This window comes from Dermacentor silvarum, chromosome 5, assembly GCF_013339745.2.
Source record: "Dermacentor silvarum isolate Dsil-2018 chromosome 5, BIME_Dsil_1.4, whole genome shotgun sequence".
Taxonomy (NCBI): domain Eukaryota; kingdom Metazoa; phylum Arthropoda; class Arachnida; order Ixodida; family Ixodidae; genus Dermacentor; species Dermacentor silvarum.
Window position 1 is genome coordinate 17980242 of NC_051158.1, and position 72089 is coordinate 18052330.

Below are 72089 nucleotides of genomic sequence, written 5' to 3' on the forward strand. Positions count from 1 at the left end.
CCTGTGATGGCTTGTGCTGAGATTTTGTACATTTTGAACCAAAGCAGTATTAAGAGGGCACACTCAAAATATCTTGATCCGTATAATGCGCATCCTTCGGTTTGGTTTTGCGGTCAAGCTATGCCACTTAAGCTAGGCAGATGTGAGCCCTATAAACATTTTAGGGAATTATAGTAGGACCTGCCTGTTATGCTTCTCAAGAAAGCAACCCGATCGTTCAGACGTATACGTGTAACGAATTTGACGAAACGCTTCCCTCATGTGTCAACATGAAGCTTGCAGAAAATGACCAGCGACCATCTGACGTGCCTCCATAGAGAAGCTATACCGGGTCCGCTTGACTTGCCTAAAACAAGCTCCAGAGAGTATTTCGGACGTATCATTAGCCCACAGGTCTTGTTTTCTATTTAACGGTAACGTACCATTGCGGCTCAAAATGAGTCGGTGCAACGGTCGTGCTCTTTCAAAATAGGTTCGTAAATTCTATTTGTTGGCCTCACTGTTGGATGACGTGAACGTGGTGGCTTTAATTGAAACTGCATAGGTTAGCCTGACGACAGGCCTGACACGCGACAGTAGTATACAGCATAGCCACGCTGCACGCTACAGCAGGGCCTAAGGATTACATGACGTACCAGTTAATCTATAGAACGGACTTCGCTGCAAGCTACTGCTCTCCATTAAGGCACTGAGAAAGCGCGCTTGCGCCCTTACTTTGCAAGTAGGGGAGGCGGCTGTAGGAAAAATGAAATCTGCCTCACGCGCGCATTACAGCCATTACTTCGAAGCTCCTGTCGCCAACCCATGCTGCTGTGCCACGATAAGAATGTCAGGTATTTCTGAAAGAACGCTGAGGAATCGGACTGCTAGCACCACTAGGTGGGCACGGAATGAAACATCGTTGATCGATAATTCAGCACGAGCAGTTTCATCCTGTGAATAGGGTGGTCCACGGTCACTGTTAGCTCAGGTAATATCGCCATGTCCCATTTATATGCACGCGCATACTTCGTCTGATTGGAAATGCCAGCTTCCCGTAAAGCGCGTTCACGGACACGGCGGCGCAATCCATATTGATTCGGCACTAAATTAAGTTATCGTACCCTGCCCGATTTATTTGCTGAAATTTAATGTTGACCGTTGTTCCTGAGCGATAATATACAGTTACCATAACTTGGGAAAAAAAAAAGTCCACTTCCTCGTGTTTTTCTAACCTGCAAATGTTTCGGTACCTCTAATAGGAGCTCATACCTCATAAAATGATTTCACAGAGTCAGTAGGCCCTTTCTAGACTCTCGTGGACCGCACTGGTGTTTTGCTGTTTTGACTTTATATTCCAAGTTGCCTATATTATAAGTATCTCCTTTTTTTTACCGCCATTTATAAACTTCCAGACAGGTCTTTTTCAAAGCTATTAGTTATACACATCAGCGAGTAATGCCACAATACCACGACCTGTGTACGCCTTAAGAATGCACGTCAGGCATTTCGCCCGGATTCCATCACACCACCTCGCCTCACTTCCTACTTCTAGGCTACAATCTGCGTAAAGCGATATTATTGCGTCGCATCGTGCAGTGCTTCCATCGAACTTCACGCCCGCAGCAAGACCATCATTACCGTTGTGGCGCCTAAATCCCCTCGAAGCCATCCTGATCATACCTGGAATTCAAAAGAAAACGCAGTCCTCATATTTCGCCCTACAACAAGCCGCACTACTGTTCCTGCATGAGCAACAGAGCGGACACCTTCATATTTACACGGAGGGTTCAGTTTCTTCGGCAAGCTCAGCAGAGCAGTGGTTGTTCCCCGCGAAGTCCCTCACCATAAAATTCAAGACATCGCATTTTACATCATCTACGGCTGCAGAACTTGCCGCCCTCCGTGCTGCTTTAGAGTTTTTAATTGAAGAACCGTATCAGGCATGGTCAATCTTCTCCGACTCCAAGACCACTCTCCAGTGCATTATGCCGCCATTTCGTCACGAACCGAATGAACAATTAGTCACTGACGTAACGCTTGTTCATCATCGCGCAATAGAGAAAAAAATGTCACAGTTTCGCCCTAAGGGCGAAGCAATGAATGCGATAGCAACACAGCAATGTCATACGAAGTAAGGTGAGCGGCTTTGGTAGCAATATGAATTGTAGTAAACATGAGCTGATTAAGTAAGCAAGTGTGCTGCGGCGTAAGTAGACCGACATGAAGAGAGACTCGATGACCACGAGAAGGCGCGTGTGAAACGGTGGTGTTGATGAGAAGCGCTTCCCGTGGGCAGCGCGTGCGAAGGGACACACCTGTAGCGCTGCGCTGCCGATCCGGGCAGCATTGCATGTGTAGCGTGCGTTGGAAAATGTGGCCCGGCTATTACTAACTGAATGAACAAGCGTGGTGTGAGCGCGCACAAACAAACACGAATAGATCACACTGAATGACTGCAGACAACGACTATCAAAACGCTGGCAGCAAGCATACGCCGCAGCGGGCGAAGGTACGTGCGGTCTATCGCTTCAACGGAAACGGAGCGGCGAATGCACGGCGCATAAAGGTCAGAACCGTGTAGAGATAAGAGACGGCGCGGACGAGCGCGGTTGTTGGCAGAGTAGAAGTGCTTATTCGAATGCTTATTCATTCGGGATCGGAATGGCCAACAGCACTACATGCGATAACTGTGGCTGCGAGGAAACAATCACCCACCTTCTCTGTGAGTGTCCCCGCTTCAGTGCGCCCAGGAAGGAACTTTAAAGAGTGTTAGATGGACTTGCTAAAGGCCCTTTGTCAGAGGAAAGGGTCCTGGGACACTAGCTGAGACAGTCCTCAGCACAGGAGGTTTTGAAAGCGTTGTTGCCAGTCTTGCGGAGAACTGGTCTCAGAGACAGACTTTAAGCAGTGCCGTATTCTCCATTTTCTTGTGTTCTTCTTTAGATTCTTTTTCTACATCTCTTTTCTATTATCTTTATTGCCCTTGCTCCCTTTCCCCAGCACAGAGTAGCCAGCCGGTCTGAGAACTGGCTAAACTTCCTGTCGTTCCGTCTATTCTCCTTCCTGTGTATGGACAATCTGCAGGGCGTCTACAGGTATCTATAGACTGTTCAAAGAGTCCCTAAACAAAATGTCCTCAAAGATGCCGCGCTCAACGGGCAGAATTACTCTGCTCATGTTTATAGATTTCAAAAGCGTGACTTCATTATAGGAAACGGGCGCCAAGAAAACCTAGAACACAATAAGGAGACACGAGGCTTGTCATCTTGTTGTCTCTGTATTCAGTTTTTGCCTGTTTATACATGTTGTTTAACAAACAAGTGCACTTTAGCCCACTAATTCTTTTGCAGTTACTGTGGTTATAATGGCACTTAGTGGTTTTGCATACTTAGTGACAGTTTCCCTAAATCATATGCATGCATGTCCGCGGCAGTCATCAAATGTATGCCTCAAAAACTTTTTCCTAAGCTCTCAAAACGAGCGCTTGCCGCAGAACGTGGCTCCGTACTACACGCTTCCAATTCGTCGCCCCAAGCATTTTACTTGAATATACTGTTGGTTCCAAGATAATTACGCGGTAACAGAAAACGTAGGAGGCGCAGGAAAGCATCGATAAATTAATTAGCATAACATTCTCCGCGTAATAACATAAACACTACAAAACAATTCTTGGATCATGAAATAGAAAAAAATGCCTAAGAAATATATTTGCCTATACTGCGCCAATGACAATTTTTTGTAGACGAAAAATACAAGAAAAACATCTACGTAAATCCCCAAAGTCATTAGTACACGTTTATAGCCTTATAATGATACTTTATTAAAAGTCTGGAACAAATTACGCCATTTTATGTTCAATTTCACGGCATCGTCTTCCACTCGCCATAAACATATGCTTTCACATTAGAGCTCGAGTACGTGCTGCTTCGCTCGCGCAATTAGATGCATGCATTGATGCGCTCTGTCTGCTGGCTGTAAATTACGTTTCATGTCAGACGCGGAAAAACTACGTTTCATTCCGGTCTTCATTAACGAAAATGAGGTGGGTGAGGTGATGTTCACTACCGTGACTAAGGAACGCATTGTTGGTTCCCCGGCATTCCACCATCCCATCTCTCGGCCCCGATCTCTGGGGAGCACTGCGACTTTCCGCAGGGTCTGTGCTTCGCTCGAAAGCATCGAGTTTCCTTGACAGTCGCGGTATATCGCCTTTCATTTTCCCGACCGGTGTTCACCCTTTGCACTGACAGACCCTAACTCCGCTAGCTCCCGTCGACAGTCACGCGCATTTGCCGGCATTCTGAGAGGCACGCACGCGGCGCATTCAACACGCCGTTAATTTGCCACCATTGAATCAACGGGTGCGAGAGGCTTTTTGAAGCCTCATTGTGGCCGTCGCACAACGCACGGAACACTAATGAAACCCGAGCGAGACAAGAACTAACTTATGTCGCGATTTCTATATTGTTCTTTGAAATGAGACATGCCGTTCGAACACGCGGAAGAAATGTTGCATCATCACCAGCCTTGAAACCCTTCGTATGACTCACCATGCTGCAGCATAGGCACTCAATGAACTTAACAGTCTGACGTCTTTCGTGTCAGCTGTGGTAGAGAGTCGCCGAACACAACCACAATCCAGAGTACTGACGCCGAATCTGCTGCCCTCTGCGATATATATATATATATATATATATATATATATATATATGCACCGCATTCGATGCGCGGACTCACCAAACTGAGATTTAAGCTTCAATTCCTTCCCAGTGTGGTATAACTTGCGCTAGCAGTATAATGTCTTATAATAATATTTTCTGATTACTACCAATAAGACTCCGTACTTTACCTAGTTCTTTTCAGTCAGAGCAAATTACAGCAACGTCGATATCGGTAAATACTTTGTTTGCCGCTAAAAGCTGCGGGCTATTATTTATTTATTATTTTTTTGTATAGCAGATGGCTATTTATGACCTCACTTTTGTGATGCGTAAAGAACTGTCTCTCGTTTGATTGTACATTTGTACTGTGCCACCATTTCCCGAGTGTCTGTTGCCGGCCGTCGAGTACCTTCAAGCCACCTTTTGTGGCTTTTCGCCCAGACTTCATTTTACCTGTATTGTCCCTGGAATCAATACACTTCAAACTGCATGAAGTGATGGAACCGTAACTGGTTGCTTTCGCCTATACATTTTTCTTTTCTTTTTGGGAACAATTATTGAAGGCGAAGTTGTCGCCTTTAGGTGACGCCTGCTCTTCCTCGTCACATGGCTATGAAAATGAAGTTAAAAAAAACGCTGTAACCCATTTAACACAGTCAGAAAGCAGGAACAAAAATTTGCCGCGTATCTGCGTGCTTCGCTGCAAATGTCGTCGAAAGACGATAGTCTTCTGCCGGCCGTACTACATGAGTGCTGGTCTGATGCGCGGCCACCCGTGATGCTGTTCTCGTACCATTTCCGTCCTGGCATGAAGGTTTGTTTGAACAGATTTCATTTTACCGCATTATTTCATCAAGCGGCCATTTATGTTTTGCCCTGCCTCAGACAGCGCTTCCTTTATGTTGAATCGGCCGCATCTGGCTGGCATTGATAAAATTGAGGAGGCGCTGCGTGAGACATGGACGCCATCTGGCAATACATCGGGAAACATGAGCTTGTGCAGAGGGCTTCCTTCCTCCATGGCAGAGGGCGCTCGTCGGCACGCAGTCGGGGAACGTCGTTCTTCGGCGCGCATAGCATGGCATTTTCAGCGCAGCTTAAGAAACTAGGGTCTTTAGAGTTACGTATCTATGTATTTTCTATTAAAGGAACACACCTCCTAATACTTACCTAGTGATGTTGCGCCTCAGATATACGTAATATTTACTTTGTGATCGATAACATTCACAAGTATGAACAGCCGTACCAGTTTAAGTAGTGTGGGCGGTAAGCAAGTGATCCAACTTTGGCCGGGGGGCTGAATCGGGTGACAGACAAACAGACAGACAGACCAAATTCTCAGCGTTTAAGTTCCCCAAGAAAGACTATCGTCTTTAATACAGTGTTTTACACACAAGCCTAAAAAGGTTGTCGCAGTTTCACCTGAAAGGCGAAGCATCAATTGCGATAGCAAATTTGTAGAGAGCTATACGGAGTAATGATAGTAGCTTTATCAGCTGTATAAACTTGGACATGCAGCAGCACCGGCAACACGCAGAACTGTTGTCGACGCCCTCGGCGTTTTGCCCGCGTTCGCACAAAATGCGTGCGGCGTTGGTGACTGTTGCCGGAGCCTCTGATATAAAAAAGTTGTCGCAGTTTCACCTGAGAGGCGAAGCATCAATTGCGATAGCAAAATTGTAGAGAGCTGTATGGATTAATGATAGCAGATTTATCAGCTGTATAAACTTGGACATGCAGCAGCACCGGCAACACGCAGAACTGTTGTCGACGCCGTCGGCGTTTTGCCCGCGTTCGCTCAAAATCTGTGCGGCGTTGGTGACTGTTGCCGGAGCCTCTGATATAAATAGGCACTTGATGCCGCAGCTAAACGTCGCCTCCCTTCCCTCCCCCACGGCCTTTCGCGCGTCGGAAGAAGGCACGTTTGCTCTACATATATGGTGATTGTAAAGGAGGAAAGAGACGCCTACTTGTGCAGCCCTTAAGGGAGCACAGCGCAGAACGCGCGTTTGTTATCCGCCGTCCGTTCACTCCCCGTGAAAGCGCGCGTCCCTCGCACCCTTTCACTCGCACATACAGCGTTCGGCGACGATTTCATCTCCATTGACGTCATACGGAACCTCACGGCGACGGCGACGGCAGAAATCTGCTTTTGAGTGTCCATATAATTGCTATCGCAATAAAATAGGCACTTGGTGCGAAGCTAAACGTCGCCTCCCTTCCCTCCCCCTCCCCCCCACGGCCCTTCGTGCGTCAGAAGACGTGCGTCATGCGCGTTTGCTCTACATATATGGTGATGATAAAGGAGGAAAGAGACGCCTACTTCTGCAGCCCTTAAGGGAGCACGGCACAGAACGCGCGTTTGTTCTCCGCCGTGCGTTCACTCCCCGTGAAAGCGCGCGTCCCTCGCGCCCTTTCACTCGCACATACAGCGTTCGGCGGCGCGCGGCGACGATTTCATCTCCATTGACGTCATACGGAACCTCACGGCGACGGCGACGACGACGGCGACGACGACGGCAGAAATCTGCTTTGGAGTGTCCATATAATTGCTATCGCAATAAAACGTGGGCAGATTGCGCTAGTGGTGCAAGGCTGGAGTAAACAGCGGAGCTGGTGATCGACATAGCTTCTTCCAGGTTTTACTAGGCTTGGTTAAGTTTTCTTAGGAAATGCTAAGTGCTGCTAGGCACGGTATTCCGAACCGGCTCGCCGCCGACGCGCAGATTCTCGCTTGGCCGCGCAACGCGCTTCAATATGAGCGGCTTCTTCGGGTGTCCAGACCGTCTTTGGTTGTCCCATGTCAAGGCTACATGTACTCGTCACAGAGTCAACGAGAGTTCTGCCGCCGTCGCGGCGGCTCCGAGCTTTATCTCTCCGGTGACGTCACGGCCAAGCTGCGCCTCGACCACGGAGAAAGAATAACTATTCTTTCTCCGTGGCCTCGACACTTGCCGGGGCGTGGCTGGTCGAAACCTGCCGAGCCGCCGCCAGAGGCGCCGGCTGCAGTCACGGACACCGAGCGCGTTCGGCGCGAACGCGGGGAAACGGGGAAATGCGAACGGCGTCGGCAGAAGCTCTGAGCGTTGCCTCGTTGGTGATGCTACAATTTCTTTCTCTCTCTTCCAAGGATAGCGCGCACCACGCGCATGCTCTCCTTCCCTCTCCTTAAAGGGCCCCTAAACCACCTGAGATATCTTTTGAACATTGCAAGTAAACAGGCGCATCGAGTTCAGAATGCCGTCACGATCAACGATGCCAAACGCTGCAGCGCTACGCGCCGCGGGCGTGCCACAAAAACAAAAAAATACTGCCGTCCTCCTCCCCTCGCCTTTCCGGCAACCCCAGCGGTCGTCATGATGTCAGCAGGGGGAAACTGGTGATGTCAACGGTGGAAACGATGTCTATTGGTCGAACAAGAACCTACGAATTCCGGTTAGTCCGCTAGCAGGTACGCGCGCTCTCTGCTCGTCCTCGCTGTGTTGCTCGCTTGTGCGCGCTTGCGAATCGGTAATTACAACCCGCAACGCAAGTGCCAAATTGCTCGTGTTCCAACACAGTCATGCTTAGTGGTCTCATTAGCTGCGCGAACAGAGTGCGGCAGTGTTGGCCTTTCCAGACGTGCGCGCAACACAGGGTCTATAGCGGCACGCTTCGCATAACACGCGCCGGCACCGCAACAACAGCGGGTAGCCGAGAAGCGCCGAGTTCACGTCCACGTTACCGGCACGCTAAGTCGCCCCACGCCGTTTGCCATTCGCGGGCCGCCGTTCGACAGCAGTGTTGCTCGCGAGCGACGAGATTTCCTTGCCGTACGTAGAAAGGATGAGACCGGGACTAATTTTGCGGCAGCCTCACCGCCGCTGATCGCTCGACGGCGCCGATATCGTCGCTAGGCCTTTTCCGGTTCCCTTCAAAGCTAAAGCGGACGGCGCTTCGAAATGAATTACCGACGCTCACAAGCCGCAATATTTTATTATCGTTGTTATCGCTCTTCGCAATAATTGTACACAAAGAAGAAAAATACGCCGATATTAGCGGCGCCGTCGACTACGATGCGAGCACAGCCGAGCCGGTCGTCTCCCGTCGGTAGCCATACACTCATCTACAGCCGATGTTTTCGTTGCCGGTGGCAGAGGCGCGCAGCTTCGCGGTCATCGATTGGCCCGTTGTTCGTGCTGTGGGCGGGGCGCCAGCCGAACTGTCGTCTACTTTGGACGCCTCTCGCGCGGCAGATTGGAGGCTGTATTGCCGTCCGCATATGTGCCGCTAGCATGGCTAGCGTGGACGTGCTTTAACCGGAAGTAGGCAGTGTTTTGAGAAGCGCGTTGGCGATGACGTATGTCACGTGACATTTGGAGCAGCAATCGGCGAGGAGGAGAGACCAGGCGTAGTGACGGAAAGAGCGAAACGAGCGAGGGCCGTTTTTCGATCATCAAACGCGTGTAACTCCGCTATTACGGCACCATTTCGAAAAATTCTCGCGGCTACGTGTTCGTTGTAGACTCGTGCACAACTGCAACACCACAACTAAATTTCGACCTCTGGGTGGTTTAAGGGCCCCTTTAACGTCCCATGTCAATGCAACATGTGTACGGCATGGAGAGGAGGCGAAGCACAAGCCGCTCCGCGAGGTGGTTGCTAGGCAACGCGCGATGACGTCCTCGTTCAGCGAGGTTTTTTTTTTTTTTTTTTTTTTTTTTTGTGCACGCTCCATGGACTGACGGTCGGCTTAAACAGCTTCGCTGTTAAAAATGACATACGATATTCCAAGAACACACGCAATATTCGCGTGAACGGCAAACAGTGGCCGCTTGATTGGTGCCGACTCGCAATGGGTCATTAACAAAAAGCGTATTATGGAGTCCTTGACCAGACTTTATTTAAAACAAGCGAATTGTCTCTGTCCTGCATGAATCTTGAGCAACACAGTCCTATAGTGCCACTTGCATAAAAATTCACTGCCATCCCACTCTGTGAAGGTGGACCACCAGCGAAGCTGCGTATGTGGTGATTGACCGTTGCTCCGGTGAAACGATCCAAGTTTGTGGGATCGAGGCTATATGGACCGTTCGCATTTCTTTCCGCCTCGCGGTCCTTGCGGGCAGCACGCTTATACGCTTGGCGTCCGCGGCCCGCTCATCGTCGGTGGTCTCCATTCGGCGCCGCCGGGCCCATTCCCTTTTCTGTTCATGCCGTCGTTCTTGGTAGGCACGCTGTTCTTCGTCAGACCGTACAACACGAGGCCTACCCAACTGAGGAAAGGAGCCTACGTAGAGCATGACGCCAGGAAACAGAAGACACTCAGATTGGTAGGCACTAGTTTGAATACTAGTGTGAATACGTGGGATGGCGTACACGTGTATGGTGCGAACGTAGACATGGCCGACGTGGGTCAAAGTGTAGTATCTGTTCTTATCAGCTAATTATCTGATGCGGGTTCTATTTGGACGCAAGATATTAGGCTTATTTTTGCAAGTTGGCGGAGTGCTTGAAGCAGGCTTCAATACTGTCGCGGGTCGGCCCAGTATTGCACTATCTTCGGGATCGGCCCACGGTTTTTGGTCTACTGACATCGATCCGCTGGAAACTAGCCATATACAGCTTCGCTGTAACATCCGAATATTTCATTTAATGTTTTAGCCCGTGGTGGCAGTAAAGTGGGTGCGGTCATTTATGGCAGTCATTTTTGTCAATTTCTTTATATGGCGGGATCAAAATTATGCATGAACAATATAACGTAGAGCACTGCACGGGCCGATTTTTGTGGCCCGGGCCCGTTTTTACATTGGGCGGCCCGACCGAGCCCGATGAAAACTTCCCGGTCAAAAAACCCGAGCCCGGCCCGGGCCCGGGTCAAAAAGCACACGCCGTGCCCGAGCCCGGCCCGAGCCCGTGAAAAAACTGCTCTACCCGGCCCGGCCCGGCCCACGGGCCGGGCCGGGCCCGGGCTTTCGGGTAAGCCCGAGCCCGTGCAGTGCTCTAATATAACGTTCTCGTTTCGCTCCTATAAGGCAACAATTCTCACTAAAATCAATTGACCGGTGGCCTAAGGCGAGTATTTCTGTTTTCACACGTTTGTGATTAAAGAGATCGTGATTGGTCGTATAAGGTATAAAGATTCCGCCTACGCAGAACCCGTATATCAGCATCGATATACGCTCAGTGACGCAGTTGCCTCCGCGACAGTCGCGCTGTATCAAATGGGTGTTTCCTGTCCGTTCTAAGCGTGGGCCATTACGCGCCGGCCACCGTTGTGAAAGTTTTACGAAGCCACGCTCTCCTCCTCGGCTGAGTGGGTTTCGGTGTTTACTGCGTCAAGGTAAAGAGCCTTCGTTGCTTTGCGATAACAGCGTGCTAAATAAGGTTCTGTTGTTTGTTGCGCGTTTTGGTTTGCGCGTCGAAGTAAGATGCGTTAACGGAAAGTTCCTGCCTGCACGCGCACACTTTATTTTGTGGCGACGGAGAAATAGAGACGCCATGGCAATCTACTACCTTGAATGGTTGTGTAATAAAAGGCAGTGGCTCTAATTGACTATGTGATTGCAACCTTACTTTTGTCTAACATGACAGCTCGGAAATCCGCTCAAAACTAGACCTTATATAGGCGTTTTATTTATTTATTTATTTATTTATTTATTTATTTATTTATTTATTATTTATTTATTTATTTATTTATTTATTTATTTATTTATTATTATTTATTTATTTATTTATTTATTTATTTATTTATTTATTTATTTATTTATTTATTTATTTATTTATCTGTATATAGCACTGTATTCACTCCCATCCAGGAACTGAGAAACAAATTTTGGAAGAAATGAAGCGTAAACTTGTTAGAGACAATGCCCCCAAGGTCTCCGATCCCCGACCGTACAAAGGCGAACCAAACCTGACCCTCAACAGTCCTTTTACGCTTCCTGAACTCCACGCCGCTCTTGCCAAATTGACCCGTAACACGCCGCCAGGAAATGACAAGGTGACCAACAGGATCCTACGAAACCTCCCAGACAAGGCCCTAAATGGACTCCTCGACTACATGAATAACTGCTGGGAAGAAGGTGAGCTCCCGGCAGAATGGAAGCACGCAGAAGTCATTATGATTCCAAAACCCAACAAGCCACTACAAATCTGCGACCTACGGCCCATCTCCCTGACTTCTGCGCTGGAAAGCTTCTCGAACACATGGTTCACGATCGCCTCACCACATACCTCGAAGACTCAGGACTCATGCCTGACACAATGTTTGGCTTCCGACAGCTCCTCTCAGCACAAGATATACTCTTACAGCTCAAGGAAGACCTCTTGGATTACCTAGAACGCCACAAAAAGTTCTCTATTTTAGCAACAGATGTAAAAGGAGCCTTCGATAATGTGAAGAATGATGCAATCCTCCAGAATCTCCAAGACACAAACTGCGGAATACGGACCTACCAATACGTACAGGACTTTCTCAGGGATCGCACGGCTACGGTGGGCATCGGCAACATCCGAAGCGACAAATTCGAAATGCCCAACAAAGGCACTCCACAAGGGTCAGTGACTTCACCTTTGCTGTTCAACCTGGCTATGATTAAGCTCCTGCAACAACTCGATGACATCGAAGGTTTAAGCCATGCAATATACGCCGACGATATAACGTTATGGACAAAAGCGTCGACAACCGGCCGACAGCAAACTACCCTCCAAGAGGCAATCGATCTGATAGAACAGTACCTATCAAGATGCGGTCTCCAGTGCGCCACCGAAAAATCAGAGCTACTTATACTCAAGACAAGGACCCGGGGAAGACCACCAACCTACATCGACCCAGATCCCGACGTCACACTCAATGGAATCGATATAGCTCAAGTTGACTCCCTCCGCGTCCTTAGCGTCACAATACATAAAGATGGTTCTGGCGCAGATACACCTGCGAAGCTTCAGAAGACCCTAACACAAGTAACTCATCTTATTAGGTGTATAACCACTCAAAGAAGAGGACTTAAAGAGCAAGAAACCGTCCAAATTATCCAAGCACTCCTTATAAGCCGCATCACATATGGCACCCCGTATCTACTCAAGAAAGCTGAAATTGAAAAACTCAACATCGTCATCAGACAGGCAATCAAGAGCGCACTATGACTTCCCAATACGACCTCAACCACGACACTACTCAAACTTGGCCTCCATAACACCTGGGAAGAAATGAGGGAAGCGCACAGGGCCAGCCAGCTGGAACGCCTTAAGCTGACTCAAACAGTCTGGTGGACCGGGCCCGGGCCTGCGGCATTAGCCAACGGCTTTCTGGACTGAGAGAGCCGCCCACCGAGGGCGAAGGAAGAACACGTTCTCGCTGTTTCTAACAGTAAACGTTCATTCCTCCTCCTCCTGTGTATATAGCTAGAAACGTGTTGCTTCAAGATCGCGATCTATTACATCCAGTACCACCAGTTTACGTTCCCAAAATGTTATTCGTAGTTTTCATATCAAAACATTCCGTTCGTGTGTCACTGCATACACACCACGCCATTGACATCCATCAAGCTCCTACAAAAAGGGTCGTCCCAACTTGTGTTCAATATGCCGACTTGATGCGCAGTCGCCGTTTTATGTTTACATATTTGCATCTTGTTAAAATTACGCTTCTCACCAATCTCGCTAAGTGTGCCGACATATTTATCTTGTATATGACATAGCCGGTGGCAGCTGTACTCGAACAATCGTTTCTCCCCCCAACTTGCCTGCTCTTATTATTTTTATTACTCTTATTTTTGGCCACTGTCAATATTGTTGTGGTGGCTGTTGTTGTGGCTGCCGCTTTGGTGTATGTAACTGTTGTTTTTACCCTGTGTCGTTGTTGTCGCTGTTGCTGTTGTCGATGTTATTGCTATTGTGGGTGCTACGCTGTTTTTACTATTGTTGCAAAGCAAGAAACGTACTTATAACAGCCATTGCATTGCCTCACAGTGTGTCAGCCAAACGTTAGAGGAAGTTTTGAAGTCATTTCTTCAGCGGAAACACCGTAAAAACTTGAACACATAAGAAAATTACGCGCAGCAATATGCCCTACGCAATGAGAGAGAAGAGGCAGCAAAGAAAATGTGGAATAAGGCATGATGGCTTTCCCGGCATACATGCCCTAACTGTCGTGCTTCATTTCAGGCCTACCGACAGAGGTTACGATTTCTACGCTCTGCACAGCAACATCATGATCAATCTCGAAAGTGTTAAATTTTTTAATGTTTACTGAACAAAATATGCAATGTTGTTTAATAACCGTTAAACGGCGACGGCTGCTACTTTTCGCTCAGCGAGAGTACTAAAAGCTAAAACATAAAACCTATAAGAGAACGCGGAGAGGTGTTGCTTAGGCTATCAGCCGAGCGTCAGAAACTCAAGCGCAATAACCTTAAACAACGTGAGCTAGCTACGAATAAAGTGATAGAATACGCTATGCCAACCGTGTCCCTTCTTTCATGTAAACAAATAGAAAAGGGACTGTTGACACGTAACTGTAGAAGTAGGAACACACTACAGAAAGCTATGGAATCAAAGGTGTTTTAATTATCCTGGACGCGCTTCTACCGTGATTGCAGATGCGCCAAACTGCGCTGGAGTCGAGGTTTTCCTCTGCACCTCAAGTGATTCAGTGGCGTGATGAGCAGCGACGACGTCACGAAGTTTTCATTAGGTGAAACGGGCGTCGACGCACCGCTCGTGTTTATTGAAATAATGTGCAACGGTGCGAAACGGAAGGCTGGCGCTCAACTCTTCGACGGCTGCATCGGAGAGACCGCGGATGCAGAAAGCGAAGTTTCTTGCGCAGGCCAATGACCTCTTCTGTCCTTTTTGCATGTGCGTTGTACACTTAGCAGGCCGAACACTTTGGGATGGCTCATGATTGGTCATCGGACATCTGCTGTGCAATGTCGACGTTATACAGCACTATACTGCCAGCGTACCGAAATTTTGACGCCGATAACTAGGGATCGAACGGCATTGCGGATTAGGCTCCTCAGGGAATAAGACGAAAAGTATTTACCCAGAAGATCATTTACCTGCAAGCATTCATTTCAGAACACGACTACAGGGTCAACAATGAGAATAGGGAACTTGGCACGGGTAGGGAAGGTGAATCAGGGGTTGAGGGAGTCGGCAGCGCTCGGTAAGTAATAATGCAGCAATAATGCAGAAGAAAAAAATTTGAAGGGAAAATGTGTACGCGATAACACAAAGGGCGGTGCATTGTTATTTGAGGCTCGAGCCGGTTGCCTAAGGACAAAAACATACCAGAGCAAATATTAGGAACGATATGAGGCATATGAAAGCTGTAGCAAAAATCTCGCGACCACTCAGCACATCCTAATGGAATGCGAAGAGATACACCCAGTGAGAACCGTATAGGTAACGTACACCTTCCAGAAGCGCTTGGGTTTAAAGTGGACGGAAGCATAAACCGGTCAGCAGTCGAGATAAGCAAGAGACACTTAGAGTATTAGTGAAAAACAAAAAAAAACAGGGAAGAGATTGATAAGACCGGATCTCTTACAACCATGAGTAGCGGTACAAGGTATATATTCAAGGAAAAGAAGATTAAGGAGATGTATACAAAAATGCTTGACAAGATAGAGAGAAAGAAAGGGAAAGAAAGGCAAGGAGGTTAGCCAGTGCAAATACCGGCTTGCTACCCTGTACTGGGGAGAGGTGTAGAGGGAATAAAAGGTGATAGAAGAAACAAATAAAAAAGTGAAGTAAAAAAAATCGCGCAATAACGCGACCCTACGCGCTACAACGTTCAAAGCCGGTCGCACAATTCCCAAGCCCTTAAGAACTTCAGCAGAGCCCTTAAGGCCTCGAGTGCCGAAGCCCGTCTAGACCAGTGTCCTAAAACATTTTCCTCTGTGAGGGGGCGATTGTCCAGTTTTTCAAGCGCATTCGCGAGCACTTTTCTTGCCACATTGTAGCGGGGACAGTCACAGAGGACGTGCTTGATTGCCTCCTCGCAGCCACAGTTGTCGCAAGCAGGGCTGTCGGCCATTCCAATAAGGAAGGAATAGGCGTTCGTGAATGCCAGGCCGAGCCACAGACGGCACAGAAGTGTTGCTTCCACTCGTGGTAACCCTGGCGGAAGACGGAGTTGCAGACGTGGATCCAATCTGTGGAGGCATGCGTTGCTGAAATCACTGGTGTTCCACAGAGTCTACGTAAGCTCGCGTGCGAGAGAATGAAGTTTTGCGGCTGCCTCTCAAAATAACATGTATAGCACACCACCACTCCGTTTCAAAGGGGATTCCATTAAATCATCATCATCATCATCATCATCATCATCATCATCATCATGCCGTTTATAAACGCCGCGTTTAGCAAGTCCTCCTGATTTAACCACCTCTATGTTGTCGTTACCTCCACAGTGTTATAGAAATGAAGCTGAAGGTGCAAGTCGAGCTCAGGCTGGCGGTGTCGATATAATTGGAGTGCTGCTAAATGATGCGGTTTTCCTTTTCCTCAACAAACTATTGAATTTGTGCTGTCGATCATGGTCATTTTCCTTCCGAGTGATCACTTCAGCGGAGAACGGCAGAATAACGATGACCAGTAAAGCAAAGAGGTAACTAGCTGTCACTATATAGTTGGAGCAAAGCAACAGTACACTATTGTTAGAAGCGCAGGCGCACGTGCAAATAAAAATCCTTAAGTAGAATTTAGGCCGCGGATCGGCCGACTTAAACATTGGTTTTTATTTAGGTACGTGGTACTGCTCTTCGTACGACGCATGAATCACTGGCTGCAAAGAATTACTCCATAAATTGACTGCTGTGAACGACAAGAACATAAAGCGCGAAACGAAAACCTTTAAAAGCAAATGTATATATGGTAATCCTGAGCCTGAATAACACATTCAACGTAAAGCTTTATATAATTTACAGATTTCGCCATTTAGGCCTAGGAGATCGGCCGCACTTCTCGGCAACTATCACTGATATTCAAGTTTGAAACCTTGTCCTTGTCGGCCCGACGGGATGTTCAAATGAAGCAGAAAGGAGTAAATCTTTATATTTTCATAGATTAGCGTTTTTTACTAACGACAAATCCTGCTATAGAAATTGCGAGCATACAAGAATGATCGTACTCTGGGATTCAACATCGTTTTTCTCAGAATTTCTTCATTTATATTCTACGATGATCCCAATAGAACTGATTTGCTTTTATTTATCCGTGGAAACATTTATTTCTCTTACCGTAACTTCTACATAGCAAGATGAAAAAACATCGCTTCGTCGCTTAAAACGGCCTGTTTTTACGTTTTGTCGACAAGGCATTTAAGTTGGCCGCGAAGGCGGCGAAGCTCATGAATTCCGCAATGAACCCGTCATCTTGTCAGCTGCCCCTAGAATATTCTGTAAATACACTCTATACATAAAACGTATTTAATATATGTTTTCACGTAGAGGGGCCTAATTTCCAGGCTGTGGAAGTTTGCGCTTCACTCGTGTGCACAGTTCACTGTACACACTATCATCGTGATCCACAATCTCCCCTTCACCTTTTCCCTGCGTACGGGGACAGGGCTCTTGCCGCAGACCTCTCTGCCTTTCGGGCAAAAAAATTATTAAAAAACTTAAAAATTCTTCCTCTTTATCTCCCTTCGGTTTTCAGTGCGTTGCGACAATATATTAAGTGATGCAGGCCTTATCGCGTTTCATCAGAGTTCAAAACTTTCGGTAACGGCTTAAAGTACTGCCACTCACTTAGGAAAGGCCGGCGCAAAGTGTAGCCGACGACGAAAGTAAGCGCTGCCTGTAGCGACCCACTATATCCCCAGGGAGCACGGGAACGAGCGGTGTCCATTGCACTGATTGGACGCCTGTCAAGAGCTCCTGCTGCACCACCGTCACCCTGTGCGCTAACGCAACTCGAAATTCTCGTTTGTTTATTCGCTTGTTGTTCGATGCAAAGATCCAAGCGAGGGGAAAGCGCCTCCGGGGAAATGCCGCCAGAACGGTTGGCCCGCTGCATGCATTATGGCCCTTCGCATTCATTATTTCCGTGTCTACTCCCCATCTTGCGTTTCTAAGCTTCTGCGCTCTTCTTGCTGAAGCCGCTGTGCCCCTTCCGGTGGCAGCCTGCATCTTCATTCATTTCGCCTCTGTCAATTGGTATGTATTAGAAGTGTGCGAATTTTCGAAACGTACGAATAACGAATTGAATAGTGTCCTATTCGATTCGCTCTTCCAATCGAATTGTCACTATTCCTCAATGCGAATATTTTTCGAATACCTTTCTAATATTTCAGAACGTCAAGTGCGCCCGAATAAACATAAAGTTAGAGCAAAAGTATGATAAATTTTCTCTTCTTCCTGGGGTTTTACGTGCCAAAACCAGTTCTGATTATGAGGTACGCCGTAGTGGAGGGCTCCAGAATACGCACACGGGCGTTTTTGCATTTCGCCTCCATCGAAATGCGGCCGCCGCGGCCGGGATTCGATCCCGTGATCTCGTGCTCAGAAGCGTGCCTTAGCTGACTGAGCCACCCCGGCGGGTGGTAAACTCAATCTTCGGGGCAGATTTGATTATCTGGCCCTAATTAGTGTCATTAGCCGCAGCAGCCTATTTCTGTCGACTGCAGGGTGAAGGACTTTTCCAGCAATCTGCAATTACACTTGCCTTTCGCCTGCTGATTCCACCTTATGCCTGCATACTTCCTTACCTCATCACACCACCCAATTACCTGCCATCCTCGATAGCACTTGCTTTCACTTGGCACCCATTATGTAACCCTAATAGGCCACCGGGTATCCACCCTATGGATTACATCGCCGGTCCAGCTCCATTCCCCTCCTAAGATCAACGAGAATGTCGGCAACCCCCGTTCGCCCACACCGCTGTCTTCCTGTCTCTTAACGCCACGACTACCATTTGTCCTTGTATGCCCTGTTGCGAGGCCCTTACCTTTTTCTTGTACACCGCATGCGCTATGTATGCAATTGACGCTGCCCGCCATTCCATTTGGAAAAGTATTCATAAAGGAAACGTCTGGTCGCAGGCGACATAGTAACGTTTCTTCCCGTCGAGTAAAACCGGATTAAAGTTGTAACTTCATATCTAGGTCCATGGCATATAGGCGCTGGTTGATGAACTCTGGTGCAGTCACATAATAAAGATGTTTATTCTATCTCTCTCTCTCTCCATTCTCGTAGTGTGATGGAACAACTCCCGAGAGATGATGAGAGGCTTGTCCTACGGACAGCCTGAGGGCACTCACATTACAGATCTTTTACATAAGATAAGTTGCTGGGACCATGGCCTCGTGCATTCGCGATGTACAAAACCACAAAAGCGCTGCTGCGCTTCTTGAGATACACCAGCCTGTATGGGCGCTTGTGATGAACTGAACAATGAACGCTTCAGTGTGTTTGTTTCCGTGCACAGTCTGAACTTCTCTCCTTCTCATCTTTCAGTTTCTTTTCCTCCTTTCCCAGCGCAGGATAGTCGAACGGGCTTAGCCTGGTTTATCTCCTTGAACGCCTTTCTGTTATGACATTTCTCTCTTATCTTCTTCGCGAGCTTCTTCGTCAACCCACAAGTTTCTGCCCCATCTGTAAGTATCGGTGCGGTGAAACAATGCGATTAAACCTCTAATTTTCTCCACACGTTGGCTTAACGCACATAGCAAACAAAATAATTGCCGAGAACACAAAATTCTACTGCTCACCAAACAACCCCCACAATTGCCTAGACACGTAAGTAATGTAGTCGTAACTTAATGTACGAAGAAAATTACGTAAAGAGGTGAATTTTTTGTGAGCGTAAGACATGTATTAGCTCTCAAGAAACAGAAGGCTAGCCCGCAACAATGCTGAGGCACAACGGAACCAACAAGCGAAGCAAGCTGTCTTTTTTCAACAAATCCATGCGAAAGCATGGATAAAATCCACGCAAAGCCCACGATTCTCATGGGTATACTATGCGATAGCAGCGTTAGATATTGGTCTAGTTATCGTAAAATAAAACGGCAGTTTGCGACGTACATGTTGTCGATGGCAGCACTACTATACATCCGGGTTCGACAAATTAAACAACGGGTGTAGCCATCCGACTGCATCACCCGACAGTGGCTATACTCTATGGACCCCGTTCAGAAAGACTCTTGGGCCATGGGCATCGTGCGTGGGTAGTGCGGGGTGTCTTTCACGTATCTTTCCTTCTTGTCTTTCTAAATCCCCCCGTTCCGCAATGTCGGGTAGCAAATGGATCTTAGTTTACCTCCCTGCCCTTCTCCTTTCCAACGTCCGTCTCTCTCTCTCTCTCTCCCTAGTGAACAGAGTAAATCTGCAGGCGCAGCAAGACGATGCGAATGACCTGGAATCCGACAACACACAGGTCTTCTAGCCCGAGCATGGTGCGCCTGTGGAAATGCTCCATGCTTGTAAACGAACGGCTGCGTTGCAAGGTAGCAGTCGACAACGTTAACACTACGGTTTTTAGTTGATCGCCGCTAGGAGCAATTTCTTTCGCCAAGAATCTATGGAAGACTCGCTTGCTTCCAGCCTTGCTTCCAGAGAAAACTCAGAGAAATCACCTTGCTTCCAGAGAAAACTCACATCGCTAGATTTATCAAATGTCATTTTTTCCTACACTTTAAACATTTCACAACCTTTGGATTTGCCTTGCCCCGAAGAATATTCGCCATCAATTTGCGTACATCTCGATACTTTGCTGTCGAGAACACTATGTCACTGATTACATGCGTATGCCGTTCATGACCTGAAAGTACCGGTGCGCAGCGTTAAGGAATAGAAAAGTACGGAAGGTGGATAATGATTATTGTTTGAGGACAAGATAAACCTGAAAGGGTCAAAACACCTTGTCACCACAGCGGAAAGCTGTAGTCAAGAAATGAAAAACTTAATCGACCTTTTTGCGCTTCACCAAATGGTGTTGGAGCCAACACGTGGAGAAAATATTTTAGATTTAATACTGACAAATCAACCTGAAATAGTTTTCTCCAGTGTTGTCGTACCTGGTATAAGCGATCACAGTGCCGTGGTGTGCGAGATGCATATTAGTTACGCAAAAGTAGTAACTGGTCCTAATAGGCGGATTTTCAACTTTGAGAAGGCTAATGTGGCTGAGATTAACGGGGCCTTAGATTCCTATCTAACAGTTTTTGAAACACAAGCTGAGACTGAAAGTGTAGCTCACCTGTGGACATTAAACAAAAAATCGTGGAACTAAAGCATCAGTTTGTTCCTTCCTGGGTGTTAACCCCAAGGCGCGCTAAAAGTAAACCTTGGTTTACAAAACTGTTGTACAGACTAACACAGAAAAGGAAGAGATGCTATCGCAATTTTCGAGAGTTACCTACAGAAGAGAATAAAATAAAATTGCAGAACATAACATGCGAAGTGAAAGTTGCTACTCGTAATGCAAAGGATTGTTATTCCGGATCTATGCATTTTAGATTAAAACAAAATCCCAAAGAATTTTGGAAGCATGTTAAAAGAAATGGTAAGGACAAGGTAGCTGTTCCGTCGTTGGTCGTTGGTGGTAACACGGTACATGACGACATTGCCAAGGCCGAAAATTTTAATCAATACTTCAGCTCTGTCTTTACCCCAGTGGTCAGAATTGATGGGAAGACACAGGACCCTCGAAGCGAAATAGGCGAGATGGATCACATTAACTTTTCCGCGCGTGGTATTGAGGTGTTGTTGCTGGGATTAAATGCGTCAAAGGCTTGTGGCCCCGACGGCTTGCCAAACAGACTTCTCCAACTCTGTGCAACATCAGTCGCGCCATATTTAAAGATAATTTATGACAAATCTCTAGAACAGTCCTGTCTTCCGGTCGAGTGGAAAGTTGGGAGCGTTGTGCGATCTATAAGTCAGGCGCACGTAGTGAAGTAGCGAATTACGGGCCAGTGTCCTTGACATGTGTTTCTTGCAAGATTCTAGAGCATATTTTGTATACTACAGTTGTAGCGCATATTAATAAACATTGTTTGTTTAATCCAGCTCAGCACGGGTTTCGGAAAGGCCTTTCCTGCGTTACACAATTAACAGGATTTACACTCGACATAGCAGAATCCCTCGATCATCGACTCTCAGTAGACTGTGCTTTCTTGGACTTCCAGAAGGCATTTGACACTGTACCTCATGCTTCCTTAATTGAAAAACTTGGAGCTTATAATATACATCCGCAGGTTATATCTTGGATAAGATCATATCTCGCATCACGAAAGCAGTTTGTCATTGTTAACGGGGCTCAATCTCAGATCGCGAGTGTCACGTCCGGTGTACCTCAAGGATCTGTGCTGGGACCACTGTTATTTCTATTATATATAAATGATATAACTGATGGTATCCAGTCTCAGATGCGTTTATTTGCCGATGACTACGTGCTATATAGGGAAGTAAAATGCATTGATGATGTTGCTGTTCTCCAACAAGATCTAGAGAAAATCAACGAGTGGTGTATAAAGTGGCATATGAAGTTAAATGCAAAAAAAAAAAAAAAAAAAAAACTGTGTACATGGCATTTACCAGAAAAAAATATCCACACACGAGCAGTTATAATCTGAACAGCGTACCTTTAAAACAAGTATCAGATTACAAATACCTAGGTGTTTATTTTACATCTTCGCTAAGGTGGCAGAGACACGTTGATTACGTTGCAGCCAAAGCTGGGAAAGTGTTGGGCTTTTTGCGTCGCAATGCCAAAACTTTTCCCGTACCCTACTAAAGAATTATTGTACAAAACCAATGTTAGACCACTGCTTGAATATGCCTGCACAGTCTGGGATCCCCAGCAAAGCGAGATATTGATAAATTGGAAAGCATTCAAAACTTGGCTGCTCAGTTTGTGTCAGGAAATTACTGCAGGACTATTGGGGCGGAAAGTATAAAGTAAACACTGAATTGGGAGCATTTAGATAATCGTCGACGTAAGATGCGATTGAAATTCTTTCATGCTGTTTACCATGGTCGTGTCGGGATTGAAAATACAAAATATTTGCTTGCACCTCACTATGTCTCAGACAGAGTTGATCATATGTTCAAGGTACGGGAAATCGCATGCAAGACTGATTTATTTCGATTGTCTTTTTTTCCTAGAACAATCCGCGAATGGAACCAATTGCCGTCAAACATTGCCTCTGTTATGTCTAATGATGTTTTCTTTTCTATGTTAGCATAACCGCGTTCAAGTTTGTTTCAATGACATCTGTATTTTTGTGACTGATTGTGATTAGTGGTTATTTTTATTAGTTGTGTGACTGACACTGTATGTATTTTTTTTTATCTTTTTATGTATACCCTCCCCCACTGTAATGCCTGTTAAGGCGCTGTGGGTAGTAAAATAAATAAATAATAAATAAATAAAACACCTGCCTTAGAGTGTACACTGAATGCAACGTCAGCGCCACTACGCATTCGACATTACACACTGTAGCTCGTCTAAACTAGAGTGTACTAGAATATGGTCGAGTGGGACGAGCGGCTGGGGCGGCGCATGCTTTGCAGTGAGGCGCCCGACGTGGAAAAATACTGGGGCGGCGCTGCGGTCGAAGTGGATTGGGCGGCATCAAGGTCGCGTCGTTGGAAACTGCTGGCGATACTGCTCGGCAGGGTCATTCGTACAACTTCGCGCGCTGGTATTTGCGTTCAGACCAATCAAATGGGGTTCATAATTGCATATGACATTTAGTTATGCCTTAAGAATAAATTCCTTTTCTTTCTTTTATTTATTTATTTTTTATTATGTTCTAATGCCGCTCGATGATTGCGCGTGCATTGCGGCCGCAGTGTCGGCTTTCATTCTACTATGTTATTGTACGGTTCCCTTTGGAGAAAAAATACTTTTCTCGTTCTTCAAGCAGCATGTACCTCTCGTGTGTATTGTTACGCATATAGTTTTCCATCAGTAGGTCTCGCGAAACGCAGACGAAGCAACATATGTAACCTTCCTGCTTGCCGCTTCAAAGAAGTAAAGCATATCCGCCCCGTCCGGCGCCTTGTACATTTACAGGAAGCATTGATATATATTTTAAAAAAAGAGTAAACTGCAGTGCAACATTCCATTCAAGTTTCCGCCTTTCTCGCTTAACAGAATGCGGAGTAATTGGTACGGGGTTATTTATTGCAGTCGGACCTCGAGCGCCGAAAACGGTTTTATAGTTAACCATTCTATATGCTAATCTTTGGCCGTAAGCCGTACGTGGAATTTTATTTTCCAGTCGATACTTCAAAAGAGAGAAAAAAAAAGAAAGAAAGCCTGCGCGGTAGCCTAATTAGTGCCTCTATCGTGGATACGACTTTGCGCTGCTAAACTGGAGCTCGCGGGTTCAATCCAGGTGGGAACGAAATGGAAAAAGACTCGTGTACTTCTATTTAGGTGCGCTTTAAAGAACCCCAGGTGGAAAAAACTAAACCGGGCGCCTCATAATCATATCGTGGTTTTGTCACGTAAAACCGAAGAATTTGCTTATATTCAAAAAAGAAAAAAGCAGGGGGCTGCGTTCTTCGGCTTATTTCTGGGGTGTAAACAACATAAATTATTCTCGAGTCTGATTTCCGAGAAAAACATGTTACGCTTATCCTATATTTCATGTTTATAATATACAAGCTGCAGATTTGAGCGGTCACAAATTTGGGAACGGTATTATACATTTATGCGTGCATGCATAAATGTAATGCCATTCCCAAATGTATGACCGCTCAACTCTGCAGCTTGTATATTATAAACGGCTGCGTTCAGTTATCCGTTGCACTATCATAACTACCCTAATGAAACAATTAAAGGAACGGCATGTCTCACATACACGCAGAGATATGTGCAGATCTGTTGCGTTCGTTGAAGAAGATAAGTGTACGTACCACATGGGGCACCCAGTTTTAATGGGTTGCAAACATGGTGAGACTGTCAAACAAAGTTTTCCTTGTCTGAATCAAGTTAGCAGAGTTACAGGCTGCCCCAAAATGGGGCGTGTATATTGAATGAGAGCTAGGAACTTGTTAAGCAGGACTTATTAACACCCGTCTGTTAATTCTCTCAGAAACTGTGCCTCTACGCAACAGCCACGACTCTCCGGAAACAAAATCATTCGGTATAACAGTCCTCATTTGCAGTATATCAATGACACTTGCGCACGCACGCACCACGCACAAACACACACGCACACACACACACACACACACACACACACACACACATATATATATATATATATATATATATATATATATATATATATATAAGATGGTTTTGCCTGCTATGAATATTATTGCTGCGAATGAGAGTTTTATTTCCAGTATTCACTAATAAGAGTGTTTGTTACATGCAAACACGTGCGCTTATTCCCCCGGTCGCGAGTTCTCACTTTTTCATTTCAATTATTGCATTTAGAATATTTGTTAATTTTTCCCTTGCCTATATATATCGTAAATATATATGTCTATGTACCCTTTGATTTAATTACCTAGAAGTACATTGGTCATTCTTTGCGCCACGCAGTTAATAAATCTGGTTTATTTCACTCTAATATTGTTTTCTTCGATCATTGGCCCTGATCAATATCCACGAACAAGAAGAATTTTCTTACGTAGCCTTCATGGTGCGGAGATACCAGTTACTTTTAGAGGACACTGGTAAGAACAGCAGTTCACCTGGCTAAAACTAAATTTGGCACCGGCCGTCAAGAGTCGTGGGAGCACCGAAGCAACTAAACCATTAAAAAATGTACTGCACAGAGGTTCTGAGAGTAAAACTGGGCGGCCGCCAGCGTCCGCGTAGCGAACGCGCGATCGCTAGCAGACGACGCGCTTGACAACGACAGCCAAATTGAAGACGTCGCGTTGTATAATCCATGCCTCAAATATATATGTCTGGCAAAATGGTTTAAACATACATTTGCAGTTGAAATAAAGCGCTATTTTAAGAGCGTACTATGCGCAATCGGCCTCGGCGCCCGCAGCGAAAGTACGTTGAATATGCCGCGGAGCGCGTCTCCGCCCCAATTCAGTTCGCTCGCAGCGCCCTCGCACTATTTTTCCACACGCGGCGCCTCAGCGGCGGAGCGCCGTTCGGCCCACTCGACCATTTTCTAGTACACTCTAGTCTAAACCTCGGTGGAGAAATCTTGCTTAATGCCACCCTATCTCGGTCACGGATGATTGGAAGTATTGTAGATGCTAGTACTCCACCGGCTTATTGACAGCAGCAAAGAAAATTTCGTTAATATTCAGGATTTTTATTTGGGCCAAAGGATTCAGCTGCTATACCTGCACACAGGATAAACTTCTTTAATCTGTAGTTTCGTAGGCATCCGCCATAAAACAAAAAAGCTGGCCTGGAAAAGGTATCCCCACAAAAAGAGTGGAAGGCAGCCGCCAGGAGCGATTACGCTGAAAGCAAACACTACTGGCTTAGCTGTCAGCGAAGACGCTCTGGGGAAATGGGCCCCTAACGAGCTGCGATACGATCTCCGGGCTTTCTACTCCCGGAGCTTCCCTTTTATCGACCTGTTTGGAGCAAAGCTATGGGGGAGAAGAGCTGTGGTGAGGGGAAGCTGTCAGCGGAACAGTAAGCCAAGCATCGCGAAGATCCCTGTCCGTTACCCGAGCGACTTTTCCGCATGGAAGGAACGGCAACAGTTTTGAAAGCGTGGCACGTCTCTCAGCTCAATTGTTTGGAACAGACTTCGCTTGCACCTTCGGCTGCGTTTATTGCGTTACAACAATGCCAATGCCCAGAGTTACTCTCTTATTCTTTCTTTTTTTCTTCTTTACGATGGGTTGTGCTTATCTCAATCAGGATCTGCTACGGCGGAATGAAGCAATCTCTTCAGACTCTTTGAAGTACATGTGCCGAAACCATCTCTTGCTGAACTAAAATGAGACGTCTCCTAATGAGCCTCTTGACCAGGGTTGAAAGAAAGCGTAGCTTCCGCCGTGTAAATGCCTACAGTGCTTTCTAAAACTCTTAAAATTAGTAAAACTAACTTAGTCTCTGTTTGTTTTTCTCTCAGTTGATAAGTTTTATAACTCAAAGAGCGTGCCTCTGTTTTAACACAATTTTCACAATTTCGTTTTTCTCACTGTCTAGAAGTTTATCTGATAAAAAATTATATCGTTAATTTTCGGAACTTCCTTCTTCTGCAGCCCTATGATTTGTAGGGTTTTGCTGAGCGCAAGCTCCAACATGCTTCCACTGCCGACGTCTTCTTGTAGTCATTGCTTTTCTTTTTGTTTGGGATGTCTTGCTTTCCCGTTCGCTTTTGCTCCACCTTCCCACTGAGGCATGTCAGTGTTTATCTTCTTGTAGAAGTACTTGCGATCCTGGTTCTTACAATTTGTTTTTTATTGCTTCTAATGACAATAGTAGTGCCTAAAGACAGACGGCAGACGTCTTCATTAATATACTCGCGGACGTATTTCCATGCCAATGAAAGGAACGCTGCAGGGGCCGAGGTTCCGTGCATGTGTTGCTGTACCAAGTAGTGCGGCAGCGTTCGACAGCGTTTTTGGTTTCTTGGAGCAGACTGGGAATCAGCGCAGTTTCCACGTGCGACGATTTCGCATAGCCCAAAGTGGGAGAGAAAAGCACAAAATGGGTCAAATTTAACACTCAGTAGTGTATCCTGCCTTGTTTTGCTGTTGTAAATAGGATGGTGATATTTTCTTTTTCCTAGCCCAAACTAATCTGGATGAGAATGTGGCACTTTTTTCACACAACTCAGAACTCCTTCAGAATACAGAGTGTGTGTCAGATCGTCCATATCGAAAAAAATGACTAGCTTAGAGTTTATGTGCAATCTGCACGTTGTTTATTAAGCCCTGCAAAAATCTTATTTATTAATAAATTAATCAACACTCAATTTGAAGAGAACGAATATTTCAGTTATCTTATGCGCCTTTTTTGAGCATCAACTAAAAGCGCATGATAAAACACTTCAAGCCATTCAGAGAGCTTTTGTCAGCACATTTTCTGTACGCGTGAACAGCAGCAAGCATCAGCAGGCATCAGCAATGACCACTGCCACACAAAATCGCATCTAGGCCGTGGTACCGTCGCATTGTGATGATCAAAGTGCGTAAGCCAACATCGCAGAATTCCCTCAAACCAGGGGTTCTGTAAATAGTGCAGTAAAACTGCAGCGTTCCGACAATTTCGCAAATCACACCTTGTTTATGTGCGCTTTGGTTATTCAAGTGCTCTGCGGTCAACACAATACTTTTTTTTTTACGTTGAGCATATCACCCGCAAAGGCTGCTATAAGCATTGATTGCTGCATGACCTGGTTCCAGCGGTCGACCCATTATGCACACGACCAAACAGGGGAATTGCCGAGGCAAACACTGGGACAGGCAGAGCGGCAACAAGTTGAATCAATCAGTTTCTGGTGCTACCACTTCGGACGCGGTGTTCCTCGGTTCGTACGCGTATCGCACAGACGTAGCGCACACCTGTGACCACGCCGATGGTGAGCAAACTACCAACCATGTTGTACGCCAGGGCCCACAGTATTGTGCACAGAGACGCTCACTTTGCGCTATGCCCAAGACCTCCATGTCCGTAAAAGTCTTGCAGTTTACGCAATGTTACCGAACACTTTTGCGTGAACGGCCGCTTTAGTGGCGCTATCCTGTGGCGCTGACGTTAACCGTATAGAACACAGCTATTATTCGAGTGACCAACAAAATTCTACATGGCTACTCGTGCAAAGAATTGGCAGCGACTTAAACGGAAACCTGAACTCCGTTTTTCTTTCTTTTTTCATTCGATGAGAACACGTACGTAAAGAAAACCTGTCTAACGCAAAATGGCCGGACAAAACGTCACAAAATATCGCTACTAGCTCTGCTACTGCCAGCCATGGCTGCAGTAAGCCGGTGTTACGTAAACGGTAATGCGTTTACGGACACGCTAAAGCTCTCTAATTCTACAACATCGACGGGACTTGCCACTTTACTTCAGGAGTCAATGCAAGGATTACTGTGCTGATTGTGCTTCAAGGCCTGCGTGAAAGCCTGTGCTGCTTCATCATTTCACGACCCTTTTTTCCCAGCTGCTCCTCCCCCCTCTAACTCATGATCCATTCTTCTTTCGGGAATTTATTATTGCGATAGCAATTATATGGACACTCAAAAGCAGATTTCTGCCGTCGGCGTCGCCGTCGCCGTCGCCGTGAGGTTCCGTATGACGTCATTTGGAGAAGAAATCGTCGCCGCGCACCGAACGCTGTATGTGCGAGTGAAAGGGCGCGAGGGGCGCGTCTTTCACGGGGAGTGGACGCACGGCGGAGAACAAACGCGCGTTCTGCGCCGTGTTCGCTTAAGGGCTGCAGAAGTAGGCGTCTCTGTTCTCCTTCACAATCACCATGTTTGTAGAGCAAACGCGCCTTCTTCCGACGAGCGAGAGGCCGTGGGGGAGGGGGAGGGAAGGGAGGCGACGTTTAGCTGCGGCACGCAGTGCCTATTTGTATCAGAGGCTCCTGCAACAGGCACCAACGCCGCACGCATTTTGAGCGAACGCGGGCAAAACGCCGATGGCGTCGACAACAGTTCTGCGTGTTGCCGATGCTGCTGCATGTCCAAGCTTATACAGCTGATAAAGCTAATATCATTACTCCGTATAGCTCTCTACAAGTTTGCTATCGCAGTTGATGCTTCGCCTTTCAGGTGAAACTGCGACAACTTTTTTTGTCTAATGGTGAATAAGTCTTGGGGAAAGTGGTCAGCAAAACCATAAAACTATACATTATCCTATGATGAAAACCACAAACAATGCTACAAGAATAAAAACTAGCGTAGCGAAAGCCCCCTAGAGAGCAACTTAAATAGGTTTTTCGTGCAACCGCTCTTGTCCGTCTCCTGCACACTGGGTGTTTGGCGCTGCTGTGGTTGTCAGTCATGCAAGAGCGGCTTGTTTCTTTCAACTCTACATTCAGCAGTGACGTGCTCGGCTTCGCAGCTCCCTTGGCATCTTCATTAACTCCTTCACGTAGCCGAAAGGTTTCGTGAAGGAGTTAATGAAGTGCTGCGTTTATTTTGGTGTGCTGCGTTTTATTTCGAAAAGAAATAAAACGCAGCACACCTTCCTTCCTTGACACTTGGTTCATGGCTGAGTTGTCCCTCTGATATATTCACTAAAGCAGTTCGAGCACAGGTGTAGTTGACGGGTAGGTGGCCTTAAGTTCACACCGACTTACGCGTAGCTGTGGATCCAAAGAACAAAATGATGTGCTTTATGATATGCGCACCGATGAGCTAACGCACGGGTTGATGTTTTGAGAGGGGCGCTGTCACGCGATACCCTGGAGACAGAGGCCACCGACTGAAGAAATTTGTTTTTTGGACGCTTCCCGTGTAGTTGCAATTTTGTTATTAATTTATATTTGCACAGACTTTTTATTCTTTCATTTCACTCTTACTTGTGCCACAGCTGTTTGTGTGTTATAAGGGAAAAACCTACAATTTTGGGGTAACCGGCCCTTTTAGTAACTAAACTTCCCATTTTTCACAGCTAATATAGGCGTGCTGAAAAATCCCTAGCAGTGCCGGCAATATGACAATACGCTCGCATAGAGTATGTAATGGCTCACATGATGACCCTTGGAAGGGCACAAATCGTTGCAGACGATTGACATAGGCTACCTTGATTGGAACAGTATGAAATGCAGTGTTATTGTTATTAAATTAGTGTTGAAATAAAAAAAAACTATTTTGTCACCTTGTACTGATGAGGGCTGCTCTTTTTTGCATGATAGTAATATTTCTAAATTTTCTAAAATAAAAGAAACATCATAGGTCCTGAATATCTAGATTCCAGTAGGCAATTCAGCGTAACTGATGTCCGCATGTACTCTCAAGACACACTGGAATATACAGGAACAAAAGGTGAAGACGAGCTGCGCCACACACTGTACCGTTGAAGTCCGAACTCTTACGCATATGCTCAGTTCCGAGTACATCTCGGACCCCATAGCGACCGACATGTGCATTCCCACTTCCTCCGCCATACAACCATCACGCTTTGGAGTCATTTGTGAGAGCATTAAATGAATTCTCCAAATAATTTACATTAAGAGCAGACAGGACGTGGTAGAGCGCATGGATGCAGGCATTATAACCGGCCCTTTCTCTGGACAACTTTAAACCAGATGGACTGGAGACCGTTTTCTGATTGAAAGATACTTGGCTATATCCGGAAACGTGACCACATCCGTCGCTGGCGCGATACGCAATCCGTGCACTGGTGCTGTTCTTTAAGTGCACCGGCCTTAGTGACTATTTATAGTTTTCGGAATCATCCCGCGTGTACGCAGCGTTGACTCTTCCTCTATTCCTGTTTCTGTTACCTCTTACCCCAAGTGTAGGGTAGCAGACCGGAAGCTCGTATGGTTGACTTTCATGCCTTTCCTCGCCTTGCTTCCTCTCTCGCACACAATTCACGTGGCAATAAAAGCTACCGACTTTCGAGCAGTCCTACAGAGGACAGCGTGCAGACTTGCAGAACCGAGTACACGTCACCTGAGATTAATGGGTGCGTGTTGCCTCGATCATTGTTCAGAAAAAATGATGATGGAAACCGAAATAAAAAATAAAGTGATGAAAAGGGAGACATAAAATATTGAAAACCGATGCTACCAAGAATTAGGGGAGTGTCACCGCTCTTCCCGCTTCGCTAAATCAGCACGACAGACCCCGGAGATGGAGATTTATGCCGCCCAGTCCAATGCTCCCCTCTATATATACATAACGGCCGCGTGGTACTCGTCGCTCGCACGATAGCAAGAGGGTCGGCTTATTGCACGTTTTCTTTACACTCCGTCAGCAGTGCGGTGATCAGGTTTCCCTATTTTGTGGTCTCCCACTGCGTTCCAAATTTAGTGATCGTACTTGGCACTCAAAATTTTTATGCGTGTGTTCTCCAGAACTCCTTTGTAATTACAACCTCATTCCTGCGTGACAAACGACCCGATGATATAGTGACAGCGACGATTTATAGTTAAAAATGTTGACAGCTACTTTGGCCCAGGCTTTTCTATAAGCTGAAATTTGTTCAAATATTAAAGACTAATAACATGAGGAGAAATTAATGCATTTCAATTATGAAACATCATTCGCAATCTCACCTGGACAGTGAATAAAGAAAGTACACCAACAGAAGAAAACGTCTCACGGCTTCCTCATTTGGATGCAGGTAACTGAAAATGCCACGGACCGCAGTTTGAGACGATCAGTAGCACTAAGATTAGCGAAGTCCAAGGATTTCTACTGCAATAAAGAAACACCAAACAAACCGAAGGAACAGACAGCACATTCTGCACTCGTTGTCAACGGACACAAATCACGTCATAAACAAGCCCACCAATCGAAGATCAGCGGGTTCCATATTTGTGTATATCCTTAGCAGGAAGTGCAAAATGAACATCAAAGCCGTGAAACAATCCCAAACCGACAAAATTATCCAAGAACATACTGTCAATACACTGACGCAGTCTGACTTTTATTGTGACACCGACTTTGATTACTGAAAAAAAAAAGACTTGTTTGTGAACGTACATAAGACCTTTAAGTGTGAATATACATATGTGTGAAGAAACATACATAAGTCACATCCTGCGACACATTCAAAATTTCCTTTTTCCGACGTCTAAAGTGATATGGAACGCGCAGCTGCGGAAAGTTGTAACGAACTAGGCAGAAAGCTTTGTGGCTAAAGTATATAATCGTACTTCCTCACATAGAAAGGGTGGTGATATGCAGTGCTTTAATTATCTGCCTGTTTTATCATGACAGTAACGGCTTCTGCATTGTTGCCAATTGGCGTTCATTTTTTTTTTCTCACGAATTACAATGCCCCCATTGCCCAGTTCGCTCTGCCTTTGCGCATTTTTCTTACGTTCACAACATGCACCAACGCTCCCAATTAGCGCTTTCTACAAAACATGTACCATATATTTATGTTGTATCTCGGATTACGAAACCTGTTGCGAAAGTTAAACTGTGCACTGACACTGTATATCACTTCGTCTTCCTGTGAACCCCTGTCACGCTGCGCGTGTTTTGATGAATATGAGCGGCTCTTGTGTATACTGCCACAATAGCCTGCTTCGATTACGAGCTTACATCGCTCCTTCTGCAGAAACATGACGCTGCGGCGCCAGCTACTCAAACTTTTCTTTTCAGACAATGTCTCTGTAGAGATGGGCATCAAAATGCAGCACCTGTACAAATATTAGCTGCTTCGTACAGTCTGAAATTTGGACCAGCATAATAGTGACAATTATTTTCGTTCGATTCGTTAATTTTCGTATCACGCACCGCACATGATAAGCCGATCCCAGTGATCATGTGGCGGAGCAATCGAACGTTTGACGAAGCGCGAGAAGTGTATGAAGAGAAACGTTGCATTATCCTGCACATGGTTTTCTTATACACCATGAGAATGCTTGCTGGAGCAGGCTTGGCCGTTTCTTTTGGACAGTACAGAGTTGCTTTTTTTTTTTCTTTTTTTGCAGCACGTCCGTCTTGTGATCAACCTTGGGCGTGTAAACTCTACTGACACGCTCAAGTTTGGGGATGTCAGTATCGTATTAAGCGTGATCAACCTCAACTCTGGCGACTGCTGTGTATGGCTCGATCGTGGGGGCTTTATCTTAAAAGCGATATGCGATGGGGACACGGTGCGCCGAGTGCTGATAGCTTCGTATGCGCTGTGTTGTCGCCGCTTAGTTTGCGTGAAGCGAGAGGCACTACGAAGGTCAATTCGCCCGCAGCTGCTGCCATGCTTCCTCACTCCCGCGTTCTGACAGCAAATGTGCGTGGTCATTGAGTGAGATGTGTCCATGTTTGCGTGCGTGCGCGTGACACAGTACTCGCCCATCTAGTTACTAAACGAATGTTTACAAGTTTATACGACCGATAAAACTACTATCCTTACTTCGTACAGCTCTCTACTAATTTGCTGTTGCAATCGATGCTTCGCCTTTCGGGCGCAACTATGCGCTTTTATATGGTCACGCTTAACACAAGTCGAGCCCGTCGCTTTCCCTTCTTTCGTTCAAACGCGAAGATTGTGTGTCGGCCTCGACTAGAGTAATTAATTGCAAAACAATTCTCAGTTGTTTATGCACAATGTCATTAAGAGGAGTGTCCTAAGAACTCAATACCTGCGCTACTTCATGCTATCCTGTTTAAACATTCAGGGCGCGTAGCAGTATTCTTATTTTTATACCATTACACCACCCTTAGTTTTGCTGGAAAACAGAATGCACGAGAAATACAGTGTCGTAAGAAAAAATCCTTGCCTTGGAGATTATCTTTCACTTTCTTGTCCTGTTCTTGAGGTACGCTGTCATGAAAGTTCGCTCCATCAGTCGATAAATAAAATAATAAATAGAAATAAATAACTAGCTAATTAAATAAACAAACAAAATAGATGTATAAGTTCCTGACGGGGAGCATAAAATAATGCAATACGTAAGAGCTCAGCGTTGCTAAACTGAATGATTCAGGCTGGCGGCTTATCGGTACAATGATAATAGCAGTGATTACAGCCAGCGGCTTCTTTTCTGTTGTCTAAGCACGACGTGTCACTTTGTTGACAAGTAATTACGCACGCTAACAAGATTTCGAGAGAGTGGCAACGCCGCAGAACGGCTCCGACTCAAGATATGGGCGGATTTTGCGCCTGAAATGTTGAAACAGCTTTCCAACACTGGATCTTGCCGTGTCTCACGAGAGTGACTGATTCTGTCCACATTGGGTTTTGATGTTCTTTTCTCCCTGTTTGTGGCTTTTTGTTTTATACTATGACGTAACACCAAGACCACGAATGGTTGCGGGAGCAGATGCAGATTGGCACGCTCTCGTTCTTTATCGCCGGCATTGCTTTCTCGAGCTCAGATTGTTCTTTTCATCACTCCCTTTCCGAGCTGTCTGAAGAGTAGAAGCACAAGCAGTGCCAGCTTCGTTAACGACGCTTGAGAGCACCCACGTTCTCACCTGTCCCTCTTGAAATTTGAGCTCATAGCGGCAGAGGTTCTTCCACCGCTTGTGACGTGCTGTATCCACATTATGTCACGGAACACACGACCGATTAGTTTGTTTTTTGTCGTTTCTTTTTATTTTTTGCTACACGTCTGTACCGTCGCAAATTTGGTCATTTCATCATGCACCAACCGCGAGGGCCGTGCGTGCAACTTTATTTTATTTTGATTCCTCCAACCGTTTTCGTCATTAACGAGATAGAATATGGCAGGCTTGCCTTGCAGTTAACATTTTGACAATTATGCCGTCAGTTGAGACACTGAAGCGTATGCAAATGCCATCCGTGTTCTGCTGCATCCGTTTCGAAACTAAGACATTTCACTTATTTCAATGTGAGAGAGAGAGAAGTCATAAGGGAAAGGCAGGGAGGTTAACCAGACTGAGCCCGGTAGGCTACCCTACACTGGGGAAGGGGAAAATCCCGAAAGCATCTGGGTGCTAAGCGCGCGTTCATTTCATCAGTTCCAAGTGAGGTGTTGTACGCAGACGGAAAGATGTATCAAAGAAATATGACCAATAACATTAATTATGAAAATAACTAAAAAAACTGTTGGCCCTGAATATCTTTGGTAGAAAAAACAGCGCTAAAGACACGGAGAGATGGAAGAGCACAGGACGTGTGTTCTTTCATCAGTCCGTGTCTTTAGCGCTGTTTTTTCCACCATGGATGCACAGTAACGAGCTCGCCTTCAGACCCTTTCTGAATATCTTGTCGCGTTGCAGTGACTCGGAAGAAGCGTCAGGAAATTACATTACATTACAAAGACTTACACATGTTGTGCCCTCGTACACAGTGCCACATCTTTTCCGATGATGCTCTTTTACCGGCTAACAAAAGTTATCGCCCAGCGCTGACGTTATAGTAGCCTCCATGCTGGTGCACCGGCACGGTGATAAACTGGGTCTGTGACGTCACGTGAAAGCTATCAATAGGAATTTGCTCGAATGTTATCGCTGGTTCTACCTGTTGTCTATATTGTCGCCCAGCCCAATTGCGTAATCTGATAGCGTGTGGGACGCGAATAGTTGTGTACATTATAAAATGTCCTCTAGCAGCAAAGTTTACGCTGGAAGGTTCTTCCAGCCTCGTATAAATATGCGACTCGTCCGATCCGCAGATTAGATTTTCGTCGATCAGCGCATGTGTTCGTCACTATCGTTTTGCTTAGTGTTACTTGTTTTGCTGAGCACAAGTTCGCCCATTAAAGTATAGTTTCCTACACTATTTACTAAAGGAAGCTGGCATTGGTCAGCAACCATGGTTAGTACATGGATTTGTCTGATCTTCGTGTTTGTGGCTTGGTTTATTACGATTCATCTGTTTTTATCGACCTAAACGTTTAAGAGACCTATATATTTGTAAATGCGGAAGGCAATAAGAATCTGAGAAATAAGAAAGTAATCGTACTAATTTCAGCGCTTCCGCCTGTCGAGGTGGCCAAATCGAAACGCGCCAAGCACCTCAACGCGCTGGCTTGCCCACGTGACATTCGGGTGTTCTATTCCGCATGCTGCGCAAATCAATGATTTCAATATCTGGCTTTTGTGCTAGCGGTTCTCTGTTTGCATCCTGCCGTCGGACAATCTAATTTGTTCATTTAATTACTTATAGCGCAGTACCTGTTTAAAATGACCAGTTTGCAAAGTCGCGAAGCCGCTTAAAGCCCTGCTTGCAGCTGCCGTAAGCACTAGCGCCACAGTTCCCTCTAGTAATTATTGTATGATGACACACTATGCGATAAAGAGTTAGTTTGGTGACTCGCCATTGTGCTACTGTTGTGCTTCAGCGTCTCTACAACGTGACAATGTGATACAAAGGAACTTGACTAATAATTATTCAAGCTAGGACTCGCTGTTTTCGCCCACAAGATTGTGCAAAGTGATTCCAAGCTTCAACGATGCGGCAAAATAATATTCGGCAATGCTGCTTTCACATGTCTAAACATCGCGCGATTCAGTCGACAACACTGCCCAAAACTCGAAGCAGCAAACCCCACCTACGATGCTTTTCTAACTTGCAGTTGCGACCATTAATAGACAAGTCGGGCGGCAATTACTTATTTTTTGCAGAATACCACTCGACGACGCCTTTGGATGGTCTCTCTCTACCTTCTTGCTCTCTCTTTCTATTTTTTTCTCTTTTTTTCTAGCCTCGTTCTTTCAAGAATGCGTTCGGTTTGTACAAAACGCGCCAAAAGAAAGATCATGCAGTTCAAACTACTTGTCAGTGAAGGCCGCGCAATTCGCAAGTAATTAGTGGAGGCTCGCTTTCTGAATGGCCTGATTACTGTGCTGGAGACTGCGACCTAATTTCCACGGGTGCCTCAGCCGGCAATGCGGCTTCATGCAGAATGAGAGTGAAGGTGCAAAAAAGTGGGTAGGCCCGCTTCCATATTTTAGCTTTACCAGGTTCATATTTTTCTCCATCGACGTATCAAACTTAGTTTCGAGCCGAAGGCAACTCCCGCTATTGTAAACGTCGTTTAAAAGCCATTACTTTGAACCAAAGCCGGATTTTGTCTAGTAAAACTTGTATGCTCGAAAAGGCGAAGATAACCAATGAATTTCCTTAAACCCGTAAAGTTGAAGAAGGTTTGTTCCCTGCGCAGATCCTCGTTCCTATGTATGGCCGTTCAAGTGCAAAAGACACTGGTTGTTAGTCAGTGCTCTGTCTGTTGTCTTTACTTCGTCCTGACTGAAGCGCTGTTCGATTACATTCTAAGAGGAAAGTTGACGAAATAGCAAGTAAGTTGGCTTTACCCTTGGTCGTAATTCGAATTCAAATTGCAGTTTTTGTTAAAACTCATCAGAACCAATACAATATTTTGGCCTTACGAAAATAAACCAAAGTGATTTATTTCTGGGGAATCTATGTGCAAAATTTGTAGTTTCTCGCTCCTTTAATGTGGAGGAGTTAACGCTGATCGACATAGGTTAGCACACTCTTCAGAAGTGGTGTAGCTGGACATTGTTATTTTCAGCAGAATGCTGGTGTGACCTCGAAACCGTCATATGTTTGTTTATAATTCTGAACAAAGAGCAATTTATTCGCGAATATAGCTGCTCACCACCCACATAACAGTGGTAGTTTTTTTTCTTGAGAAATGTATTCCTTTCTATGTCTGCACTAAGCAGTATCCTAAGCATATTCCGCTTTTTAAAGCAAGCTCCCATTTTCCGGTCTCTTGTAGCGCTCCCTTCACGTGTCCGTTGTTTGCACGTATACCACGGACCTAACTCACAGCTAGTCGCAGACGTCTGACTACTTCACCGCCACGCAATCGACAGAACGTCACCTATCGCTGGATACCTGATCACTGCAGAATTTCTGGTGACGACATTGCGAATTTAAGCAGCCCGATCGGACCACGATGGCGTCCGCTCTATACGAATACCACTGTAGAGGACACATGCAGCCACAAAGCTTCGCTCGCCCGCGTGTGAGCTTGCACTGTCTCTGTAAAACGAATTTGCCAGCGCCCGTCACCACAGCTTAGATCCATGTCTGCAACTCCGTCTTCCACCAGAGACACCACGAGAGGAAGAAACACTTCCGTGCCGCCTGTGGCTCGGCGTGGCATCCACGATTTCCTTCCGCATCGAAATGGCCGACAGCCCTGCTTTCGACAACTGCGGCTGCAGGGAGACGACCAAGCACCTCCTCCGTGACTGTCCCTGTTACAGTGTTGCAAAAAAAAAAAAAAAAAACGCTCTCGACCGGGCTTGACAAACTAGGCGACCTTCCCTTTATGAATAACAGAGTCCTATTGGACACTGGTCTGGATCTGGTTCAGCACATAAGGCATTCGACACATTGCTCCCGACCCTTAAGGACTTGTAAATTGAGTGAAATGAAGTGAAGTGAAGTTTATTCTTCTTTTCAAAGAAAAGAGGGGACCGGGACAAAATGTGGTGAGGCCTGACGAGGCCCCGGTACCCATACATTTGGCAGTAAAAAAAGAAAAAAAGAAAATGTACATAGAAGGTGCCACAAATATGTCAAAAACAATGCTACAATGCGCACAGTGAAACTTAATTAGGGAAAAAGACAATCATGTGCAAGGTAATACTCAAGCATACAAAGTCATACACGTACAAACACAATGCATACATGACTGGTGAATTAAGACAAGAAATATGCGACTGCAGTACTTGTCAGCAACAAAGATAGAGAAAAACGTACATATAAGAAAACGGTGGATTACATTTTCTTTTAACATTTGAATTTGGCTTTCAATCAAACGTCGTTTCGTGTTTTTCTTAAACACATTTTCAGATAAAAAGAAATCATCAGTAAAGGGAAACTTGTTGAGGCTGTGGGTACTTGCAAATTTAGCTTTTGTCTACCATAATTCGTGAGTGTTCGCGGAACTCGTAATTTTACCTTAGGAAAGTTGTAATTTATGATCCTGTCAGTAACAGAGTACAAGCGGTTTCGATGAATGTATTGCAACAGCCGTAGATAATAGACTTGGTCAGCTTGTAGTATGCGATTTTTAACAAACAAGGGTTGTGTACGTAAATTTTGTGGTGGACCGTAATAGCCCTCAACAGCCCGCAAGGCTCTTTTTTGTAGCAGTAGTAGTTTATGGTAGTTTGAAGATGTAGTTGTACCCCATACAAGATTACAATATGATAGTTTTGAAAAGAACAGTGCGTTATACATTGAAACAGTGACCGTCTCCGAAAGTTGTAGCGTGGTGCATCGCGTTAGGGTGTGAATTTTTCCCTATCTTTTATTCCTTCTCTCCTCCTGTCAACTTTTCTTACCTTTGCACTCATTTACCCCGAACAGTCGGTACTCACACTGTCTAACCTCCATGTATTTCTCTCTCTTTTTCCCCTTCCTTGCGGTTTCTACAGTACAGATTGAGCCAAGCCTTGAAGCAACTTTGGTAAGGTGAGAAGATGTGCCTGTCTCGCCTTTCAGAACACAAGGTCCACGCATCGTTTCGAATAGGTGGTTCATAATTCCGATTGACACAGATAGGAGCAGAAATTGGCACGCTGCTACCCTTTTGTTCCTGGTTATCGTCAATGAGTAATGCAAAATGCGTGCGTGCCTGTTTTATTTAAATACATTATTATATCTCGCTCTCTTTGCCTGTTATTTGTTCTCGAGTTAGACAAAGGCTGCGCACTATCTGACATTCGCCGCATAATATGCATGCGTTATGAAGCAAAATACTCCATACCGCATAAAAACGAGGATATCGCCCAATCATTTCAACTCATCTGTTTTCCTAAATTATGACCTATTCGTCAATTATTATTTTGTCTCCTTTGATTTTCTTTGGGACATCCACAACTCAACTCAAGGCACCCGTTCCTTAAAGTTTCCTTTTGTTTAAGGCTTTGTCCTGATTGGAGCCGTTTAGAAGGTGATGCATACTCTACAGGGGCAAACGCTGGCGTCAGTGTGAATCGTCAACCGCAATAAATTTCCAATGCGTATTTACCATCAATCGTGTAAGTCTGAGAGCACCTTAGTTTCAAACACGTCAACATGTTATTTAAGTCAAGACACGTACTATGCGCAGTTCGTTTTAACTGAAAAACGTATGGAAAGTGTCTCTCCCACGCCATTGCCGACCACGCCGTTGCCAGAAGAGAATCACGCCAGAAATACATTACAAGCATGTTTACATATCTGTCGCTGCATAAAATAAGTCGGAGACATGGCCTTTCCTCTATTGCACTTGATAATGGATGCTGTTTGGATATCTTAGCATTCACATGAAAGAGCTAGACTGCTAATAAAACAATGATCTGTACAAAGGCATCACCAGTCAACAAAAACAGTTTTGACTACACATTAAGCTTCTGGCTGCCTAATGGATGAGTCACACTTTAGCACCATATACCTAAGCTGTTAACGGTGTCGTTTACAGGTGGATTCAAATTGCAGGAGGTGCACTCGCGCACGTAGAAGCCAATGGGGATACACCTTTACGCCATTATTCAACCTATGCAAAAAGAAATTCTATAAAACCTGAGAAAGTCTGCCCAATTAGAAAAATACGAGGTACAGTCAGTACGTGGTGTTAAACGTAGTCGCTTTTTGATGTCATAAACCTGCAAGAACACGGACTATGTGTCGGGCTTTATAGGCTTGGTATCACCGCTTCTATTTTGTATGGCACAATAAGGTCGTTCTAATAAAGGTTGAATCATGAACTACGCGGTCGTAACTTGAGGCAGCAATCACCTGGAGCGCAGCTCCATTACCGTGAGAGCTTGAAGTCATTGCCTAGGGTGCAGTTAGCGTATGCTCGCGTTGGCTATTGCAGGCCAGCCAATTGGGCTCAGCCTTCCTTGCTTTGTCTTACCTATTTACCTCTCCACAGCCATGGCAGATGCAAAGACGCGAAACCTTGAGGTCGATGAGGGAAGAAATCGGCACTCGCGCTCAACCGAGTTTTATCTCAAGCAGGCACACTCCTTTAACCAAACTTTTAAGTGTGCAAAAAAACTTGGAGGACGCTTAAGCTTCGCCTTTAAGAGTGGAACACGATAGCATTCAAAGATCTCTGACTGCTTCTGACGCTTCCCGGTAACCGTAATTGTTAAAGCGATCGAGACCGGTGACTGCTTCGAGTATGAACGGTTTATTGAAGAAGTGAAGCAGCGCGCGCTCGCGCCAAGGAGCCCTTCTCTTGCTCTTCGTCTTCGAGTGCCTTGATGATAATATTTTACAGTAATGCTTACCTGCAAACCCTGGCGCCGAACGCTAAGCAGAAAGACGAGCTTCTCTCTTTTTTTTTTTCGCACGGTGGGATCCGCCACTGCCGCCAATGCGCGGAGGCGAGCGCCAAAAAAATGATTGTGTTTCAGTTTCCGCGTGACAGAATTACGTTTTCTCGTAAATTAAAATTGCAATCCGACGCTATCACGTATGTAGGTTGTGATGTAAGTCGTACTTTATACGAATTTTGTGACAAATTTTCCTTTGAGAAATTCAATTAGTTTAGTAACACCTACTTGCCACCTACGTGCCCTGCGTGGTTCGGAAGGATTTGTCTCTAACGGACAACGCCAGCGACGCCGATGCCGACACCGGATTTCTGCGACACGGGACCCTTAACATAATTACGCGAATTGAAAGAGACACAGTGTGGATTGTTATTTCTGCAGACCAGTGAGCATATGCAGCCTGATACTGACAGTTTAATGCTTTTTGTTCATCGCCGAGTAAGGTCACGGATAGGTCAATGATATCATCCATCTTTATTTTTGTCCCATGCAAGTATTAATCCATGGTGTAATTTCCCGACACTGCCACGAACACAACAATTAAATTATTTTTACATTTGTTCGTATGTTTCACTACTTAACTAAACGGATTTAATAATGAAAAAAATATTGATTAATACAACTGCAGCAACGAAAGCTGACACCACACTGTCAGTTTCCCGTTCGAAGGCGTCTTAAGCAAATATATATTCCTTCCTCAACAAGAAACAGGTACCAAAAAAGAAGCGACACTAATACCCCTCTCACACGGGCAAATGAAGTGTTACTTTGAGCGAGTGCACTTCGCCGCTAGTGTCATTTGCAGGCTGTTGCACGGTATCGCTTCGTGACAGTCGCTGCAGAACGCACGCGGCAGCGAGTGTGCTCGGCGAACTCACTTCGCTGCCTGGAAGTGCGTAGCCTCGGTAGCAATGCTTGAAAGATACATAGACTCACATTTCAAACTGATTCGGTAGTAATATAAACCACCTTTTCCGTGATTGCAAATGTTATCAGCTAATAAAATCTGCTATACTTAAAAAGAAAGATACTGTACCATTCTCGGTCTTCAGGCTGTTTTGTATAATGGCCGCGCAATTGTTTATGCTTGTACATGCCTGCGCTAGCCACCATAACTGTGCAGCCACCGTCGTTTGTTCCGAGTTATTTGGGGGGAAGTATAGTGCATCAATGATGACATGGTCGGACGAGGAGACCAAGGCGCTCATACGTGGGGTGCCTCGACAGTACCGCTTCTCGCCATTTAGGATGGTGACACGTTTGTCGTTGTGGTACAAAAACGCCGTATAGGCACTCTGCGCTAAAGCTTTGCAGAGTAGACAGCAGTGCCAGAACACACAGCCTAACGAGTGGTGGAAGCAAAACTGGAGGGACGCTGCATACATTCGCCGTGACACTTTCGATCGCTTATCAAGGGGCAAGAGTGTCCGAGTTGTGAAAACGTTGAAAGTGCGCATGCGCAGGGCATAACACTCAGACGAGCGACGAAAAGTGACCGCTATCGTTTGGAATGGCGTATTATTTTCATCACCTCCCTAGTGGCCAATGTCGGCGACGCTGGGGTGACAAATGGAAACGTCGTAGCGCCCTCTGAATAGTGCAGGGTGCCCATAGACGCTCGAACTTCTTGGTCGTTTTACAGTCAAGTTGACTGAGCGTCGCTTGCGTCTTTAGCAGACGCACCGTTAATATACAATATTGTCGCAGCTCACTGTATTGTACGAGCGCGTGAAAGGTGAGCAGAGTCTCGGAGTGGTCCTTAAGGGACAAATATGCGCTCCAAATGCTCGCGATCAGTTTTTGTGCCATCCGCAACGGAATCCGCTATTTTTCCTCTGCTTGCCTTGGTTGCGACGCTCTCTTGTCCTGGCTCGTGATGATCGATGACGTAATTGCAGTTGCAATGAATTACTTCATTTGCAGTAAAGTTTATTCTAAAGCCTGTTCTTTACTAGAAGACGCTGTTATATTGAAAACCATGCCTAAAATATCAAATATATGTTGTGCCCACTGATTCACCCATTGCCAGTGTCATCAATTCCACAGGACACTTGTCTTTCTCGTGGAGCAGTGCACAGTCGAAGAGACATTCGGTGCGCTAAAGTGCAATTGCTCGAAGTGACATTAAATGTACCCGTGTGAGACGGGTATAACAAGAATTGGTCAGATTTTGCAATGCTGACATTTAGAGAATACACACGTCGCAAGGGCAGTAACCGGTTTCTGCAGCACTGTTATACGATTCATATGAACCATACTCTACCAAAGCATGAATGCTCATCATTACGTAGATGTCACATAAAGATGAGCATGCTTAAGAATTTTTGACAACCTATAACTTCCTGGCTATGCGAGCACGACTCCCGCAGTATTATTTGCCGAGATGGCGTGCATTCTGCCGACCTGCATATAAATTTGCTCCAGTACAAATCAGCCTGTTAGAATATCGCCCGGATGCGTTTGCCGCACTCTGTAAACACTCTCCGTTCGCTATTTGTGGCCCAATACGCGCTTAGCGCGTCCAGACTTTATCGTTGGCAGATGCATTACATGCTCTGACTTCGAAGCATGGCAGAAGCAGCACGCACACCGTGAAATATGAACCGATGAGGGATCAAGGGACTCAAGAAGAAAAGTACACACGTGAGGGGGGAGAAAGCATGGGTTAAAGGAGGGGGGGGGGGGGGGGGGGGGCATTTGTACGAATTTCCAAGAATTTCAGCTTGCTTAACACCACCTCTCCTCCCCTCCCCCTTATCCTTTTTCAGTCTTTGCATAGTAGGCGCCAGAGTGAGCTGCCGTCGTAAATGTATGTTTGCATGGACATTGAATTATGCGACATAAATCTTCATATTTTACGCGCCCCTTATTCTCATAGATTATCTGACTTGATGTCGTGATTCTTTCTTGTTGGATGTGCCTACGTGTCCTCAAAAGCCTCTCCAGTTATCTAAGCAATGCTCTTAACTTTTCATGCATTTTCCGCCGCTTTATTCGAGAATATCGAGTCTGAACTTCGCAGCGCCTATTCTCCTCCTGTGTTTCAGAGCTTGATAGCCAGGCGCGTACAGTGACACTCAGACTAAAGGGTGACAACGGAAGGGCTAGAGGGGCGCAGATATCGCTGTTTAAAATTATTTGTTGCGGTAATGCTGCACGATGGCTCATGGCGACCATAAAACACGTACACGTATTTTATGGTTGCAAATACATTTCTGTGTGTGCTCTAGCACTTGCGCTATGTGCAGATTGTGTGAAAAATTACACTTCCTTTGCCCCGTAAAAAAATTCCAGAATGAACATACGACAGACGACAGCGCTAGTAAGGATCCTGCTTTCTGCTCTATATTTCGTTCACTCTGACTATACTAAAGCAAAGCGCTTACAGGGAAACGATTCCATGAACGCTGCTGGGTTCTTAGTGACGCTCTTTGTCGTTCTATGTAGTGCTCACTTCTTGGGTGCTAGGAATGGTGTGAATTTAACAATGTGTATCGATTACAATTTCTGACGCTGTCGGATACCCTGTTGCGACTTTAAGCTTTATTATGGTTACAAGAATTCGTGGCGTGTGCTGGAGCGCGTGGTTCTTATGACAGCCACTACCAACGTGGATGACGACGGTGTCGGAGTAGAACGGGAGAAAGCTTAGAAAGATGGGAGAAATTCGTGGTGTTCAAACCTTGTATGTCGCCACGTGTCAACAGTACTTTATTCTAGCATAAATATTCTGAGCGATTTGATCAGCTTTCTTTAACACAAAAACGAAGCACAGACAGGTAACGTTGAGAGAACAAAAGGTGCCGGGTGAAAAAAAAATCGTAATCACTCGAATTCGAGAACAGATGGAGAGAACTCATTGCAGGTGTTTAGCCCAGATAAAGTCGTTAAGCTTTCACGCCAACAAGTGCAACGAAAATACCCTATAATGGCACTACAAAAAATTCTAGAGGTACTAGAAGTACTCTCAGCTACATTTGTCTGAACAAAAACGTACTAACAGTCAATGAGCCCTCATTTCCTACGTGCACAAATGTGCTTAAAATACAGTTACAAGGGTGGGGGAATTGGCTTCTTTGTATCTATTGTTGTATGATTTTTCTTATTTGCGCTGCTTGTTATCTTCACGGCTGCGTACGCTTGTGTACATTTGTTGTATTATGTTAATTATGCACTCCTTGTAAAACTACTTCTGGGAAGTGACGCCGTCGTCGTCATCGTCGTCGTTATTGTTGCTGTATGAGTCGCTTATCTCAGTCCCTGGGGTTTAGTTTTGATGTTTGTGGTATAGTGGCCCCTTCGGCGGTGGCCTTTATTCTCAGCTTATTGTCATTTAATAAACAACAACGGTAAGAGAAGCAATGATCAGCAGCTGGTGTAATATCAGCGCTTCATGATGTAACGACATAAGAATAAAAAGATAACAGCAGTAAGAGGATGGACATACGGTGAAACCCTAGCAGTGATATTGTAAGAGTCGCTCAGGCGGAGCAATTGCCGGCCGTGATCGCCAGGCTAGACCCGCCTGTTATTACAATTCACCACCACCACCACCATCACCACTAGGATTAGCACAAAAGGCATAACAACAAAAAAATCAGGTACTTCAAGTGCTGATAAAACTAAAAAGCCTAGGCACACAGAAGATTCTACAGTGCATCTGTATCATCAAGTGAAACGATTTATTTCTCGAAAGGGCCATTTGAAATAACGCTTATGACTACCCAGGTTGTTGTGGGCCTCGAAAATTTTTATCGAAGATGGATTAAAACTTATACATAACTAATATTCTATCAAGAATAAGCTTGCACTTACCATGGCCATGGCAGATTTATCGATTTATTTTGTGAAAATCAAAATGTTTGCAGCACTTATGACGCCAGCATGTCCCCAAACAGCAAATTTTTCATTTAGTCATTAACCTCCTGAGACCCGAATAGAGCTATAGGCGCATGATCGCTTTTCAAGCTCCTTTTTATTGTGTACTGGTATGTTACGAATGTGAATGGATTTTTTTCTATTTATTAACACTGTTAGATACCAAAAGCTGCCTCTCCATATACATCAAAGAAGGGATCATCTCCTCTCGTTTGCTGTGGTAAAAACTGCATTTGATTGCCTAAACGCAGACATGAAGATGAATATACGTGTAGCAAATTGACATGTTCCTGCTGCGTCGATCCTCTATTTTCACGCATTCCCGAGGAATTCAAAAACACGCTGCAAGGTTGCTTGTCACCGTCTGTGACAACACATTGGTCTAGATCAATTCAGTGTCAAATTTATGAAAACGGATGACCAGAATACCAGTAAACCATATCCGTATAGTTCCGCATACACCGGACTTCGATTCTAGGTTGAATATTTTGAGTAATCACTTCCTTGGTAATTGTGAAAAATATTGTAAGGAATCTGCAATATAATATACAAAGGGTCTTATACCCCTGGCACACGGGCGAAGTAGCTTGATTTGAAGTAAACCGCTTCACTGTGCGCTGAAGGGCCCCTTACGAAAAGGAGTTTCACCGGTGACACACGGTACGCGTGGTGTCAGTTGTGTCTATGTTTTCAGTAAGCGCCGCAGCAAAACATAAGGTGATGCTTGCGAACGAAGCTGTCCGAGCTGAAGTCCCTAGATATTTGTTGCTTTCTTTAAAAAAGAGCAGAAAATCTAGGGACTTTAGTCCGAGCTAACCAGAATATATGGGCGTGCGCCTTATCGAGCAAGGCGTTGATCGAGCGCGTCGCGCGAAGTAGTTCTCGTAGGGGCAGCGTTTTCATCGCTTACCATTGAAGTATCTAGCAAACAGTAGCTCTATCCATAGCCAGTATGAAACGCGCGTCTGGTCAGACGCCAGACGGACGCTCCAGACCAACCGTGCTTCAGCGCAGGACGTGCTTCCCCGCAATGCACCTTCAATAGCTCGCACCCAGACGATCAAGGCAGCAGCGGCCAGCACTGAAACCCTGGACTCGTCCACTCCTCTTCGGATATTTTCTTGCCCCCTATTGTATTAAATGTTTATATGATCATCATCAATAGTTAGTGACTGCAGCGTCAGCCGCTATTAGAAACACAAAACGTGTCGTTCTAGTGCACTCTAACCAAGGCGAGTATGGCATAGAGGTGGCTTGTTGGGCAAGTTCGTACATGGTACTTGGCAAGGGTATGCCAGCAGACCTAAACAATAACTAGAAAAAATCGTGAGGCATAAACCAGCACCCTTCCTGTTGCTTTCCGTGTGCCTTGAGTGACATAACCTTATTTGAAATCCGGCGATTGGGAGTCCCGGGCCTGGGGCCGCCTAGATGGCGACTGGGAGCTGTTGCTCCTGCCTCAGGATTTTTTCTAGTTATCGCTTACGTTTGCTGTTGTTCCTTTACCGAGTAAGGCAGTAGCGACGCCTTGCGACGGGGCCAGCCATTCACATGCGTTTGAAAGTATGGCTGCCACAAAATGTTGAAATTAAACACATTGGGCGTCTGCTAATTGTAAGACGCACGTTTGGAGGCAATAAAATTATCACCAAGACAACCAAGGTGTTTTGACCACATTTCTGTTGTTGATGAGCTGCACCTCTGTGTCCGCATATCGCCCCTTCCGCAAGGGACCAGAAAGGAGATCCATCCTTTGTCGTGTGTCATCTCCTGTTAACGCCTTTCCGGTAGACGTCCCTTAACTCAAAGGCCTTTCGAGTGCCCGTGTGTCACAGGTATTAGGAGGTCAAACGAACATTCCAGGTGAAAAGCATTTTTGAGTATGTTCGGCTACAGTCAGTATAGCCTCACATTGCAGTGACGGTGAAGGACCAATCATTGCTAGAACAGTGAGTCATGAATCGATTTCGTTATTGCGCGACCTTGTGCCCCTAAAGGCAAGTAACACTCAAAGCACTACAAGCGAGCACAATTGTCGGTCGTTGAAATCTGATTTGCGGGTCAGATCTGATCTGCGAGCTATTTAAACATTACTGATATACGTACAAGAATTTAGTACACCGTTATTCGCATCGGGCACGCACGCATTATGATTAGCTAAGTTTCTTACGCTGTAGAATCGGCGACAACACTCTGAAAATTTCGGATACATGTTGGCACGTCTTGCGCCGAGCGATAAATGTGTAACAATGGTTCGAGGGTAAAAAACACGAGTGCCAGAAAAAGATAACAATATAAGTGTGTGAAAAGCAAGAAATCAGCAACAAACGTGCCCGTTGCGTTGTTTCTGCAGTCATAGAGTCATTAAAATAAGAAATACAATGCAAAATAACACAAAAACATTCTATGTGTCACGCAGGGTTCCTTTTATCTAAAAAAAAAGGTTAAGACTTTCAGAGCAGATAAACGTCACCCCATCTTTCAAGCAACTTCCCTACACCAAATGGACGATCAAAACGGTTTACGGGTTACTTCCGAGTTATACACTAGAAATAGTAGAGAAACTTTGGCTAACTGATGGAAATTCATATCTCACAAGCAGCAGCACTAACTAGACGAGTACGAAGAGGATAACAACACAAGCGCTGCTGCTTGCCAAACATGAATTTCCACTAACTCGCCCAAGTTTCTCTACTATTGCAGTAAATTTCTCTATCCGAAGCCTTTTCCCAGTGAGCGCTTGTGCTGTGATCCTATCTTCTTCCTCTTCGTCTAGTTAGCGCTGCCGCTTTTCCAGTAGGAGTGATATCTCTGCTGCTCAAAACCTAGGACAGCTTATGCGTAAGTGTTTTGTGGCTCCCCACAAATCGGATAACTCGAGACTGGACGTTGCTGTTCAAATATAAGCGGAAACTGTAGCACGTAAATGCAGGCCGCTCAAAGCCCGTTTGTCAAGAAACGGAACTAGGTTCATGTTCCTCCTTGCATTAAAATTCTGAGCTAGTGATGTCGACGTCTAAGGAACACTATCTTCGCGAAAACCTAACATCATACGGGAGAAGTGTTCGCATCGAAATGTTTCGCAACAGTGACAAAGAATAAGCATAATGGACGTTAGAATGGTTCTTTCTCTGGAACTCAGGAAACCGAGAACGGGATGGCACACCTACAAGAAGTCGTCTATATCCGGAAGCGTGCCTACGCCATCCACGTCTTGCCGGAAGGGTTGGTGTCGCGTTCTTTGCAGACACGGTGCGCACCCGCATGCAGTGCATATCAAACACGGCCTTAGGAAATCTGGAGCCTCAAGAACGCGTACCCTTTTGCACATACGGGTGTGCTCCTCGCGCACGCTTTATTCTCGATGTGAGGCTGATAACTCGCTCAACTTCGGCGTGTCTCACTGCCCGACGAGGCACTACGTGTCTTGACTTACGAGCACAGCGGAAGAGGCTGAGGTGCGGTGAAATATGAAGATTCACCAAGCGGGAGAAAATATATTTTGTACATGGAAGAGAAAACAAAGCGATGCGCAAAACAAAAAACAATATTTGGAGCAGTTCAACCTGCTCTACACAGCGTGGCAGTTGGCGCTGGAGAGCGCAGTCGTGTAAGCGAATGCCTGAACGGGGAACATTGAATTATGCGGCATAAATCTTCATATTCGGAGCTCCGCCACATTCGTTTAGCTTAGCAAGCGTGGAGGTTGGCGCTAGGTGGCCTGACGCTTCTCTGTTCTCGACATCACTTGCATCAAATCTCTCTGCAGCCTGTTATCCACAACGCTCTTTTTTTTTTTGTTCCATCTAATATTTTTTTCCAGAGTATCCTGAGCTGGTGAGGTATATGTACATAAATTTGTAATGGCGTCGCTTTTTGTGTGTTTCAACATTTGACCAAAAAGAGCTCTACTATCGCGCTCAATAAATTTATTACCAACCAAAACCAGAACTCTCCCGCTGGGAATTTACTCCTGGATTTGCGGATGTGATCGCTCCATACCAAAGCGTCATGCGTTTTGCAAAATTTTATGTTATAGGAAGAAAACGCCTGTTATTCTCGCTAATTCTGGTAGTTCTGGTAGAATCACACTTCTTCAAAATGAGTAGATCCCATCGCATGATGCATGCGTGCGTGCGTGCGAGGGCGGTTGGGGATGAACAAGTGAAAGTTACCAGCGAGCAAGCGAGGTAGGTAAATAAGAGGGTGAGTGATTAAAGGAGTGATCAAACGAGAGAGCAAGGAAGTGAGTGAGTGAGGTGAATGTGGGGTTGAGTGAGTAAGTGAGAGGGAATGCACGAGCAAGCAAATGGGCATGTCAGTGGAAACATGAGTGAGTGAGCAAGCAGTGTAAGGAAGTGTGGCTTGGCGGAATGGTATATCCTTCTTTAACAGGAGCGTTTACATCACATGTGGAACCCTGAAATTCTCTCATTAGACAATGGATGAGCTGATTTGAATGCAACGTGTCTTATTTGAAAAAAAGTTCATTTCTACTGACTGCAGGACGCAAGACATTGAATTGCAACGTCATACTTTTGAAAAACATCTTTAAAATTGATCCAATGTTTACCAATCCGTAGCTCTGCATCAATAACAGATGTCGTAGTTCTGTAAACTACGCCTGTTAGGTAATCAAGAGTTGGTAAGTGTGATATATGAGTTTACGGCTTACGTTAAATTGTTACATTTACGAGGCTTCTCGCAAAAGTACTAGTCACACCGAGTTTTTCCACTTTAGATATTTTATTAGGTGCAGTTTACATTGTGATATTGATATTCTTTTTTTCTTACTTAGTTACAGAGTTTATGCTTGATGCTCCAGTCTTTCTTTGTTTTGTTCTTTTTTGAGGGTCTTGTGATGTTGAGCAGTTTTTCTAAAATAACTGATGGCAGTAACCATATATCTAATTTAGCTTGATAAACGTACTCCTGCACAGACTCTAGAGCGGACCGATCTTTTTTACCGCCATATCATCCTCAGAGCCACGCGGAAGGTGTGAACATGTAAACGGCGCCGTCAGCACAGGGAGCACACGGCGCTCCAACTTTCATCTAGCGGAAGTTATTGTAATGACAGAAACGATGATATCAATGAGCTCACCAGGCTTGGCAACCATGGTCCGCAACCTTCCGCTACGCCACATTAATGCACTGCCGATATTGGACGAAATGGGGCATTCAGAGCAGCAAAAATTCGAGAGCTCTTACTTTTTTGACATGTTGAGAATAAATCGGGACAAATATGGTTGCTTTAAAGTGTTACAGAAACCCTTTGACAAGATAGGGCACACATCGAGCAATGAATAAACAAAATAGATCGATACACGCGTCCTTTAATAACTATTTCAACAGCGTATAGGGCTCGACGTACTCCGAAAAACTGCAATTTTCCTAATTTTCCGCAGCTTTCTAATTCTTCTAAATTTAATGGCAATCAGTGCTTATCAAATAATTCAAAGTCAAAAACACTTCGAGACTCGAGTGTGCCAAGCTAATTTGGATTCATCCAGAACGCCGCCGGGAGTTCATTATCGAAGCTCTTCGAGTGGAATGACCCGAAAGGCTTTCTTCAAACTCAGCTTCAGCCGTACCTTTTTGTTACAAACATCTATGGCGAAGAATGTGCCTTCGCTTCCTTGCCTCATTAAAAAAATGTCACAGTTTCGCCCTAAGGGCGAAGCAATGAATGCGATAGCAACACAGCAATGTCATACGAAGTAAGGTGAGCGGCTTTGGTAACAATATGAATTGTAGTAAACATGAGCTGATTAAGTAAGCAGGTGTGCTGCGGCGTAAGTAGACCGACATGAAGAGAGACTCGATGACCACGAGAAGGCGCGTGTGAAACGGTGGTGTTTATGAGAAGCGCTTCCCGTGGGCAGCGCGCGTGCGAAGGGACACACCTGTAGCGCTGCACTGCCGATCCGGGCAGCATTACATGTGTAGCGTGCGTTGGAAAATGTGACCCGACTATTACTAACTGAATGAACAAGCGTGGTGTGAGCGCGCACAAACAAACATGAAGAGATCACACTGAATGACTGCAGACAACGACGGTCAAAACGCTGGCAGCAAGCATACGCCGCTGCGGGCGAAGGTACGTGCGGTCTATCGCTTCAACAGGAACTGAGCCGCGAATGCACGGCTCATAAAGGTCAGAGCCGTGTGGAGATAAGAGACGGTGCGGCGAGCGACGAGCGCGGTTGTTGGCAGAAGAAAAGTGCGCCCCCCCCCCCCCCCCCCCCGCTTCCTCCGGCGCTGGCTTCCCGCTTCCTTGCTTGCGCGCGGGAGAGATAAGAGACCGTGCGGCCGAGCGACGAGCGCGGTTGTTGGCACAGCAGAAGCGCCCCCCCCGGCTCCCTCTGGCGCTGGCTTCCCGCTTCGTTGCGTGCGCGTGGGGGATTGAGTGCGTTCGCTCTCCGTGATAGCGTGCGTCGCAGCACGCTTGCGCTCGGGCATACGGCGCGCGGTGAAGATTTTATCTATACGGAACCTCACGGCGACGGCGACGGCGACGGCGACGCCGACGGCAGAAATCCGGTTGAAGTGTCCATATAATTGCTATCGCAATAATATAAAAAGAAGACCATAAGCGTTGGAGCATAAAACGCGAGTGATTTACTGATAGCTTTAACGATCAGCGTTGAAAGGAAGTTTCGCGGGTTGTACGGCACACACGGGAGAAATACCGAGCACTTTCAGAAATTCAAGCATATTTCACGCTGTGAAAATTAAAGTTGAAAAGTCGCCTTAGTTACACATTTTGTTGTTTCTTAAAATAAACAGCCACGTGGGGGAGGATAACCATATGTTAGAAAAACTCATGCACGCAAAAAAGAAAACTAAGTGCAGTGCATGCCATTCGTGGCCTCTCTTCAGAAAAAAACTACGAGAATATGAAAGATGCCGACGAGAAATGATCCACTTGGAATTTATGTTGCAAAAATAACTCAAGCAATTAGAGCGTTGAAGGGCAAAACAGAAAAAAAGTCAATTTCTCATTTCAGCAGTTGTGCTGATGGCCACATCCGTCAACTAATCCTCGCCTTTTCATAGATAACAGAGTTCTAAACTTCGCGATATATTCTTCTCTTGTTTATATATATTTTCGAATCCTAATGCGCTTTGTCAAAACAGCTCATTGAAATCTGCGTCAAGAGCGTGGCGAGGTAAAAGGTACGCTTTCGCGTTTTTGTACCTCAATCCGGAATCATGGACCACTCACGCCGAAGGCGCAGCGTACATATTTGTGAGTGTACAGCCAGGATACCAGCGAGTCTAGCAGTAGGGACAGAAAAGCCTAAAAAAAATCCCGACCGTTTTTCCTTATATTCATCCCTAATTCACATATAATTTCGTCCAGAAGGTAGATTCATAATAAAAGGAGAAATCGTTAAACATTTAATTATGGGGTTTACGTGCCAAAACCACGGTCTGATTATGAGGCACGCCGTAGAGGGGGACTCCGGAAATTTGGACCACCTGGGGGTTCTTTAACGTGCATCTAACTAAATATAAGTACACGGGTGTTTTCGCATTTCGCCCCCATCGAGATGCGGCCGCCATGGCCGGGATTCGATCGCGCGACCTCGTGCTCAATGAGAAATCGTTTCTCCTTTCACTTATCGCTGCTCAATTTTCCCCTTTCAGTCAATCACCCACTATGGATATGTGAATATTTCTTTTCGTTGAGGTCGGCACAAGTTCGTCTCCTGTGCACCACATCTGCATATGAGTGGGAAGCGAGGGGAATTAAACATGAAAAACACAAATATAACACGAACACAAAAACACGCCTGAATTCTGTACTCCCACCTTTCCTAAGAAGGCTGCCCTGGGAGTTCGAGCGTATAGTTTCAGGAGTTCATGGAACCCCACTGTCCTTCCCGCATCCAGCCCAAGCTTGCTGTATCCTGGCGACCAGTGCCTCGAGCAAGACTGCGCTGGAGTTAGGTTTGCTTATACGATCACGGATGGGACATTCCAATAAAGATCAGAGTTGCGAAATGTATGTACAACCCTCGAGATGCTTCATCGACCTGTATCGTCGATGCTCAAAGAAGAATCCACGTGCTGGCTTTTCCCGATGAGTGCAGGCGATTTTATATTCGATTCATGAGCGCGCCGCCATCTTGAACTGTTACAAAAACAATTTCTAATTTTTATGAGAAGTGAAGTCACCTAACATTCTCATGAAACTCTGAACGCATTTACAAAACTATTTTTACGCTTCCAAAGTGACTGTAGTATACAACGTACATTTCGTTTTTAAAGATAGACAACAGCAGCGCTAACAGCACGAGATGGCGGCACCTAAGCGCTTCCGTAAAATAGTCTATAAGAAAGAAAAACGTTATCGAACGCTGACGTCGTCTCGCAGTCCATAACGTCATGTCCAACACTTGGCGTACACGTTGAGCCGCGTCACACGTGTTCGGGCAAAGGATGGGTTACTACGCAGCCAAGATGGCAAGTTGGGCGACTGACATGCAATTTAATGTCAGCCACACGTATTGAATGCTTGCAGAAAAAAAACTATGCTTGCGTGTTACCGCTTTCATCGTCTGCACTTCTGTCGTCCTTGTACGTTTTCGCGGCGTTCCTCGTGACCAACTGGGCAGTTTCAGGACGTTAAACACAACAATTTTGTTTATTTTCACGCCGCTGTTATCACAGATGAGTTATACCATTTGAAGGAGCTCTTATCTTGTCTTTTGTGCATGCCGTTTGTGTTGGTCATTTTGATAGCGAAACAGTTTAAGAGGAAGCTATTCTCCTTCAGATTCTATTGAAATAGGTAGAAACGACAAAATCATTTTCCTCGAGATACACCGAGTCAATTTTTATGAGGTTTGTTGATAGCGTACGTTTTATTTATTACTGCGTTTTTTTGTTTCGCGAAAAGTCTACGAGAAGCAGAAAGATGAGAAAATGACGTCATCGAGTGAACAACTCCATCTCCGAAATAGCAAGTGATTTCATATTTTAACGCGTTGGCATTAGGAATGTGAAAGTTAAAAAATTGTATGGATGTGAAGTGTGGGAAGCCTGTCACTGGATATATAGTGCAACTGATATGTAGTGTAGAGTGGTCCGCTCCGGACCACCGTCACTTGCACTTTGCTCCTCGAAGAGCCAAGCTCCTGAAGAACGCTTTGCGATGTGGTGAACGCGGTTTAAATCATACATCCGGGACCTCAAAGAGGTGCGACGTAACGCATTTCTCTCGCATTTACCGCTAAATAAGCACTAAATTTATTTTTGTCACCCGCATTTACTGAGAGATCCAAACCTGAAGAAGTTTATGTAATATAAATCGCTCTGACCTATACCAATAACTTTCGTAGGATTTTCATAGAACTCGCCTAAGATGCAATAATTCTAGTAGGTTCTAACTAGTGCATCACATTTATGCGCTTCAGATGATGTCACAGATACAATTTTTAGAATAGTGGTGTTTCTTTAGGGCACGGAATTACGTAGTAATAAACTCTGCGTTGTAAGGATATCCTTGTCCCGGTAAAGGTCAGCCATGGAGAAACTAGAAGTGTGTGAAGCAAATAGTCAGGCTGTGAAAAAAATACCAAACCTTTATTATATTTCTTTCGAGTTTTATGGTGTATTTAACTATCCATCGATTGAGATCTATCGGGCCCATCAAAATAGTAACTTGGTAGTTTTATTGGGAGATATATGGTCGGAACTTTCAAAGTTGTGTGGGTTTTAGAGGGGCCATAGGAAATTCTCAAATTTTCTCTAAGGTGCTTCTCAACTCTTCTCGGGGGGCAAAAACGTTTTCCGTTTGCGAGCTATCAAGGTTATCGGAATTAAACTTCGTTAAAGTAAACTTTGCGTCAGGAAGAACAAGCTGACCTATTAAGGGCACCGTAGGAAATTTCCCAAGTTCCGTCGGAGCAGGAAAAACGCTACTTGTAGCATTGGCTTAAGTGTTCGTACGTTAGTAAGCAATGACTCACTCTTTCTGCTTTAGGCGTCGGGGGTATACTAGCACTGCTGACTATACCTGAACATTCACCTAGGAGTCCGCACACACTGACTCAACTTTTTTTCCCCTTTCCCTTTTGCCACGTGTAAGGTAGCCAACCGGGCGTGAGTATGCTAACCTCCCTGTCTTTCCTTCTAGTCTCTCATCTTGCAAACGTTGATTGAAGACATTATACAGCATTTTTAATCAACTGTCGAAAGTAGCATTTAAGTTCAAAAGTGCTAATGCGAGCGTCAATATTCAGTGGCAGTGCGCGTTCAACGCTGCTGGTGCAACGGCAGTGACGCACGAAGGCGGTGCTAAGCGAACCGAAACGCCACTCTGCCGGAAAAACGCTCCGAGGTTATCAGGGACAAGGAAGTTGCCGGGTTCTCAAGCCTCTATCTTCAGAGTTCCAATCAGTCGGCCGAAGTGAACGGACGTGCCGTCGGCGTGCTCCGCAACCACCGAAACGCCGCGACCTTCACCAGCCGCCCTTGCCCGGGCCGTTTTCTCCGGGAGTTGTATGGGAAGTGGCCTTCTCACCGTTTCCCACGGTTCGTCGTCTTCTCGCTAGCCCGAACGCCTACGAGGCGCTCCGGCAACGCCTGCGCCGGCGGCACGGGCTCCGGCTCGGAGCTGACCTAACCATGGCTACGGAAGCAACTAGAGATTTCACGAGCACCGGAACGCTACACCGGCAAGCATCAAATGACGAAGACGGAATGGACCTCACCGGCCCCAGCACGTCGACAGGGTACTCAACCAAGCATACGGAGGTGAGCGGACCTACTCTAACATCACCAACCCCCCCCCCCCCGATGATGATGCAGACTGGCAAACGGTGCTAACGCTACGCCAACGGAAGCAACAAGCGTTGGAACGAAAGCGCGGCAAAGCGCCGGCCAAAGACAAGCTCGAAGTTAACACGGACACCAAGAGACCGCCCACTCCGAAAGGAAGAAAACTAGCCAAGCTCCCACCACTACCAAAGGACGATTTCAAGATCGTCATACGACCGCATCAGGGCTTACCCCTACGCAACATCCTCACACCAGCAATGGCGACAGCAATCATTGAAGCCTGCAACCATGAGTTTTCTGGGGAACAATTTCTCCTGCGAATCAAGCCAGACTCTAACATAGCCATCCTCTCTACTCCGCACCAAGAGGTGGCCATGAAAGCACGGGGACTTCGCCTCCTGACCATCAACGACGCAGCCCATGCCGCCAAAGCATACGCGGCCACCGGGGAAGACGCACTGAGAGGGGTGGTGCATGGTATACCGCGACACACTCCGTCAGAGACCCTGCTTGCCAACATGCGGATTCGCACGCAAGGAGTCGAGCTGATCCAGGCCCGCATGATCGGCGATACCCAAAGTGCCACCCTTACGTCCAGCGGGCCCATACTACCGAGAACCGTATACTATTACGGAGGAGAGCTCTTGTGTCACCCCTTTCGTGCTACCATCCAAGTGTGCAAGCTATGTCGCGGCAAGGGACACCGCACGGACGTTTGCCCAAATCCTACGCTACGAATCTGCAAAATATGTGGGCTCGTGAACCCAAGTGAAGGACACCCCTGTGAACCTAAATGTGCCTCGTGCGAGGGGGCCCACCTTACCGGGGACAAGAGCTGCACCAAACGCTTAAAGCAACCGCAACAACCACGAGCATCGCGGACCCCACGTCCGCAGAACACCAGACCACAAAGATGGTTCTCCTCCGAGTACGGGGAAGAAGAGTGCAGGGCGGGTCAAAGCCACAGAAGCAGAAGCGCCAGCACGGAGAGATCCCGCTCCAGATCCGCGCAGCGCACTGCCGCCTTCGCCCAGTCCACAAGTACGCAGGAACAAAGTTCCCGATCCCGGACCCCGACGAGCAACAGCCAGCAGCTGGGATCAAAGACCAATGCAAAGAATACACCTGCACAGGTAAGCTGGGCGGGAGTCGCGTCTTCCACGACCAAATTCATCGCGCAAAGTGAGGAATACAAGCGAGCCATCTCAGAGGGCAGACAACTTAAAGCAATCTTACACGGTAAAACGCAAGAAGTAGAAACACTCAAGCGACAGGTAGCTATGCTCACGGCGCAAATGGATCAACTTAAATCCAAACCACCCACTCCGACACCGCAACAGCAAGCACAACCACCACCACCACCACTCGCGACACAAACAAAACAGCCAACACAACAACCACTCTCACAGCGGCCACCAGCAGAAACACAATCCTCGCCACAAGATGCGACAACACAAGTGACACTACAGCAAGTAGAACACATGTTTGCATTACAGCAGCAACAAATCCAGCAACAATTTCAGCAAATGCAAGAGCAACTACAAGCGCAAATGCAGCAGATGTTTACGGAATTCCAAGAACTAAAACGATATGTAGACGATTCAGTTCAGAAGTTCCAACGGCCGCGCAAACGACGACACAGCCTCGCCTCGGGCCAGCTGAGCGCGAAGATCATGGACACCACTGACACTGAGGATACCACAACCTCCGAAGTTCCTCATCATGGCTAACAACACAACCAGGCAACAAGAGAATCTCACTATGTGGCAGTGGAACTGCCGATCACTACACAACAAACACGCGACTCTAACACAATACATCAAGACGGCGCTAGTTCCTCCCGACCTCATCTGCTTGCAAGAGGTGGGGAAGCGACCGAGACCCATAGAGGGTTACTGCCTGTACACGAACCCGGATCACCCGATGGTGGCAACGCTGGCTCGAAAAGACCTTGCGATCAGCAGTGCCGCAGCACCGGGAGTAGAAATCCAGCACCAAATTATAACAATCTGGCCAGTGAAGAAGGGACGACCAAAGTGCGTCTTGGTTAACGTCTACAGTTCACCCAGAGACCAAAAAGCTGACTTCTCACCATTACTTAACCATGTATCCACCCTCCTCGTGCGACGTGATAGGCTAATTCTCCTCGGAGATTTCAACGCCTGGCATTCAGAGTGGGGATACAAGAGAGACACGGCGAAGGGCTCCAACCTTCTCAGAACGACACAGACACATGAACTCTTGCTGATCACACTGCCAGGCGTCCCCACCAGAGTAGGCAACAGCGTGGCTGGCGATACCACGCCTGACTTAACTTTTGTTAATGACGACAGAGGAGTCACCTGGAGCAACCTGGACGAGACGCTAGGCAGTGACCATTACATTATAAATGTAACCTGCAACACGGCAAAAGTACGCCAATCCCTGGGGACGGCCAAACTCACTGACTGGAAAAAGTACAGAGAAAAACAGCAGACAGCCAATTCAACGCCAACCTCTGCAGGAGAATGGAGCGCTTTTCTTAAAGAAATCTACAATGCCACCACCAAAGAGTATCAGACCACACCGGAAACACCGGCGGTGGACAACCACCTGGCACACCTCTGATAGGCCCGCCGAAGTCTATCAAAGCGTTGGAAGCGACAAAGACACAACCGCAAACTCCGACGCCGGATAGACCAACTGGCAGAAGAAGCCAACGTCTACGCCATACAGCTCAATAACAACAACTGGCGAAGTTTTTGCGACTCCCTACGAGGCACCTTGAGCACCAAGAAAACCTGGGCTATCCTCCGTTGCATGCTGGACCCATCAAGCACACGTACGCAAGCGAATAATGTCATGAGGAAACTCGTCGGAGAATATCCAGGCACAGAAGACGAGCTCATCCAACTACTAAAGAACACTTACACCGGAGAAGCACAGACGCCTTCACCTAGCCCCAGAAACTATCACGGCCAAGAAAACGGAGATCTGGACGCCCCTATCACCTTCGAGGAACTCTACACCGCTACTCAGACATTCAAGAAGAACACGGCACCGGGCCCCGATCAAATTACCAATGCAATGCTGAGAAACCTAAGCGACTCGGCCATCCAACAGCTAACCGATTTCTTTAACGACACGGTATGGAAACCCCACGGCCGACTACCCTCGGAATGGAAAACGGCAAACGTTATTCTAATACCGAAGCCGGGGAAACCGCGCGAACTAGGCCAACTACGACCCATCTCGCTCACCTCCTGTCTGGGCAAGCTTTTTGAGCGAGTCGTCCTTACCAGACTCGAGAGACACATAGAGCAAAACTATCTGCTTCCGGCCACAATGCTTGGCTTCAGGAGAGGGGTATCGGCCCAAGACGTCTTCTTACTGCTAAAAGACGAAGTCCTCAATCCCCCGTCGGGTAGTCCAGACAGGATCTTGCTCGCACTCGACATTCAAAAAGCATTTGACACTATCTCGCACTCCACGATTCTTGAGGGACTCGATGACGTAGGATGTGGTGATAGAATACATTGCTACGTGCAAGACTTCTTGAGCAACCGCACCGCCCATATTGGGATAGGTACGACACGATCACTCGCATATGACCTACCGGGGCGAGGCACCCCTCAAGGCTCTATACTATCACCGCTCCTTTTCAACATCGGCCTACGCAAACTGGCACTACAACTGGAGGAGCACAGAGATCTCGGGTGCGCCATATACGCGGATGATATTACGCTATGGGCCACTCAAGGCTCGTACGGCGACCGGCAAGATATCCTCCAAAGAGCCATTGACACGGTCCAAACCTTCACGAAACAAGCAGGCATGAAATGCGCCCCGGCCAAGTCGGCATACCTACACATTAGGCCCAAGCATACACAAGCGAACAGAGCACCGACCCTACAACTCTTTCTCGATGGGGAACCCATCAAGAGGACAACAAACATGCGGGTTCTCGGGATGCACGTACAAGAAACGGGCAGCGTTTCCATCGCGCTCTCTAAACTCAAACGCACTGTAAGCAGCATCACTGGACTTATCAACAGAATCGCGCGCGGCAAAGAGGGAATGACGGAGGCGGACACTTTGCGATTGGTGCAAGCCTTCGTCATTAGTCGCATAACTTACGCACTGACCTTTCAAGCCACGCGCCGCACCGAGACCGATCAAGTGGACAAATTGATTCGAATCGCCTGTAAGGCCGCGCTCGGCCTTCCGGCGAGCACAAGCACGGAGCGCCTCCGGGAGCTAGGGCTGACCAACACATATGAAGAGCTCGCCGCAGCCACGATGATCGCCCAGCGAGAGCGTCTTAACGCGACGCCCCAGGGACGTTGTCTATTAAGACGCCTGCACTACCCCCTGGCGCCGCAATTCTGCGGGGACGATACTCAACTGATACCACTCGCTCTGCGAACACGGCTACATGTGTATCCCATCCCACGCAACATGCACCCGACATACCACGCAAGACGAAGACGAGCCAGGGCGACAGCCCTGCTACAGAGGCAGGGCCACCCGGACACGTATTTCGCGGACGCAAGTCTCTACCCCCACACAACACGAACCCCCGCCTTCGTGGCGGTCGCGACAAATCGGGCACGCATGGTCGCGGCTGCGTCCTTGCGCACCTCGTCCAGCGCAACGGCGGAGGCCGCAGCCATCGCCCTAGCCGTACGAGCCGCCGAAGCAAACGGTCAATCGGCACACGTGCTAACGGACTCTCAGGACGCATGTCGACTATACATGCGGGGAGTTTTGCCGGCCAGCGTCGTGCGCATCCTCGGACCAAGACTCACTCACGACCATGGGATCACATGGTGCCCGGCACACGCCGGAGTGGATGGCAACGAACGGGTGGACCGCCTGGCTCGAGATATGACAGGCCGAGCCGCGGATCACTCCACCCTAACGGAGCCCCCCACACCCGGCACGCCCCGAGAAATACTGGAGCTGCAAAGACTCGGCCGACAAACAAAGGCTCCTCCCCATCCCAAGCTCAACAGGGTGCAGGCAAGGGACTGGCGCCGCCTACAGACGAACACCTTTCCTCACTTGCACAGGCTACACAAGATATACCCCGACAGACACAAAGACAAATGTCCCTGGTGTGAAGACACCCCGACACTCCAGCACATCACATACGAATGCCCGAGGCGCCCGGCACATGCCGTCTCGCCGCTAGTCAGGAACTCACTCGTTAACTGGTCGTGGGAGGCGCGACTCACCGAACTGGACTTGGGAAGCCAGCTGGCGACCCTCGACCAGGCCCGGCGAGCCGCGGAAGCCAGTGGGGCCCTGGAATAGGGGCTCCACCCATAGACACCAGTAAGATTTTTGTTTCAATAAAGTTGTTCTTCTTCTTCTTCTTCTCTATCTTCATAAATCTGCATTGCTGGACTTTGGCTGCGATTCCGCGAGGTCGCGGAGGACTGCTGGCTTTTATGTATCCACGTTGTCTGTTTGTGCTGCGACAGCACTGAGCTCCCCTAAAAAGCTCACTGAGCCGGTTAGCGAAAGTACTCGTTGCATGAATGCTGCCGCGATGTCGGCTAATTTATCATCTGAACTGTTCGACATGTTACCGCGACGTCGAATTTGCCTGCTGTGCTGCAATGCACATCTTAATGTAATATTGGATGCGACCAGTGTCCATCAAACGTGGCCAAAAGCTGGCCGAATGTGATACAGGCCAGATTCCACAGCTACACAATAAACATTTTAACCCCTTTAAAGTTGAAACGAAAAAAAAAAAAAAACTCATCCACTCAACTGCATCACGAAGCTACAAAGGAAACCCATACTCGTTTCACAGGAAGAAAGCGACCGCGGTTTAGGAATTCGTCCTTGCCCCGAGATTGAACCTGCAACCAATGTCTTTCCGGGGTGGTCGCTCTACCATCTCGGCTAACCTGACCAGCAGATTGCAGCGCGAGGCCGAATTAATCGACAGCTCATAGCAAACGAACGCTGAATATGACAATATTAGCATTAGCGTGCTCGCCATCATTGAAACCTATCTTTGCAGATATGAGGGGTGATAAGAAGATGTTGCAAGCTTGAGAAGATTTTTCCTGCGATGCAAGATGCGAAAGGATGCAGGGTTTCCTATAAAATGAAGCAGCTTAATGACGTAAAAATTTTCCTTTAAGGCCGGTGTTTAGCAAATTTGTTGGTTTATTAAATAACAATAATTTATTCCAGAATGTTTTGCATGTCAGTATACCTATTACTGCACAGTTTCTTGTCTTTTTTTTTTCAGTAGCCACAATGAATTTTACTCAGTGCTTTGCTACCGTAAGAAAACAAATTATTAATCCCCATGATATTCCACAAGTACCAACATGTTTTCTTGGAGTGCAAGACTTGCAAGAAAATATCACGCCGGAGAAATTATTTGCACAGGTGCCAATATTTGAAGAGCTACAACGTGGCTATACATGTGGTGCGGCGGATAAAGTGCCCGGTTTTCACACAAGTTCCTTCGTTCGACTCCACCTCCCTGTATTTCCTCCGCAACCTATTTACTGATAAAATATTAGCCCTTTGATTCAGTGTGTATGGTAATGTTAGGTTTTAAGCAGTGCAAAGTACGATGAACGTATACCACGACATTATTTCCTTTCATTCCCAGTCCCACCAAATAACCGTCCTGATTTCGGAGATACCTCAACGCCAACAGCCATGAACGATGTCATTTACCGCGTAAGGACGCTTTTGAAAGGGCTAATCAATTTATTGAATAGACGAAGTCCATTTTTGCTGACCACGACGAAACATTACTAGTTATATACATATGTAATGTAATGGGAAAACATGGTGTTCAGAAGCTGTGGAGAAATATGGGACTGTGAAAAAGACGAAGTGCTAGGAGAAGAAATTCTTGGCCAATCGCTCAGTGTGGGTACGAGCCATAGTATGTGGCCATCATCATCAACGTCAGCAATGGCATTCCCGGCGGCCGTATGCAATGTGGAACTGCCAGACAAACAGAACGTCGCAGCATATGGCGTGAGGAACCTGCACAACCGGGACGAGACCCTGTCGCATCCGCCACTCATGCTCTGAATCTAAGCCTAATGAGTGCTGGAAGGTCCAGTGCCAGCCTGGCCCACCGACAAAACAGGACATTTACCGCGATGGGTACCAATTGATGTTGGCATACATACGAGAGACATTCGACATGGACAATTCTGGCTGTTACGAAACTCTTCCAAAAAAAGCCGGCAGATCCAACGCCCTGCGGGAATCGATGTTATGCGAAGCAGTGTGCGGGGAGCCTACCAAGTTACCGAAACTACCATCAGAGCACCAAGACGTAGGCGGCTCTTTCATGACCTACATGACACGCATGTCATGACATTAATGTTATGAGTCCTCAGGGGTCGCTTTAGCTACACCTAAGAGACCTTAGGGCAAAAGCCTTAGTCATACTCGTGACTATGACTTCTACCACCATCATTTAGTGTTTCCTTCACTTAGTACCCACGTCCGAACCCATTTCAGTGTTTTTGAGTGTCAATTTTTTTTCGCTGAGTCATTGTCATTTTTGCTGAGTCATGCTCATGACTGTCTTCTACCAGCATCCTGTAGTGTTTCCTTCCCTTAGTACCCATGTCTTAACCCATTTCAGTGGCTTCTGAGTGCTAATCTTTTTCGCTGGGTCATTGTCATGACCTACATGACACGCAAGTCATGACATTTATGTCATGACCTATCACTTATGTTCGTCATACACTCCTGTCATACTATACCAATTTTGGTACCTACCAAGTTAACGAAACAACCATGAGAGCACCAAGGTGTAGGCGGCTGTTTCATGACCTACACGACACGCGTGTCATGACATTCAGATCATGACATATCATTTATGTTCGTCATATACTCTTGTCATAGTATGCCAATTTTGGTACATACCAAGTTAACGAAGCGACCATGAGAGCACAAAGTCGTAGGCGGCTAGATAGATAGATACTGTCAAAGTAGCAAATGTTCGCCAAGAAATGCTTCGCATTTAAAAACATCGTAGGTCAGCGTGGCGCGCACTTTGCAAGAGAACCACGTCACCAAGTAAGTGTTACCGGTGGCGAATACTTTTGACAACCTGATCGTGAAGAATACCCCAGCCAGAATACAGATGACTGCGCACAGTAGCACTGTGGAAAGAGTCGTCACAAAGTGCCTCAACTTCCCGCTCCACAATGAGACTATCAAGCTAGGCAATGTTTGGTGCCCGCTGATACGCGACTGCGACGAACTTCACGACAATGTTACCATAGTAGGACTCATGGCATCAGTGACATGACTGTTCTGCGGAGCAAGCTTGCTCGCCATCGCAAGGAGAGAGATTCCGCACAGTTCGGCCCAAAGTCAAACGTTCCTCTTTTCACCTTCATTGTGTTACGACGATTACTTACTGACCCTTTTCGCGGAACAGTTTGTTCTAGAGAAACGCTATGGCGCTTTCGGCGGCGCACCGTACGTCGCCTCAGTGACCACGCATGAATACGAAACTATTGCCGCTTCCACCTTGCTTCTGTGCCATCAGCTGTCGGAAATGCAACTGAGTTTTCGCTAACGGACTGTGCTCCAATCATGCTGGTTTGAATCATGTGGATTAAAGACGAGTGCAGTAGTTGGCTGCAAAAATAGTGACTGGCATATTAAGGAATGTAATGAATATGTGCGGCCAACTTTGCGGACCGCTGCGGCACTTTGATATTTACGGCTTTCCTCGAGGATAGAGAAATTTGCTCATCAGCCAGCGTTGTATCGCTAACCTCCAAGGAAAGGGCTTCAGCCCCGCTACGTCGGCAACAGTGAGTTCCGCTCTTTAAACAATGATAAAGGGAGTAGCACCGCTTCCTGTCATCGTAGGTATCGCATAGAATATATACACACATCTACACCAACTGGCACGGAAGCTTAAGCCCACTCTTTCGCCAACGTGTCAAGAATAAGTGAATGGCAGCACACTTGAATATATGCGCACTATATACGCACATGATGACGGTACTACACCGATAGCGTGTGAGTGGTTGAAGCTGAATGTTTCATGACGGTCCACAAGAGTAAGCGAGTAACTAGCGATAATACGTCCTTGCTACAAGGTATCACAATGTACAGAACAGTGACGTTTCAAGCCTTGTGCGCAGCACGAAAAAATCTACCGGAACTGAGCACACCCGCGAGCGATTAGGCAGAAAATAATCAGATATTTACGGCACCGCCTGAGTCAGAAACATGACAAGCCGCTGGTTCAAAATATTTGCCAAGCAAAGAACGAAGAGCAAAACACGGCAATACTGAATCAATTCATAAACGGGAAGGTTGAATAGCTTAGAATACATATTTAGCCCCACTTTTAGAGCAACCACCATATACGCTGCTAGCGCCGTTTGGATGTAGCTTAATCAACTCCGAAAGCGCTTTTGCATGTTCTCTGAAGCTGTGGCCAAAGGTTCGTGTCGTCCACGCCGTCGCCGTCTACGCTATCTCCCGAAACAGAGGTTTGCTAAGCCGCACCGGCGTCATACACATCCATTGGAAACGCGGAGGCAACCCAGCCCTCTGAGGCAAGCAATGGACGTGTCGTTACGTGATCAAACATGGCAGCGCCCACGGGATCGCCGCGAAAAGAGTCAATAATGATATTGCGCTTCCAGGGGGCGGGGGGGAGGGGGGATGTTGCGCACTTAATGGGAAACTGCCCTATGAGAAAGCTGTGCAGGATTAGCAGAGGGCGAATAAGACGAAGTGCTAGGAGAAGCAATGGCGTTTGCAATGAAGCCATCTTGACTCAAGTGTTTTACGCGTTACATTATTTATACATATAAGCGTGCTTTTATTATTGGCGCTCGTCTTGCGACAAAGTTACTTACACGTCTAAGGGTGTTTAACTGTTTAGTGTGTAATCAAGGCCTGAAGAATACAGAAGAGTAAAGCCAAGGCAGAGTGCCTCTAAGCTTCTTGGAACTGAAAGCAGCCCAAAAGAGATAACGAACTTGTCTGTGTAGTTCTAGCACACGTTCGCTCTAATATGTGTCGTTGCCCGACAATGCACAGCGTTTCAAAGCGCCGCTAAGTAGACGGCCATCCATCGACACTTTGAAAGAGATTCACATGCGCTTTTAAGCTCCTGTTCCGTAGAACGCTACACACGGCAAAGGAAATGATATGGATCGCAGAAAACAGACAAAAACAAAGAGAGGCAGTATTTTTTTGTGTCTCGCTTGTACAGTAGAAGCGCCTACATGCGCTCAAGCGCGCGGCATTAGAACCGGTGCAGAACCAAACATTTGCATGTGAAACATAGTGCGCACGCTAACACGTCGTCGACACTGACGCTAATGCAAAATAGCTTCCATGGTCTCGTTGTAAAATTAGAGGGAGCGTAACGTCTTCACTCAGCTATCCAGGCCCTACTAAGTTCCGCCTCTTCTAAAGGATGTTTTAAATTACATATTAGTTCAGAGTGTTTCAAGCAATGTTTAATTAGGCACCGCTCCTCACTTTTGGCAAACAGATTATAAAGAAATCAAATACATCCTGGTTGGCAAAACGGGACAAGTGCTTTATGGATATTTTCTTTAGTAGAGAAGAGCGTACGAAATAACTAAGGTACAAGCGTTTTAACGAGTTTCGTAATTAGGGGTGCACTTAAGTGGCCATTGAGAAAACGACGACTTTCCTACTTGAATGAAGTCTATGAAGCTGGCGGTTTGAGAACGTCAATTAGCGACATCTTAAGTGACTAAACTGCCTCCTCAATGGAATCACCGAGTTAAAAGAAAAGGCGGATACTTACGAGCGATTACGTGTGTGCTCGTAGCCGCACTCATTTTTTTAATGCATTCTTAAGGTACTTCACGGAGTTTCCGGGGGCTAACTATCTATCTATATCTCTATGCATGTATCAAACCGTTATCATGGGTCACTGGGTAGTCCATGGTCGAATGTGTGGCCCATCGGGCTGCTGTGCTGAGGGAACAGGGTTCGAAGGCTGGGTATGTGGCAATGTGTACAAATGTGCCGCTATTCAACAAACCTCTCTCCGGCCGGCATAGGTCACTGTAGATACGGAACTAGGCATTTACCGCTGTCGAATAAAGCTCTTTGACGCCGACATTGGAGCACTAGTTATGTGCAACTCGGTCTGTGTTGGTCTTCAATGAACCTGTTCGATGCCAACTTGGGTCACTGGATATGTGCCGCTCTACAATGACGAAAAAAAAATGCATTAAATTGTGTGTCAGTGGGGGTGCGGCCAGCGAGGGAACAATTCTCAGCGTTCGCACGCACCGGCGTGCCACGCCTCTAGTCTCAGAGGCCACGCGCGGACTTCGCGGCAGCACCACTAGATGGCGTAGCGTTGCCAGCAAGAAGCGCGAGCCCGGCTGCCTCATGATGCGTTTCTCAGCATTCGCCACGCACCGGCACGCCATACATTTCGGAGGCCGTGCGGAGGCTTCACAGCAGCGCCGCTAGTGGCGCCGAGTGTTCTTAGGGAAGCGCGAAAGAGGAGTCCCGCTGCAATACACGCCTCGTACATAACTCTTTTCGATGGTGGCAGTAATGTTGATTCATTGCTAAGCGCATTAACGTCGACAGTCATCGTGAGATGGCGTCTGCCGCATTTTTTTTTCTGGCATCACCTGCTGTCCACTTTTCAAGAATCGCAGTTGTGTCAATCTAGCATAAACCAAACTGACCACGCTCACTTGGTCTAGAGTGCTGTGAATTTGCAAGGCTCTTTTCTTGCAGCTACACTTTAACTTGCTGTTGATCATCTGTCCGGGGTGTTCCGCTCCAAATTGTGCGTGGGGCTGTGGTTATTTGAAATATTCTTGCGATGGTCTTGCTTTTTACAGCGAAGCTATTAGCCTCTGGTTGGTCGGTATTTTTCCTGTCTGGCGTCCGTAAGCAAACATGTGGGCCGACCCGCGGTGGAGGTGAAGCAGGCTTCAAGCACTCAGCGAAGTGAAGCAAAACGTGCACACATTCTTTGGAATCATGCAAACAGTATACAGAACAGCATTAGCTTCAATAAAGAGCAAGGCCAAAACAAGCATCCGAACCACATAATTGATGATAAGACGCTCCTGATAACAATGCAAAGCACGTATATATAGCGCTCCCCGCATACGTTTCCCGGTAAAAAGACTACTTTTGCGCAAACTGCCGTGGCGATGGGAGCTTGCGAAGTGGAGAGTGAGGTCACTAGCCTTTCCTATATAGTACTTCTGTCACACGAGCACACAAAGACTCTTTTACGCAAGTGGTCTTTTACCAAGTTGAAAGTCTTTTTAATGAAGAGGTGGTGTGCAACAGACACACGGCACACCGACGATCTCATTTTATAGCGTTTCCTTCTGGACACACTACCGAAAGCGTGGCGCTAGCGTTCGACATGAAATCGGACAAAATACACTGGTGTATTTCGAAATATAAAGTGAAAACTTATTGTATTACACGTTTTTTAAATAAATTTAACAACGCTATGCAGACTAAGAAACATTATGTAAAGATTTATTCTAGTAGTTTAAAGAGCGTTTGCAGAACTAGCGAAGTGCACATGCTTGTCTGGCAACATTGGGCTTCTTTTTTAGCGTTACTGGGCTTAGTACACCTTCTTCGAGACATAAATTTATTTTTTCTGATGAGCCAAGGCAACAGAAAAATACGCATTTGCTTATTTTATTCAATACATAATAATTGCTGGCGCCCACTGGTTTCGAGGCTACTCCTTTTCGTCCGTAGAGGAGATCGATGAACTCCGCTTCCAGAAAAGACCACTTCTGAAAAAGAGATCACTCCCTGTCGTGTGTCTGCGGGTGGAACTCTTTTTCGGGAGACGTCTTTTTGCTCAAAAGACTTTCGAGTGCCCGCTGTGACAGGGGTATAAAAGAATCAGCCTAGCAAATGATTTCATTGTCTCTTGCAGGACCGCTATGGGCGGCGGCGTGCTGTAAATATTACCATTACTACCAATACTTTAAAGCAATAATTCATTGTATACCCCCTCAGCAGTTGTATCGGTGATGTTCAACAGCTTCAGCTGGCCATCAACATTCGCCGGGCCGGGGTGGCGAGTCAATTTGTCCTATAACGTTAGGAACCCAGCACTGACAGGCACACAAAAATGTGTAGGAAAGAGAAGTGTTTACATACATCGGTAGCAGAGTAGCGGACTGGGGCCCTCCATTCCATTCACCCTCCATTTCGGAGAGTGGAAATCCCCTTCAATTCCTCTCCTTTAAACTCCTCGGAATGGGGATAGTTGGACGACGACCACTCTTGGAGTGGCTGAACTGAACCATTCCATTCCTCCAATTCCAGTGCGTGAAACACTTTCTCTATAATTGTTTACTACATGCGCTGCCTCCCTCCCTTTTTAATAATAATTAGAAAACGTTTTGAAGTTTGGGTTCTGCGAAATTGTCTCTGCGTATGTGCTGTGAAAAGGATAAACAGCCCTCAAAAGAAGCACTGAGCGAACACTCGGATGGCAGAGCACACGCCTGGTCAACACAGCACCCATACCTAAGGAGCCTTATTTCGCAAACACATATACAAGATGTGTACTCAAGACAATTACACGTGTCATAGGACTGCACAACGAAATACATAAAACATTACTGCATAAATTTTATTGTCTTGCTTCTCAAATAGGGTCAATGAACATATGTTAGCAGCGCGGATTGGAAGTCACGAATATGTGATGCGATTGCAAAATATATTCTGTTCTTGTGATCAAGATACCTCGAAAATGTGAAAATTTGTGGTGAGATCCTACAATGCCGTACCCTCTACCGAAACGCCTCCCTTCTTACATAGGAGAATGTGAAGAAACAGAACAAAGGCTCACTCTCTATACTTCTTCAAAGCAATAATTTCAAGAATGGTCGATAGAAATAGATGCTTTTATAGGTGAAATTTATAGGTGATACGGAATGCTGTATCGGCAGTTTTTCATGTTGCTCTACAACTTTCTCATTGACGCTTTGATAATTAGGACAGTACTTCTCGAGTTAGATAATCATTTACAATTAATTAGTTAAATCTCAGTAACTAAAAAAATTTTGGCGGCTACTCCACTGTACTGGAAACAATACGCACTAGGATTGCTTCGCGTAACGCCGTTCCTCTTTTTTTTAAATCGTGCTTCGTGATTGCTCGGACACCCTGTAGATGGGGGCAATTCGAACGCAGAGCAAAGAAAGGGCAATTTACAAATGACTGAAATTGAACTTTCAATTTTGATATCGCCCATAAACCTTTAGCTAAGCGCCGTTATTCTGATATTTCACATAAATTAAATTGTTATGTCAAGGAATATTAGTGCTGTGATTTATTCATGTATGGATAGTGGAATCGTCGGCTCTTAGATGCATAGTATTTAGACGAGTGAAAGTACGAGTACACTGGCTTACTTCAATATCCTGGACTACTGCATACGCCTGCAGAGGCCAGCAGACGACAGAGCGACGAGGAGCAGATGAAAAGCAGAGGATAGAGATAACAATTAGACGTAGAGCGCAAGCAGAAAAGGACAGTGAAATGCGTACGACCACAGGCACTCGCACATGGCAAACACATTAAAACGAGAGAATGATGCCTTCGCAAGGTGTGGTTATAAAATGCACGCGAGCCACATTTCCCGCGTTTACATCTGTCTTCAGTATTTGCCTGATGGAGGCAGCATTCGAGACAACGAAATAAGAAACACGACAATAATGACCTGTACGTCTTGGAGCGAAGTAGATCAGAGGTGATGATGAAATCAGAAGTGCTGCCGCCGGAGATAGCACGCGCAATGCGATATTGACGGCAGTGAATGGGAGGGAGCACGAATGGCTTCATCGGAAATCGAAAAGACGCAGAAGTTATGCGCCACCCCAGACTTTAGGTTTAAAGAGCGACCAAGGTCACGGTGTCCGACAATAGAAATCTGAGGGCGGAGACGGCACGGAGTACGCAAATAACCAATTTTTGACGT

General features: G+C 46.3%; 1 pseudogene; it reads left to right on the forward strand.

Annotated features, from left to right (window-relative positions):
- The first annotated feature begins 10024 nt into the window (after positions 1–10024).
- LOC119454735 (U2 spliceosomal RNA) lies at positions 10025–10204 on the forward strand (annotated as a pseudogene).
- The last annotated feature ends 61885 nt before the right edge of the window (positions 10205–72089 follow it).